Genomic DNA, 62,818 nt, shown 5'->3' on the forward strand with positions numbered 1-62,818 from the left:
TTGGTATGGAACGGGTGACCACCGTGAAATTGGAGGTATTGCTGGGCATTGGTAAGTTTCGTATGAATGGAGGTACTGACGTAGCAATCTTTGAGGTGTAGGTCAACATCAAGGAAGATGCCTTGTTGGGTTCAGGAGGACCAGGTGGAGTAAATGGGCGAGAAGTTGTTGAGGTTCTCAAGGAATGCAGATGGGGTGTCCTCATCCTCATTCCAAATCTTGTGTGACAGTCTTCTTGTCTTGTATATCTATGACTCGGCATTTCCCCTATGTGGTGAGTGGCAGTTACCTTCTTCATAATATTTCCCAACTAGGGTTGCTGCCATTCTGCCCACCTCTCGGATGTGCTGTGTCGACAGAGAGAAACTACTACATAGACCAGGTGGGAGCAAGTCTTGCACACTACACGCACATGCGTCCCTTTGGCCACGACACACAGCACACATACCATGCGTTTGTTGCTCGTTTCTGTCGGCATTACTATTAAAACAGACCTAATCGCTTTTATCATTTTCTATAATAATGCAATATTTCAAACCAATGAAAATTATACCAACAAAAATTACTTCTTTTTCGAAAAAGGTTTATTTAAAAATGAAAAATTTTGACACTGCTGCTTTATCCAAGTTATATTTCGGTTTTTTACTCTATTGTCAGTAAAAAATAAAAAACATCTGTTATAAACGAGGTTAAACAGATACCGAAAAGTACCGGCTATTCAAAACTAAAATATCGGCTTACACTGGTCGGTTTTTCCATCCCTAATATTGAGTCAACACGTCCAGAAAACAAAGACGTGATGCGTACAACAAAGACAGGAGATCAACACAAAGCGCGGCATCGATTCTATCGTGCAAAAACTAGTAACATAATTCCGGTCCAAAAAGACAAAGGTTTGGTCCGACATTTCGACCTCTCAGAAAAATTAAAGAAATGTTGCGACCTGTTAAAGATAATAGTCTGAAAGTACCAGGGATTTATAAAATTCTTTGTAAGTGTAGCAGCAGTTATGTGGGGGCAGTCTGCTATCATGACGTAACGCAACAAATCAGATGCCGTCCTTTGGGCATAAAGTGGGTGCCTCGCCAGTTTTACAATAGTCGGACCTAGTCCCTGATGACGATGCTGGAAGCCATCATCAAAAGTTTATCCGAATTTGACGAATTAAGTTTATCGCGAGTTTTTTACTAGGATTGTCGAGTACGCAGCTTCTCTCTCTCTCTCTGAGCTAATCTTTTATTTGTTAGGAGTTTCTCAACCCTCGGCTAGATTTAGCAGGACACACCACCCCGTTTTAGTTCGAGAAGGCTTAATTAGCTTAGTTTGTTCTTTCTTTATTAATTCTTAATATTGAATGTTCCTTAATAGGTTCCTGAGGTGACGTTAATTATGGTTGTGTATTTAACCCGTTGCTTCCAACAAAACAAAATGTAATAATCTCTGTCTCAGCAGTTCCTGACATACTAACGTTACTATATTTTTTTCCATTTTTTCCATTCTTCGTAGAATAGATATGGATGGCACTTATCTGTGGAAAGATGTTCATTTCTTAGAGAACGTTGTGGAAGGACTATTCTGAAACATTACGTTACCAGGCGCTGGCATCTTGTTACAGCTTTCATTGTGCAGGTGTGTTCCTGTACATGAAATGGTTCAGATTCGTACAAAGACTTCTTTAACGTTAATCGCCATCTTAGCAATAAGTAATAACCTTTCAATGTGATTAGATATCCAGCAGACCTCAGGGAAAAATACTTGTATACCTATGTACGATTGTTATTGGTTTATCATCTCTCGGCCATCTTCACGTCACATATAAAACTGACATGCAAATTTGCAAACTCATAAAATATAAAAAGTTTTTGAAAAAATTATGAGCCTCTACTGCTTCATTTTTTAAATCTAGGTAATTATAAAGTTTAATCGTCATCCCTTGAATGTGTGTGTCACCACGAATTGCCGCCTTGAAATCTGAATCCATTTCGCAACTTGTTCAAGCAATGTCACAATGATTTAGAAACGCAGTTCAGTCGCGTGACAAGCGATTAAATCGCGCGACTGTCGCCAATTTCACTCGGTGAAACTTAATTGCCGCCACTATATCGCTACACTGCTAATATAGTGTGATAGCAGGCTAGACCATGCTAAGTAAACAATGTAACTCAATCGCAGGGGCAAATGGGGTAGCCAAATCGCAAGTATTAAAGGTGCTACAACTGCAGTGTAATGCAAGGCAGAAAGACTTAACACCGCTGTAGCACTACAGAGCATTTTCTTGAGCAGCGACACCGTTAGACAACAGTCGTTAATTTTAGCCCAAATAAATGACGAACATTAGTCTTGCGAGTTCTCTGACGTCAGATGAAATGCTCTGAGGTCGAAGTTTCATTTTTATATGTAATATTTTGACGGCTGACTTAAGTTACTTTCTGAGGTGCCGGTTCTGTTGACGAGTATCTTCAGAGCGCTGCCAGGACTCCAAAAAAAAGAAAAAAAAACTATCGTTTACAGCAGATGAATATAATATTACGTCATCATTATATTGCCATACAGGTGAATTTTCACCTACAATCAGCTATACAACGGAGAACTTTCCGACTGTCAAAGAGGCCCAAAGTATGAATATTAATGGTGCATTGAGATGTTCAATCTTGTCTGCACATGTGAAAGAACTGTGCCTTGTTTTCCATCAAATAAACCTGCACTCAGCGTGTTGTCTGAAACTTGGCTAAAGTATCATAACTTCTGCACCTTTTTTCTTCTGGGATGTAGATTTCTTATGGTTGCTGTGTCAGAGAAGAATGGTTAGAGTTGTAAGCTTGTACACACGATCTGATTTCAAACCCAAAGTCTTACAATCATTGAACTCTAATGAAGAAAGATGGACTGACTTGATGATCATATAAATAAGTCTATAGAGCTGAAAGAGCGTATTTGGTGTCGTATACAACCTTCTAAAAATCAATGTACTGACATCCTTCCAACTGGAATTACATTGACTTTGGTGTCATTATGAGTACTTGATCGTAATGGGAGATATGAACATAGACTTATTGAGGGACACTCCCCCACAACAAACATCATCAATATTCATCCATTACAACTAACACATCATACTGCACACAATCACACATTGTAATCACAACGAAAAAGATAGACAAATTAAGTCGTTATTAGCCAGGCTTCAATTCCAGAGCTCTCAGCGCATGACGTAATATTCGTGGTCAGCCCCCAAAGCCCAAATTGCGTCCCATGACTTGTAGGAACATTAAATGTATAGACCGTGACGGTCTAAAGGCAGACTGCTCAGAAACTCAGAGGCACCTAACAATGAGTAAGCCCACGATGGCAAAATTAATGAATTATTGCTCACGCCCCTCTACAACAATCATCTATACGTCCAATCTGAGTGAGATAAACTCCTGAATTATGTCGAATGATGAAGAGTAGAAATACTGCTGACACACATTTCAAGTCAAATCCCAAGCCTGAACGCTACGAACAATACAGAAAGATTCATAATGGGTTAAAGCAATACCTTCGTAAGACCAGAATTATTACACTCGTTCCCTTGTAAGCAGCAATTGAAGCCATACCAGTTCTGTGGAAGAATCACCGTAGGTTGAGTGTAGCAAAGACAGAAACAGTTTCCTATTCCTATCATCTGGAAACGCCATATCACTAACATTGCACTAATTGACATAAGTGATAACTTCAAATATGCCTCCCACCTCCGGAGGCCACACTATTGACACGATTAGTTTTCAGCAAAACATGATACCGTCCCACCAACTTTGACATACTGCTCAGGGAAATGAAACAGCTTTTATTTTGAGATAGTGTTCTGAAATGGTCTGAAAGCAATTTGAGAAATAGAAAGCCAAATGTCATCCTGACCTCACACTAATTGTAGAACATATGAGGTCAGCCCAGTATCCTTTGATGGTTGTTCGTTAGCTATTAAGCAGTGTTCAAGCAAACTAACTGAAGTTGGTAATGGAGATGAAACTGTGTGTTTCCATTGTGGTAAAGGCTTCAAACACTGGGACAAAATACACAGTCCATGGGTTGAAAATACTCTATGTTCTTCCAAGTTGATGTTCGTGATTCTTGTAAAGGGTAACGATTTTGTAGATAATATATGTCAGAACAGAGATGCAATAACTACTGCAAAGGATGCAACTAATATTAAACTTCCATCAAATCTTCAAAAAGGTGATAAAGTTCTTGTTCAAAAGCAGCATCAGAACAGCATGTGTTTCAGAGGGCTTTTGACAATGTATGCCTGTGTAAAATTTGCTACCAAGAAGAGGTGGGAGAGCTGCTCCTTCCATGCAGACACATTGCTACTTGTGTTAAATGTACAATTCCACTTTCTTCATGTGCTATGTGATGGAAAGCTGTTTCAGCTACAGTAAGGAAATTCGATACCAGCACATGGTTTTGACATATAAAATGTTTAACAGCATTGTTTTAATTTGTAATGAGTAACTTTTGTGTTGGTGAATAAAGTGGGACCACTATGATTTATAATATACCAATTTATCGTGGTAGTTAAATTGCTCATGTACGACAAAGGATGTCAATGCCTATATAAAAAAAGAACGATACTATTTTAATGATAGCGGTTTATTTTCCCCAGTTAATAAAGTAGAAGAAAATGTATATTAACAACGTATAAACACTACTTCACAAGACATAACAGTTAATTTGCTGGAGAGTCAGTCTTCACAACAATAACTGATTCTCTCTTTCTCTCTCTAAACTGTGTTTCACTGCGCTAAACCCCTAGCATATTGAATAAAGCACGTAAAAAAAAAACCTGACTTTTAACATGCATTTTCTTCTACTTTCTCTACTGTGGAAATTTAAAGTAATATCATTCTTTTTTTCCTACAATGTCCTCACTGCAATACTATCCAAGTAACTGTCTTTTTATATGCCCTAAATTCACACTAAACAAATATATGCATTTACAAGTTGATCTAACTCATCCTCATGACACTATGCCCATGCTCACATCGCACATCGTCATCAAATAGTGCCTTGACTTAATGGTCACCAACAACTAAGCCTGTCTATTGCTGTTCACAATGTGTTGGATAAACGTGCAAGTCCACAACACTTGAATGACATACATAAATGCGCCGCAAAGCGTCTCCAGATGTTAATTTCACCGTTAGAACTACGTATATGTCAATGATAGACGCCTTCTTGCTAAAGATATAGACGTCTGGAGGAAGATGAGACGAGTCACACTCTGCATCATCAGACCACGAATGTATTTTATCATGTCACACAGCCAGTGTCACTCCATCCAAGTAAACTACACATTGGCATTATGTTGAACCTTCTTGACTTCTGTTATTACTTCAAAGTCACTATCTGGTGCTATGCCTACATTTACACATTTCAATTTAATGCCAGTCAGTTGATAAGTTGTGGTGAACAGCAAAATTCTGAAATGACTAAGCTGTGGCTCGACAAGTGGTGTAGACACTGGATATAGTGAAAACTCAAAGTATGAAAACAATTCTGCATCCAGACTCGTTTTCTGCTCCAATTTATCAGGTGTAACTATGCAACGCTGTTGGATCCATGATTTTTGCAGACATTGGCATAGCAGACACTCAAAATCTGGAAACAGTTGTGTCCTCCTCCAATACACCAGATGCTGCATCAAGTAGTCTGCTTGCGTGTTGAGCTGATTTTTGCTCCAATGCATCCAGGAGCCACTGCATGGATGGACAAATAATGAATGAAAACGAAGAAAACACATACACAATTAATAATAATAAACATTGAGAGAGAGAGGAAATGGTTAAAACTTATATTTGACCGTGCAGGCCAATCTTTTTTCTGTCCAGAAGTAACAGATGTCTAATGATTCTTCGTGATGATTAGCCTTCCACTGTAGTGTACAGAACATGAGTGTAAGGTCTGTATGATGGCTAGTAAGCTTGGACACTGTGGATGAGTGCTGGGGTTAGGTGACTGCAGTGCCACTAAAATTGGAACACCTGTTTTAGACTGACATTGTTGCAGGCTGCATCCATATACTTAAGTATACCTACCATCATGGGTCGTCTTCTTGTATTCTGATGTTGTCACTAAGGTATGGATCGTCATATCTGATTGGCATTTCAGATGACTGTGTTATGAGCCGACATCGATGACTATATTGGATTTTAAACACATTTGTATCCCTAAGTCAACCATAATGGGTCGCCATCTTGTATTTTGATAACGTCACTGGTGTCTGGATTGCCATCTTGGATCGTCACATCGGATGACTATGCTATGGACGCATCAGACGACTGTTCTATGGACCATCGTCTTGGACGGGTATATTGGATTTTAAGCTTTCTTAGGATCTTCGATTTTTACACGTGTCCATCTTGGTTTCTGTACTTTGCACGGATGACCTACTTTGACTGTGACGTCAGAGAAAAGCCCTGTAGAATACTGGAAATTTGACAGTTGATGGAGAGGGGAAAGAATATGCTTGACGATAGCCATGTGCTGGATGAAACTGTAAGAATCTATACCACATGCCCTGTCTCTTAGAAATTTCTTTTCAGGAGCGTGTACAAATATGTAAATTTTAATAATACCGAGTTTAAAGATTTCACTTTGTAAATATGCACAATACCATTGCAACTGTAGAGGAAAAAATTTCATAAATTTTGTAGTAAAATTCACAGTACGTACACACTATACTGTGTATAATCATTTCGTTCTGGATCGTTGGAGTCATTCCCACTGGCGATGGCTTTCTCCCATTCTGGTGTTCACACTCATTTACCCAACACAGTTTCGAGACAACTATATTGTCATGCTTCCAGGGAATTTAAGTTCCCCAAGCATTTCTGTTGCACTTTTGTATAGGCCTTATTAATCAGGATATTGTTCCCATGGCTATCGTGTCAGTGTTCTTAGTTAAGCTAAAACTGATATCAAAGTCATCCATTCGTTATCGTGACCTCCATACTTGCGTCAAATAATAATAATTTTGCAGCAAAAGCTATTTTGTCATCTTCTTCTGACACTGCTATCACCCAGTGAACACTACTTGACATTTCGCCATATTACAAAACACTGTAATAACTGCCGCACACAGTGACAGGTACTGGATTACAAATAGTATTCTCAATTACACAAAAAAAGTCGCACAAACTTGTAGCGAATAGCTGCATACATCATTACAACAAAAATCCAACACATCATTACAAAAGATGGTCCTTTACTTGTGTAACTTCTGACGGTAATAGCTGGTTGGAATTACCTTTTCTTTTACTTAGGCAGTTATGTATAGTTGCCTGTGCGGGACATAAAGTTCACTTGCAAGTGACATCTCTCATACGAAAAGACTCTGAGGCTATATTTCAATAATGCATACAAAACACAAGCAGGTAGTTTTAATACGCAAGCGATATTGCAATACAGAGAAGCATTACAGTGCGTATACCAAACACCACACGAGTTTCTTCTCACAACGCGTAAGTGTGATTACAAATCTGTCACTGCGAACGACAAAATTCGATCTCATACCCAAAATGAAATTGCCTGTATTATTATTTATCATAATACATAAGATTTCGAATGCAAAATACATGTGACAGTACTACCACATACAGTGTTTACATCAACATTCTTTAGACCAAGCGCGAGCATAGCTTGGGCCACAACTTTGTGTAAAACTACCGCGTTTAGGTCATACCCACACGAGTCAAATGTCGCTCAAAAATTGGACACACTTTGTATGAGAACAATGTACGGACGTCTCGCTACCCGTCCCTCGCTGGCGCTGCCTTCTGTTGTCAATTTCCAGAATTATTTTGAAGTAAACAGTAATGGAGAAATGGATGTAACAGCTACTGCCGCAAATGGCTGAGCCAATATGATCGCATTGACGGAATGTCGAGCATTTACTCGTTAGGTTTCGCAGTTTGCTGTTATTACAAATATGCCATGTTTGATAAATGAAGGACATATTTTGGAAGCTCAAGAGAAAGAAACTGCTCAATCACCCACCTCAGACTTTTTAAAGCATAGTCATACTTCCTGTCATCATTATTTTAAAATTTATAAACTATCAAAGAACTAAAGTAAATATAAAAAATTGATCTTGGGGCTTGGTATTTTTAGTATCTATTACTCTTGAATATAAATCAATTACATATTTGCCAGGAACGTTTCCTAGGCCCGATATTCTTCTAAGAGCCCAGTTTCCAAAGCGTTAAAGTGCCACAGCTACTGTTGTAAAATCCGATTACTTCCTCTGTATATTGTTTTTTCTAAGTGCATCTATTATATGTATACGGCAGTACAGTATAACTAACGTGAGAAGTGTGCAGGATTCTGGCATACGGGTGTAGCAACACGAATTCCCACAGTTGCTATTCTTGTCTCCCTGAGACAGTGAGTAACTGATGTGTTAAGACGCTTTGCATATAGACAGTGTAATAAAGTAATGACACACTTCACTTTGAATCTGGCTCTCTTGAGTCGTTTTCTTACAGATATTAGTTCAGTAGAATGTGATTCGTTGTGTACAAGTTGGCTCTTTCAAATATGCTTCAACTGGATTTTGGATATTGTAGTTTTCTTTATCAGTACCGGAGAACTGTGAGTCACATGTTTTTGGAATATCCCACTTTTTTTATAGCTGATACTGAACAGTAGTAGTACTGGGCTAAAGTCTTAACAGTATTACTCTACAGGGCACAAAAATGCAAATGTGTGGCTTTTTAACATTATGAAAGACAGTCTAAATGTATCAAACACTAACAAGTAGTGGTATTGCGTCAAAGTACCTTTGCTGACACTGGTCATCATCTGTCTGACAATCTTTAATTCTCATACGTTCTGGTAGTAAAATCTTGGTTCAAAAATCTAAGGTTTTTGTGGCAGAATATTATAACCTTTGTAGATTTAAATGTCACACTATGTTGCATGGAAACTACATAGCAATGGCAAATGCACAATTTAAAAAAAAGCAAAAGTCACCCTTTGTCTTTAAAAATTAAATCATTACTGCTTTTATAAGCAAAGGAGTCAGTGGCAGGGTGATAGTGCTCTGTAAATAATAAAGTGCGAATGGTTTTTCGATTCTCGTCATTACTATGGGAAATTCATATAAAATATGAATTGAGTTCTTCTTAACATTGACAGACAGACCATTAGAAGTGAATCAATCTAGAGCTTCTTTGAATATAGTATTGCAGCGTTCTCTAGACTGAATTTGGGTATTTCTCTATCATAATGGTTGTTTCATCTGCAAATAGGGTGAAGTGTCCTTTTTGTGTCATACACCATGGCAGATTATTGATAAAGATTAGGAAAAGTAAGGGACCAAGCATCGAGCTCTGTGATACTCCACATTTTACTGTGCCACAGTCAGAGCAGGTGGGTGCCAGTGCAGACTTATTCAATACTACCTTCTGCCTTCTATCACCTGGATATGATTCGAGCCACATCCCTACTTTTCCATGTAAGCCATAGTGCTCGGCTTTTGTATATAGGGTGTTTGGAGGCATAATAACTGTACGATGAATAAGCTTTGTAGTACTTCATAGCTGCACTTGGTTTTACTAAGTGTTATCTGTCGTTCATGAAGTATTGACGTTAGTTTCCTAATTTTCCCAGCCCAGCCTCGATTTCGATGATTTATGACTGCAGTCTGCTTAGCAGGTTCTTGATTGCCTGTTGTCTCGTGACCTTCCAGTATGGATACACCTAGTTTTTCTCTCATATGGCCTTTGTCGGGGAGAAAGCTCTCGGGAGTAATCCGTTTGCTTCCGTCTTCTGTGCAGCACGGCCTCCTCCGCTGCTTCCAATGAATACTGCATAAACACGGCGAGTGTTGCGTCTGTGCCTTCATCATCTGGGTCTGGCATGGTGGTGACTGTCGCGTCCAGTTGGCATGGTGAGACTTCTTGCGACCCACTGGTGGCGCCACCCCATCTGTGACCAGGTCAAAGATCACTGATAGATGATATGACGATAGATCCACATGTGTGGTCGTGACAGCGTCGTACGCGACCATATTGATGATCGCTACGTCCAAAACATCTGGAAAACCGTGACGTGGATACTTCTTTTTCTGAGATGTCTTCTATCACATATCCTTTTTCCCTGTTGCCCATGAACACTGGTAGCCAATTACTACCGTCAGTTTTCCACCAGGCATAATATAGGCTTTTGACAGAAAAACCAGGTATATCAGGAATGACGGTCATGACACACTATATTCGCAGCACCAGCAGTCTGCTGCTGGTGGTGGTCACTCGTGAGTTCCACACCCAATGTTTGGTGTAGAGGCCGCGGCCAATAAATAGGTTGCCCCAAATGAACAGTATAGCGTTGAAGTCTCTCGGTTGCAGAAGATATTTCGGCTGACAGTACACAGCAGTCACTTGGCTCACAGAAGCGCTGACGGCGACGGCTGTTGCTTTCAGTGTAGACTATTGGGAAACTGTGCTGAGAGTTGACGCAGCGATGTTCTCACGTGCACCGCCATCCCGCCACGCTCCATTTCCCTGTCTGTGCAGTAACACTGGAAGTTTGGTGCACGCACGTTTACTCCACGATTGAGTCACGTTTCAGTGACCAGAAAGACGCCCACAGCCTCATCAAATCAAGTGGCTCTGAGCACTGTGGGACTTAACTTCTGAGATCATCAGTCCCCTAGAACTTAGAGCTACTTAAACCTAACTAACGTAAGGGCATCACACACATCCATTCCCGAGGCAGGATTCGAACCTGTGACCGTAGCGGTCGCGCGGTTCCAGACTGAGGCGCCTAGAACCGCTCGACCACCCCAGCCGGCCACAGCCTCATCCCACAGGAACTGCCGAACCTCGACCACGTGTGTCCTTACACGGTTTTCATTACACACGCAAATGGTGAGGCCCAGGAGTGGAGTATTAGCCATGTCTGGGCGTTGTAGCTGCTGCTGTGGTGTTGGCCTGGGTGGCTGGTTGCACTCCAGCTACACTAAGCTGCGGAATCTGCATGATGAGCTGTTTGAACTCGTTGAACATGGTCCTGAGAGTAGTAGGGCAAAGCAGATGTCACCCTAATCTGCATTGTTCCCAAATTTATTCAAGATGGCTGATCCAAGATGGCGGCTACAGACGTGACAACGTTGCAGTGTAGTCATGGCAGGAAAATAGGTCAATTGGGCTACCTCCACTGAGCTAACTCCTGCCTCCCCTCCCCCTCCCACCCCCTCCTCTTCACCGTCGGTAAATTGGTGGGAAAAAGACTCAGTCTGTGCTGGGCTTCCAGATAAGATGAACATGTCTTCATTTTGTATGCATTGTTTATTTAAACAAGCCCCTCCTCGCTTTCCTCCCCTCTGCCATCTGGAAATTGGAGGGAAAAGGACACAGTCTGTGCTGGGGTGCTGCATAGGACAGATGTAAATCTTTACTCTGTATGGATTGTTTATTTAACAAATTTGAGTTTTCGTATGCAGTAGCTCCATACAGTGTGTTCACCTTGAGGTCCAGAGTCCAACTGATCTAGTGCACAACACCACCACCAGAGGGTGCTGTCGGCATTCCCCTCCCCCTCCCCTTCTGTGACGTAGTCCAAGATGGCGGTCTGGGGAAAATGGTGGGAAAAGAACTCGGTTTATGTCTAGCTAGTGGACTGGGTGGATGGTCGTTATTGTTTACTGTGTTCAATGTACGAGAGATGTCTTTGCTGGAGAAAGAGGAGTTTAACAGGTATATCAGCCGTAATCATGCAGCTGAGGACTGCATCCATAGCCAACTGCAATATTTCTGGAAAGCAATGATATTTGGTGAAGACAAATACACTTCTTCAAATAATGCGGATGCAGCAGGATGGGGCAAAGTTATACTTCGCAACTCATTCTGATATGTGGGTGCGCTGTAGCTGTAGAACATTCGATAAAAGTCCAGTCAGTCTTCCAAAGCGCAAGAGGCAAGACGTTCACCCTAAAGTTTTGGAGTCCACGGCACCACCACGTGGTAGCCGCGGGGACGGCTGAGTACTTCCTGCCGTGCTGGAAATACCTGCAGCCTCCCTCCTTCCCATTCGCCATGCACGGATACCCTTTGTCGTTGAACATGAACTGCTTCAGGACTCATTACCTCTGATGTTCAAGCAATGTTCGGAATACTGTCACATACATAACTGAAGATGTCACAAGAACTACATACACCACTGCACAAAGAGAGACAGAATTATATGCTTTATTCTGAGAAATGCCACCACCGCACTTGCACATGCACTCTAAAAGAAAGATCGCGACACATTTGTGAAACCATCGCTGAGACACTTTGCGCGCTTTTGTGGGAAAATCCCTTGCCTTTGAGCACAAGCTGCTTCAGGAGTTACTAAATCCAGTTGAATATGTCTCTAAATACACTTTCAACAAGATCACTGCACAGTAGTTTGCTTCAGTTTTGCAGTGTATGCCATCTCACTTGAACACAGACTCTAAAAAAAGATGGCGGCACACTTGTGAATCCTCTCAGTCTTCCTCCACTTATCTGGAATATTTGCGTGCATAAACAAATTAGGTAAAGTGTTTAACGCCTCAATACATCTGAAAATGTTGTTTTAAACAGTTTGTTTCAAATAGACTCGCACACAAAACACTGTTCTGTCTTCCCAGGTGCACATGGAATGGAAATACATTACAGCAAAATACACTCGGAAAAATACAATGCGCAGGCATATTGTTTATAAATTGAAACTAAAATAAATGAGCGCAAATACACTGCATAGAAACTCTGACGACGATCCTACATCAAGTAAAAAAATATTGTTAAATATACTATCACAGTAGTTTGTTACTCAAGGCACGATTGTAACTCGGGACCCACAAAGTTGAGACGCTCCGTCAGCGGCCGCAGCTCGCAAGCGGCGTTTCCTGGCCGGACCCATGAGCACGCGAAAACTGTGGCCGGGCAGACCAGCACCAACTTGCCCTGCGCGCTCAGATCAGCATTCATCGGTAGGTGGGATGGAATGATGCACTCTTATTGGCTCCTGAAAATGCTACTCAGGACTTTCGATCATCCGCCCTGCCTGCTTAGTTTCCGCCAAACCATTGTGCCTGTATAAACCCAACCCCTCCACACCGGGTTTCATTCTGCCAGCGTCAGTTCGCGAGTGTGTTCGTTCTTTTAGTAGCGTGTGGGTCCGTTTGTTGTTGAACATGAAGCTTTCGGCGACATCAAACACCGCACCGTTAGCGACAAACGAAGCAGACTTGTAGAAAAAGAATATGAACTGCCACAGAAGTAAATAATTTGTTTTTGTAAATATGTGGTTATGGTGTTGAAATCGGGGAAAAATTAGTGTGTTAAAGAATTCTCGTCGGTAATTCAGTTACTTTTCCTTCCAGGATTTTATCCTGGATTGCGAGGATAGACAGGGATAGGAGAAAGAGGCTGGGCCAAAGCGAACTCTCCCTGTCGAGGTCCAGCCTCCTGTGGAAAGTCTGCAACTAGAGCTGCCACGTGAGTGTTAAAAAACAGAAAATTTCATGTTAGTAGTAGTGTAATTTGTTTTTTATCGTTGGTTTATTACTTATTTCATACTTTTACTTGTTACAGCTAACATGGCGAAAATGCAGCTCGAGCTGGATACTGAAAAAACAGCAGCAGCCACACACGCTTTGGAACAGCCTCCAGCAGCGAATACACAGCGCCAACAGTGGCGTAAGTACAGCAAAAAAGAAATATCTATGTAGTAGTAGCTATGTAATTCTAATCATTTTACTAAGGTTTCAAGCTCCTCTTGATGTTCTTCCGTGTTTGCGATTCAGTGAAACCATACTTCCAAAACAGTGCAAGATTATATAGTGGTACCGAAGGTGGACCACATAATTTGCTTGACTGATTAAACATACACCCAAATGAAACAATTACACGGTGACATAAATACAGTTCACCCAAAAATAAAATTCACCATCGAGACACGAGAGGAAATGAAACTTAACTTCTTACACATTACCATACAGAGAATCATCAACAAACATAATTTTTGGATTTTCAGGAAACCTACAGCCACAAGTACAACCATTCACATCAACTCCAGCCACCCCCAAGAACACAAACTCTCAAGTTTCAACCAAATAGCCAGAGAGATTAGGTACAACACACAAATGATAAACAAACTGAACAAAAAAAAATTAAAAAGCAAATTAAAAGAGGACAAACCATGAACTAATCACCAGTCACAACAGAGAACCAAGAACACAAAGAGTACAGCGTGGCACGTACTTTAATACAGGAACAAAAACGTCCACAGGCCGGGAAACATACTGAAGAAACAAGTACTACAAGTATCAGATATTCAAACTGCTGAGGTCATCGGTCCTTAGACTTACATACTACTTAAACTATCTTAAGCTAACTTATGCTAAGAACAACACACACACCCATGCCCGAGGGAGGACTCGAACCTCGGGCGGGAACAGCCGCTCAATCTGCGACACGGCGCCTTCGACCGCGCGGCCACTCCGCGCGGCCTACAAATATCATTCCGCGGAAATGACACAGTACAGAAAAATCTAAGCACTAACAATGGTTCAAATGGCTCTGAGCACTTTGGGACTTAACATCTGAGGTCATCAGTCCCCTAGAACTTAGAACTACTTAAACTTAACTACACTAAGAACGTCACACACAACCATGCCCGAGGCAGGATTTGAACCTGCGACCGTAGCAGCAGCGCGGTTCCGGACTAAAGCGCCTATAACAGCTCGGCCACAGCGTTCGGCTTCTAACCATTAAGAACACCTCTGCAGACAAATTCTCCAAATCTGGAATAACAAAACAAAGCAAATTGCACATATTGTAACTCTTAGGCCTACAGCAGTTAAATTATTACAAATCTGATATTGTACTTTGCAGAAATAAAAATTTGACATACCGAAGGTGGCACATAGGTGTGGAAACATGTCTGGGTAATATAAAATTAAACTAATTCTGTTTAAGATAAGGCTGATTTTCAAAACAACCCAATATGTAATTCAAATAAAAAAATTGTTTCATCTAATTACAGCAACAATTCCAGAGGGGCTAAGACAGTTGTTTGCTTTTGTCTGTAGTACAGAAGGCTTGTCTTCTCTAACAAGTATATATATATATATATATGTGTGTGTGTGTGTGTGTGTGTGTGTTGTTGTAACAGGATGGATCGGAGGCGCCATATCGATTCTGACGAGGATAAGATACCTGAATGGGTCAGGGAAGTGGCCATAGATGAAGAGCTTCAAAGGCAGCATGACGTGGCCCTTTTAGAGGATGAGTTTCCTGAAGGGGTGGTAGAGATACCTGACAATGTCGATGAAATGTTCACGCCGTGGATCCAGAGCGTGAAAGGTAATTACTTTCCTTGCACCACAACAGCAAGCAATGTCTAGAACGTTGTACTTAATTGTGTTCGTTATTCTACAGCGGATGCGTCAGGGGGACAGTTCTCGCAATACGGCACGGCTCGGGTACCAGGGGTCGGAAGCCTATAACAACGAGGCGGGGTCCTGTGCTGCACGCTTTGCCAGCAAGGGCGCCGCGCGAGAAGCTACAGCCGATGCCGCCACAGCCACCGCAGCACCGCTCAAAGAGCTACCACCCCTGAGGCTACCGGCTCAGGCCTACAGCAGCAGCAGCAGCAGCAGCACCTGGCACCATCGCCACGGCCAGGCTGTTCCCACTGGCCTGACGCGACAGAGCCGCCTCATCCTCCCTCTTCAGAACCATCACCGGCAACGAAAGGTATGTGTGCCTCGGTGCATACCCTTGTGCAGCTCGCCGACTCCATCATCAACAGTATGGACATCTACATTTACATCTACATACATACTCCGCAATCCACCATACGGTGCGTGGCGGAGGGTACCTCGTACCACAACTAGCATCTTCTCTCCCTGTTCCACTCCCAAACAGAGCGAGGGAAAAATGACATCTTCACCCTGTAGTAGTAGTAGTAGTAGTAGTGTAGTAGTAATAGCAGTAGTAGTGGTATTAGTAGTGGTGAGATCCTGTGTCTGGCGACAGTTCCCTCTCTCGTTCTTTTAGTGAAGGACATCAGGTCAGTGACACCATATCGAAATTACAATACTTGGTGATCGCAGACGCCTTGGAGGAACGAATCTCGTTCACAAGGATGGAGAATTCGGCGGGAGGAAACCGCGACCCTGTCGGGTTTCTAAGCGCGTGCCTTCCTGTCATGAAAACAGAGCTGCTCAAAGAAGCCAATGGTTCGCGGTATCCCGCCAATAAATTCATTGCAGTATTCTGCGTCGAACTGTCGCCCCCCCCCCTCCCCCCCCCCCCATTCCCCAAAGTTGTCTCTGGCATTGAAGAGACAAGTCTATAACTCTTCGTTATCTTAGGGAGGAAAATTGCGCGATAACGTGGAATACGTAAATCACCGAGTGGTTTGCAGCTTGCATTGGCCCGGTTTTCCTAGATGGAAGTGAGAGGGCCAGCTAAAACACTCAACTGAATACTACACCTGGACATTCATAAACATGTCTAAGATCCGGTAAATGGAGGGTCTAGCTATATCAAGCTCCCTAAGGATTTAGCTAATAAGAGGGCATGCATTAATGCCGAAAATTGAAAAGATCAGCCTTCTGTTGCATGGTAAATCCTGGCTTGCAAGAGAAATTAGAATTACAGAGATGAACCTTAGTGTCCCACTGATGACCACAGATGTTAAGTCCCATAGTGCTCAGAGCCATTTGAACCATTTGAACTTAGTGTCCCAGTACATATCATGTAGGTGGTAACAGTCGTGGCTGTTATAATTTTTATGGTATCGATTTCACCGTCAAGATCCAGAACATACCTAAATTTGAGGCTCAGAATACTGGAAGATCGTTTCATGTTTGTGGCCTGGAAAAGAAAAGCAAGTTAGATGAGCAGGACAAACATGTTGTTGGCCCCTCTCCATTTCTCAAAATCTGCCGCTGAGCGTGAGATGCAGGTAAACATGCTGCTCTTCTCTGAAGGTGATAATTATCATTATGTTTGATTCAAAGATATGTCCTGCCTTCTCGCCTCCCAGCTGAGTACACATGAGGGTAACCAGCGTATGGCCTCAACGCCATTTCCCCAGAAAAGTTATTAGCAAAGTATCTAGTAGATTGTGCTTCCAAGAACCTGATACATATTATTATGCATACTGAGGAAGACAAATTCATAAAGTTTAAAAATGCTCGCCACCAGGAGCGATGCCCGTTTGTAGTGTACGCCGACTCTGAATACCTCCTCGCTCCTGTGACCCACAGTGAAGGTATCCCCACGACCTCACATACCACCTTTAGAGAAAAACACGTACCATATGCAGCAGCGTACCAACTTGTGTCGTCCTGTGATTCAAATCTTAACCACTGCAAATCTTATGTCGAGGATAACCGTGCCGTTTGACAGCACATTGAGCTCGAAAATTTTTCATGGATGGTTGATAAGCTTTACAGTGACAATGTTCTCATGACCAAATCTAAAGAGAACGAAGATTTGTATAGTAACGCAGTTGACTGTCATACTTGTGGGCTGCCGTTAGATACAAAAGCGGAAACTCCTCGTAGGAACCACTGTCGTCTCATGGGGAAGTTCTGTGGCACAGCTCGCAATACGTGCAATTTGAAGTACCATCTAGCAAGGCACATACCCGTTTTCTTCCATAATTTAAGCGGGTATGATGCTCACTTTCTAGCTGAGCACTTGGCCGATTTCGGTTGGGAGAAAAATCAGGTCAGTATCCTACCTGAGAGCGGCGAGAAATACATTACATTCTCCAAACGAATGACGCCAAGAGTTACGTTCCACTTCCTTGACACGCTACGTTTTATGCAGACACCACTTCAGAAACTCGTTGAAACTCAACCTCGGAAGGATATGCATATCACTAGTGCTGCAGCTCCTGACGAGGAAAAGTTTAGCTTCTGACTAGCAAGGGGGCTTTCCCATAAGAGTATGTGGATAGTATGCAAAACTCAACGACACCAGGCTGCCCGAGATAAATGCATTCTCCAGCAACCTTAAAAGCCATGCCATAAAGGATGCAGAGTATGAGCATGCCGTGGATATCTGGCAGGAATTCACCACTTTAGGAGAGTACGCGCGGCTTTACATGGACACAGACGTAAGCTTGCTTGCGGACGTTTTCGAGAAATTCTGGAGCCTATGTATGGCCACATATTCTTTGGATCCAGCCTTTTACTACGTCACTTGGGCTTTCTTGGGACACAATGCTCAAGAAAACGAAGTGCGGCATCGAATTACTGACTGATGCTGATATTCTTCGTTTCTTTGAGAGGGGGATCCTTGGGGGACTTTACCAATGTGTGGATAGGCATGCGAAGGCAAATAACCCATGGGTGTGTGACAGGTTAAATGCATCACTTGATTCAAGTAACATAATGTACTTGAATGTAAATAACCTATATGGGCACGCCATGCAGCAATCACAGCCGATTGGTGTCTTTCCTTGGGTGCCCAAAGACGAATGCAAGGAATCAGTTGGAAAATCATTGGAGGTGTGGCAGCTGATTCTGATGTGGGATATGTGGTGGTAGCCTATAGTTTGCGTGATGTGCATGCCGATTTGCCGCTGCGTCCAGAGCAACTAGTTCTGCGAGGAGGCTCCACCCCAAAACTGATGATAATGCTGGGGAATAAGCGGAGATACATTATTTATTATTGTAATCTCCAGCAGTGCCTCAGCTTTGGGATGGAGCTGGTTACAATCACTTGAGCTGTCTCCTTCAAGCAGTCTCCCTGGTTGAAGGAGTGTATTGATGTCAATGCGAGACAGAGAGCTTCCGTGACACATGACTTCAAGAAAGATTTTTATAAATTAATGAATAATTAAATTTTCAGTAAAACAATGGAGGATTTTGATTACAACCGAGCGGGATGGGCGGGCAGTATGGGGTAAGGAAATGCATTGTCATACCAAATTTTAAGCGGGTCATCATATTGAATAAGAACTTTGTTGCTGTGGAGATGGCGAAGACTGCGGTAGAGTTTATGAAACCTATTTATGTGAGGATGTGCGTACTACACCTATCCAAACTCCATATGTTCCACTTTCATTATGAGTCTGTGAAAACTCAGATCACACATCATAAAAGGTTATTGGCCTTATGAAAGACGAGGCCAATGGACTGCCGATTGTGGAGTCTGTAGGTCTGCGATTACAAATGTATGCGTATCACACATTGAAAGGTGCCACCCAGAGGTAGGGTAAGGTGTGATCATATCTCATCGAGAGCCCTCTATCGAAGAATATTTGCGGTGCCTGTACATCAGTGCTTGTGGTACAGCAGCACAGCTGCTGTGTATGGTACAGCAAACTAGTATTCAATCGAGCGTACACATTGTGTACACTCTGCTGCAGTCTGAAATCTGCCTGCCGCCTCATGATGATAAAGGGCATTCGTGATGACGGGACTGAAACTCTCCCATACTCACACTACTCACTTGTAGCAAGATAAGTGGTGGGGGACTCTGAGTTAGAGGGAGAGAACGAGAGACAGAGAGAGAGAGAGAGAGAGAGAGAGAGAGAGAGAGAGAGAGAGTCTGCAGAGTAGTAGTATGACCCTTTTACCATAGTGTAAGTAATAATGTGTCTGTGTGTGCCTGGTGTAAATATTTATTCATTTATGTGTACTATGTACGTGTGTATATATGCGAGCGCGCGCGCGCGCTCGCATATATACACACGTACATAGTACACACACACACACACACACACACACACACACACACACACACACACACCATGTATGGAAAAAAAAAGCTAAAAGGAAAAATATATCTATCTGCATGAATCAAAAGTTGACAAAGCTTTTAAAAAAGCTTAAACAAAAAATCTATTTACATTTATTTAAAAAAACATAAACAAATGAATGCTTGTATATTTCTTTATTCATATGCAACAAATAAGCGGCCTGTAACTATATATATCTATACCATGTCCGTCTTGTAAATAGAATGGTTTTTAAGTTTTCACCTGCTCCTAGTCATACAGGTCTGATGAGTTTTTAAGTGTGTATATTTATATAGCTCACAGTCCATCAGAATTATCATTATTATTGCAAAAATCTATTGCTATTGGGCTTGTTGAAATTATATTCCAAGTGTACACAGTCAGTCAGAATTATTGTAAGAGTTATGATACAAGGAATGTGGATTTTAGTTGTAGTAGTAAAAACAATATCTCGGAATTAGTTTTTAACATAGATTTATACACCTGGAAAAATTGTAAATATTCTCATCCAGTGCTACTGAGAAAAAAAATTGTAAAAAATATTCTCAACCAGTGTTGCTGTTGTAGAGTGTCAGTTAAAAGTATTCTATATTGGAATAGCAGAGTCAAATTGTACCTCAAGAACTATATTGTACCTCAAGAACTGAATAGTAATCTCAAGAACTGAATTATAATCTGAAGAACTGAACTGTGTTTGTGTGGACTGAATGAACGAAAAATGTCGTTACCATATGTCTTTGTTGTTGTTATTAACAAAAAAAACATATCGCCCATTGCATTATGTATGTATATCTACATCTACATCTACATCTACATCCATACTGCACAAACCACCTGACGGTGTGTGGCTGAGGGTACCTTGAGTACCTCTATCGGTTCTCCCTTCTATTTCAATCTCGTATTGTTCGTAGAAAGAAGGATTGTCGGTGTCTCTCTGTGTGGGCTCTAATCTCCCTGATTTTATCCTCATTTTATCCTCATGGTCTCTTCGCGAGATATACGTAGGAGGGAGCAATATACTGCTTGACTCCTCGGTGAAGGTATGTTCTCGAAACTTCAACAAAAGCCCGTACCGAGCTACTGAGCGTCTCTCCTGCAGAGTCTTCCACTGGAGTTTATCTATCATCTCCGTAACACTTTCCCGATTACTAAATGATCCTGTAACGAAGCGCGCTGCTCTCCGTCGGATCTTCTCTATCTCTTATATCAACCCTGTCTGGTAAGGATCCCACACTGCTGAGCAGTATTCAAGCAGTGGGCGAACAAGCGTACTGTAACCTCCTACTTTTGTTTTCGGATTGCATTTCCTTAGGATTCTTCCAATGAATCTCAGTCTGGCATCTGCTTTACCGACGATCAACTTTATATGATCATTCCATTTTAAATCACTCCTAATGCGTACTCCCAGATAATTTATGGAATTAACTGCTTCCAGTTGCTGACCTATTTTTATGTATTCGCAGCACATTGCACTTGTCTACATTGAGATTCAATTGCCATTCCCTGCACCATGCGTCAATTCGCTGCAGATCCTCCTGCATTTCAGTACAATTTTCCATTGTTACAAGCTCTCGATATACCACAGCATCATCAGCAAAAAGCCTCAGTGAACTTCCCATGTCATCCACAAGATCATTTACGTATATTGTGAATAGCAACGGTCCTACGACACTCCCCTGCGGCACACCTGAAATCACTCTTACTTCGGAAGACGTCTCTCCATTGAGAATGACATGCTGCGTTCTGTTATCTAGGAAATCTTCAATCCAATCACACAATTGGTCTGATAGTCCATATGCTCTTACTTTGTTCATTAAACGACTGTGAGGAACTGTATCGAACGCCTTGCGGAAGTCAAGAAACACAGCATCTACCTGTGAACCCGTGTCTATGGCCCTCTGAGTCTCGTGGACGAATAGCGCGAGCTGGGTTTCACACGACCGTCTTTTTCGAAACCCATGCTGATTCCTACAGACTAGATTTCTAGTCTCCAGAAAAGTCATTATACTCGAACATAATACGTGTTCCAAAATTCTACAACTGATCGACGTTAGAGATATAGGTCTATAGTTCTGCACATCTGTTCGACGTCCCTTTTTGGAAACGGGGATGACCTGTGTCCTTTTCCAATCCTTTGGAACGCTACGCTCTTCTAGAGACCTACGGGACACCGCTGCAAGAAGGGGGGCAAGTTCCTTCGCGTACTCTGTGTAAAATCGAACTGGTATCCCATCAGGTCCAGCGGCCTTTACTCTTTTGAGCGATTTTAATTGTTTCTCTATCCCTCTGTCGTCTACTTCGATATCTACCATTTTGTCATCTGTGCGACAATCTAGAGAAGGAACTACAGTGCAGTATTCCTCTGTGAGACAGCTTTGGAAAAAGACATTTATTATTTCGGCCTTTAGTCTGTCATCCTCCGTTTCAGTACCATTTTGGTCACAGAGTGTCTGGACATTTTGTTTTGATCCACCTACCGCTTTGACATAAGACCAAAGTTTCTTAGGATTTTCTGCCAAGTCAGTTCACAGAACTTTACTTTCGAATTCATTGAACGCCTCTCGCATAGCCCTCCTCACACTACATTTCGCTTCGCGTAATTTTTGTTTGTCTGCAAGGCTTTGGCTATGTTTATGTTTGCTGTGAAGTTCCCTATGCTTCCGCAGCAGTTTCCTAACTCTGTTGTTGTACCACGGTGGCTCTTTTCCATCTCTTACGATCTTGCTTGGCACATACTCATCTAACGCATATTGTACGATGGTTTTGAACTTTGTCCACTGATCCGCAACACTATCTGTACTTGAGACAAAACTTGAGTTGAGCCGTCAGGTGCTCCGTAATCTGCTTTTTGTCACTTTTGCTAAACAGAAATATCTTCCTACCTTTTTAATATTTCTATTTACGGCTGAAATCATCGATGCAGTAACCGCTTTATGATCACTGATTCCCTGTTCTGCGTTAACTTTTTCAAATAGTTCGGGTCTGTTTGTCACCAGAAGGTCTAATACGTTATCGCCACGAGTCGGTTCTCTGTTTAACTGCTCAAGGTAGTTTTCAGATAAAGCACTTTAAAAAATTTCACTGGATTCTTTGTCCCTGCCACCCGTTATGAACGTTTGAGTCTCCCAGTCTATATCCGGCAAATTAAAATCTCAATCCTGAACTATAACATGGTGGGGAAATCTGTGCATGATACAAATGACATTAGTTTTTCTGAAGACGAGTGGTGAAGTTTAAGACAGAGAATAACTTATACATAGAATGGTTGAATAAAATTACGCCCACTGTGCAGTACGAATTGGGTTATGGGAGCACGACGCACGTGACTGCGTCTGCCTCCAAAGACATTTAGCACATATACCTAAAATTTCAAGAGAAACATGATGCATAAATGTCCACAGAGGTGTGTATTAAAGTCCTGACAACGTCAAAAATTTTAGACCGCGTCTTTTGTGAGTGAACTATCGTCGTAATTCTTTGCCGGTTGCAGATCACCAAATGACTCAGAATTGTAGACAGTACTGGCATTTTTCATAACATATGACACCCAGTGGGCGCCGGAACCACCAGCAATATCTAAATTCACAACACCACGTTCACCAGTTTTTCACATAAGTCTTCGGTAATGTATCCCGCATAAACACACCACGGAATCTTGGAATGTTGAATTTTTTTTCTAGCAAAATTAAGATGATCAATATTTGTGAGTCACCGATCTGGTAAGACTGGTAATGGGCTTTCTTTTAATTTATGAATAGACCAAGCACTTTCCTGTACGGTTTCAAGTATATTCTTTTCCAATGGCTGCATCTTCCATAATGCAGTTATGTCTTCTTGCTTCTTCTAACTGCGCTTGGGAGTTTCGTGCAGACTTGAATATTCGAGGAATAGTTGCAGTATCACCAGCGAGGGACCCTACCGCCGCGAGAGCGGCGGATGAAGAATGCAAGAAAACCATCAGACGCCTTGTGTATTGGTAGAACTCAAGTTGGTTTAACCCATCCTCTTCTTCTTCCCGCACCCTTCTGCTCCAGAGTGTTTTTAGCTGCATACGTCGCTGTCAGGATACAATTCTTCAAACACCTTTGCTTCCCACACTACTTCTTCTTCTTCTTCTTCTTCTTCTTCTTCTCTAGTGTATAATGTGCAGCATTCTTAACTCGTTTGAAATTCATCATTTAATTTTTCCACGCATGGTTTTATCAACTGTAAATGCTGCAATGCGTTTTACCTATACCAATATCCTTTCTCCTGGTTATCGCCTTAGCCTTATCAGCTAATATCCTATTTGCATTGTAATGACTTGGGAGATGTTTATTTGCAGCGTAAGCAATGTCGTGTTCCATATATGCTTCGTCGAGTGGATTAATCCCCTTATCACCACGCCCCATAGTGCTTAGAGCCATTTTTGAACTTCCCGCCAAATGGTTTGAACATTGGTGAACGGAGTATTGCATTGATTGATTGGACTGGAGACGTCCAACAGCATTGCCAGCCGCTGTGGCCGAGCGGTTCTAGGCGCTTCAGTCTGGAACCATGCGACCGCTACGGTCGCAGGTTCGAATCCTGCTTCGGGCATGGATGTGTGTTGTGTAATTAGGTTAGTTAGGTTTAAGTAATTCTAAGTTCTAGGGGACTGATGACCTCAGATGTCAAGTCCCATAGTGCTCAGAGCCATTTGAACCATTTTTTCCAACAGCATCCCAAATATCACAGAGGCTAACAAAAATCGGCATCTGGATATTCGTGGTGAGAAAGACATTGTGGATACAGAACCTGGTGTGTGCGATATCGACTATTTAACGAAGTCTTAAAACAATCTGGAAGAGGTGCTGAGCTACGTGCAAACATCAATACACTTAAATCTGAAAGGACTGTGAATGCAACGACTGACTTTAACCAGAAAGGTTCAACAATGCGCCTACTGGGTTTCGCAAAAGAACAGATTTTGAAGAAGGATCCCAGTAAATTTTACAAGTCAGATCAGGCCATGGACATGCTGCCTGTCAGCGCAATCCTAGTCGAGTGTAACATTGCAACGAACTCCCATCTCAACGACAGTCTGTTTCATACTATTTACGGATTTTTCCCTCAGTTGCAACAGGGTGTAAGATTTTTAAGACTCCCACCAATGCAATATACCTTCCAGTGACAGTTAAGACATTGGACTATTTGGAGTTGCTTATTGTGTACCAAATAATCAACTTTTTGACTTTCGTGGGGAGGAAATCATTGTACAATTACATCTGAGGTAGGATGGGTGCACGGTATGAACCCAGGCGTGCAATCCACAGCATTTTTTTTTTTTTTTTTTTGTGGTTTTAGGGCGCAAAACTTCTATGGTCATTAGCGCCCAGCCCGTGACTTAGGAAACAGGAAAAAAACGAAATTTAAAACCAGCAGCAATGGGAACAAAGTCATAAAATTTGAGAAACTAAAAGCAGAAGGAATGCTTAAAAATCCACTACAGAAAGGGGTTGGTTGTCCCCAAAAAAAGCTTCAAATAACTGAAGTCATTTCACTGTCACTAATAAACCGGAGAACGCGGTCGGCTGAGCGCGTGTCATCTGCTAAAATCGACGATAGATCAGGCGATAGCTGTAGACGGGAGCGTAACTGATTAAAATAGGGGCATTCAATTAAAAGGTGTCTGACCGTCCACAGCTGAGAGCAGTGGGGACAGAGTGGGGGAGGATCGCCACTTAAAAGATGTCGATGGCTAAAAAGACAGTGCCCTATCCGGAGTCTAGCTAAAATTACCTCCTCCCGACGACGCGTTCAGGAGGAAGAGGTCCAAGCGCAAGGAAGGGCTTTCACTTCCCGCAATTTATTATGGGGAAGTGTTGACCAATGCGCATGCCATAAATGAGCAACTTGGCGACATAAACCGCTCCGTAGATCGGTGAAGGGAAGCGACTGAATAGCTGGCCGAAGAAGAGAGACTGCAGCCTTGGCCGCTATATCGGCCGCCTCATTCCCACAGATACCAGCGTGTCCCGGGAGCCAGAGGAACGCCACCGAGACGCCCCCCAGGTGGAGCAAGCGCAGACAGTCCTGAATCCGGTGGACCAGAGGGTGCACAGGGTAAAGAGCTTGGAGACTGAGGAGAGAGCTGAGAGAATCTGAGCAGATTACGTACTGTATCCGCTGATGGCGGCGGACGTAGTGGACAGCCTGGAGAACAGCGTAAAGCTCCGTAGTATAAACCGAACACTGGTCGGGAAGCGAAAGTGATTTGGGGTGTCGCCAACAATATAGGCACTCACTACACCTAACGATGTTTTCGAGCCGTCGGTGTAAATAAATGTGGCGTCAGTCATTTGTGCACATAGAGCAGCAAATGCCCGACGGTAAACAAGTGTAGGGGTACCATCCTTGGGAAATTGACATAGGTCACGGAGCAAGCAGATCCGGGGACGGAGCCAAGGCGGTGCTGTACCCCAAGTTGTCAAGAAGGTTTTAGGAAAGCGGAAGGAAAGAGAATGGAGCAGTTGACGGAAGCGGACTCCCGGGGGTAGTAGGGAGGAGGAGCGGCCTGCATACCCTACATCAAAGGAGGCGTCGAAAAAAAGGTCATGGGCTGGATTAGCAGGCATGGAAGACAGATGGCTAGCATAACGACTCAGAAGGACTGCCCGCCGATTGGACAGCAGAGGTTCAGCAGTCTCAGCATAAAGGCTTTCCACAGGGCTGGTGTAAAAAGCTCCAGACACTAAACGTAATCCACGGTGGTGGATAGAGTCGAGACGCCGAAGAATAGACGGCCGAGCAGAGGAGTAGACTATGCTTCCATAATCCAATTTCGAGCGCACTAAGGCGTGATAGAGGCGGAGAAGGACCACTCGGTCCGCTCCCCAGGAGGTACCATTCAGGACACGGAGGGTGTTAAGGGAACGCAGACAGCGAGCCGAAAGATAGGAAACGTGGGAGGACCAGCACAGTTTTCTGTCAAACATAAGACCCAGGAATTTAGCGACGTCGGAAAACGGAAGGTTGACAGGACCTAGATGTAAGGAGGGCGAAAGAAACTCCTTACGTCGCCAAAAATTAACACAAACGGTCTTACTGGGTGAGAAACGGAAGCCGGTTTCGATGCTCCGCGAGTGGAGGCGATCGAGACATCCTTGAAGACGTCGTTCAATAAGGCTTGTCCGTTGAGAGCTGTAGTAGATCGCAAAATCGTCCACAAAGAGGGAGCCCGAGACATCAGGAAGGAGACAATCCATAATTGGATTTATGGCGATGGCAAAAAGTACAACACTTAGCACGGAGCCCTGGGGTACCCCGTTTTCTTGGGAGAAAGTACGGGAGAGAGTAGTGTTCACCCGCACCCTAAATGTGCGCTCTGCCATAAATTCGCGAAGAAAAAGGGGCAGCCGGCCTCGAAAGCCCCAAGAGAACAGTGTGCGGAGGATGCCTGTCCTCCAACAGGTATCGTATGCTCTCTCCAGATCAAAAAATATTGCTACCGTTTGGCGTTTCTGGAGAAAATTGTTCATGATATAAGTGGAGAGAGCAACAAGATGGTCAACTGCAGAACGATGCTTTCGGAATCCGCATTGGGCAGGTGTTAAAAGACTGCGGGATTCCAGCCACCAAGCTAAACGGTAATTCACCATACGCTCTAAAACCTTACAGACACTACTCGTGAGAGAAATGGGGCGATAGCTAGAGGGGAGATGTTTGTCCTTTCCAGGTTTCGGAACGGGAACGACGATAGCTTCCCGCCATTGTCTGGGAAAAGTACTGTCGGTCCAAATTCGATTATAAAGGCGAAGGAGGAAACGCAGACTATGGGTGGATAAATGCAGCAACATTTGGACATGGATACCATCCGGTCCTGGGGCGGAGGAGCGAGAAGAAGAGAGGGCATGTTGGAGTTCCCGCATGGAGAAAACAGTATTGTAGCTTTCGTGATTTTGAGAGGAGAAAGCAAGATGTCGCACTTCCGCTGCACGTTTCTTCGGGAGAAATGCTGGCGGGTAATTGGAAGAGCTCGAAATCTCAGCAAAGTGCTGACCCAATGAGTTAGAAATTGCGACGGGGTCCACTAAGGTATCATGCGCGACAGTGAGCCCAGAGACCGGGGAGAAACTAGGCGCGCCTGAGAACCGTCGAAGCCAACTCCAAACTTCCGAGGAGGGAGTGAAGGTGTTAAATGAGCTAATAAAGAATTTCCAGCTTGCCTTCTTGCTATCGCGGATGACGCGACGGCATCGCGCACGGAGCTGCTTATAGCGGATACAGTTGGCCAAAGTAGGATGGTGACGGAAAATGCGAAGAGCACGTCGCCGCTCACGTATTGCGTCACGGCATGCCTCGTTCCACCAAGGAACTGGGGGGCGCCGGGGCAATTCGGAGGTGTGTGGTATTGAATGTTCCGCAGCTGTAAGAATAACAGCGGTAATATGTGTGACCTCATCGTCGACGCTGGGAAAGCAACGGTCATCGAATGTCGCTAGAGAAGAAAAAAGTGTCCAATCGGCTTGGGCAAACTTCCAGCGTCGCGGGCGCATATATGGCAGTTGAGGCTGCAGTCTAAGGACACATGGAAAGTGGTCACTCGAGTGTGTATCATCAAGGGCGAACCATTCGAAGCGCCGAGCTAGCGGAACAGTACCGACCGCAAGGTCCAAATGAGATAAATGTGTCGTGGAGGCAGACAAAAATGTGGGGGCCCCAGTGTTGAAGCAAACTAGATCCGCTTGGTGGAAGACGTCTAGCAATAGGGAGCCACGTGGACAAGGATGTGGAGATCCCCAAAGCGGGTGCTGGGCATTGAAGTCCCCAACCAGCAAGTAGGGGGGTGGAAGCTGACCAAGAAGATGAAGGAGATCAGCTCGTGCCATTGGTGTGGATGATGGAATGTATACAGTACAAAGAGAGAACGTGTATCCAGAAAGAGAAAGACAGACGGCGACAGCTTGGAAGGAACTGTTTAAGGGGATTGGGTGATAATGGAGAGTTTCATGGAGAAGAATCATGAGTCCTCCATGTGCTGGGGTGCCTTCAACAGAGGGGAGGTCATATCGGACGGACTGAAAATGAGGGAGAACAAAGCGGTCATGGGGACGCAGCTTTGTTTCCTGAAGACAGAAGATGACCGGCGAGTAGGATCGTAAGAGGATCGACAATTCATCCCGATTGGCTCGAATGCCGCGGATATTCCAGTGGATAATGGACATAGGGTGAACAGAAAATTGAGGATTGTGACCAAGGTCGCTGTCAACTCAACGACTGCTCAGAGCTTGCGACCGACAGCATGGAATGGCATTCAGCCGAAGGCAGAAGATCCTGATCCATAGGTTGGTCAGGAGCAGCTCCTGCCACCAGCGATCGGCCGGTTGACCGGCCACCAGCAGTGAGCCTCGGCGACACAGAAGACGGCCGAGGGCGATTTCCACCAGGTGGTGCTGTAGATGGGACACGCCTTGGCGGAGAAGGAGAGGAACTGGGTTTCTTTGTAGCCTTCTTGGAAGTATGATGTTTAGATGAAGGAGGAACCGATGGTTGTGAAGTTGCGGTACGTAAAAACTCTTCACGAGTATGCTCTGTTTTCGAAGACTTCGTGTCTGACTTGTGGGCTCGAGATTTAGCAGAACCCGACGAAGGGTGAGCCATAGAGTGGGCAGGCGAAAGTGGGGAGGTTGAACGTGCGATCTTTGCGCTGGCCGATCTGACGACCGTGGCACTAAAAGTGAGGTCGCAAGTCTGCGTGGCCGCCTCCTTTGTTGGCCGAGGAGAAGCAAGGACAGTGCTGTATTTTCCTTTCTGAGGCACGGTGGGCTGTCGACTGGCGAATAATTTTCGAGCAGCAAAGGTCGACACCTTTTCCTTTACTCTGATCTCCTGGATGAGCTTTTCGTCCTTGAAAACGGGACAATCTCGAGAGGAAGCAGCGTGGTCACCCATACAGTTGATGCAGCGAGGGGATGGAGGTGGACAAGCACCCTCATGGGCATCCCAGCCACACGTAACACATTTGGCCGGATTGGAACAGGACTGGCTGGTGTGATTGAACCGCTGACACCGATAGCAACGCGTAGGGTTTGGGACGTAAGGGCGAACGGAAATTATCTCATAGCCTGCCTTGATCTTTGACGGGAGTTGAACTCTGTCAAATGTCAAGAAGACAGTGAGGGTTGGAATGATGTTTGTGTCAACCCTCTTCATAACCCTACGAACAGCCGTTACGCCCTGGTCAGACAGGTAGTGCTGAATTTCTTCGTCAGACAAGCCATCGAGGGAGCGTGTATAAACGACTCCACGCGAGGAATTTAAAGTACGGTGCAGTTCCACCTGGACAGGGAAGGTGTGTAGTAGTGAGGTACGCAGCAATTTTTGTGCCTGGAGGGCACTGACTGTTTCTAACAACAGGGTGCCATTCCGTAATCTGGAACAAGACTTTACAGGACCCGCAATTGCGTCGACCTTTCTGACCTTTCTGAATAATGAAAGGGTTGACCGTGGAGAAGTCGTGACCTTCGTCAGACCGAGAAACAACAAGGAACTGTGGCAACGATGGAAGAACTGACTGTGGCTGAGACTCAGTGAACTTACGTTTGTGAGCAGACAAAGTGGAAGGTGAGGAAACCATTGCGGAAGAATCCCCCATGATTACCGGCGTCTCCGATGGCGCGCTCCTCCCTTGTGGGGGCCCTCTCTGAGGGCACTCCCGCCTTAGGTGATTGTTCACACCTCAGGTCACACCTCCCGACAAACGGACAGACCAATCGGCACTTTCGGAAGGTATCAGCTCGGGTAATCACCCCTCCCTGGGCCTGGCCGTTACCAGGGGGTACGTACGTGTCCTACCTGTCTACCCGGGGCGGGGAATTACGCGTTACCCCGTCACCGGCTACGCATGGAAGTGCGTGGGTCGGCCTTCACACACGCACAGGGAGGAAGAAAGAGAAAGGGAAAGGAAAGAAGAGGGGGTCTCAAACGCCGCAGCGGAGAAAAGGGTAAAGAGAAGAGGTAAGGAAAAGAGAAGGACAAAGGAAGGAAGAAGACATACAAGCAAGAAAGGCGAAGAATGCGGTACATTTACAAGCGTCCGTCTCCGGACGTAGGCGCAAACCATACTCCCAGAGGGGAGAAAGTGAAGGAAAGAGCCAGAGGTGAGGGGGGGGGGGGGGGCGAAGACAGGGGATGGGGAAGGATGCGGAAAGGGAAGGTATGCAGCCCGGAAAGGAAGGAAGGCCACATTAGCTCGGGGCCCCGTGCTCGCTATGCACGTATCCACAAAATCCACAGCATGTTACTTCGCTGCTGAATCGCAAAGTGATAACACTTGTGAACTACGAGTTTCTTAAGTCAGTTTGTTTGAAACCTCGCAATGACGTCCTCACTCAAAATATCCAGTCCAGTAAAGTATGATGAGAGAATTATATGTCAGGAATACTTCTCGCATAAACCTTACGTTCCAACCACATTTAACAAGAACGATGAAATTAGGGTTATCATCCAGAACCAAGATGCACTGACACTTCCGTGCAAGAGTTTCACATATCTGGAAGGGTCATTCAAGAAAACTGATGGCAGCGATACATTAGGATCCAAGCTTACACGTAACGCTTCAGAATTCCTGTTCCAAAAGATACGCTATGAATTCAATGGGTCTGAGATCGACTGTACACACAATGTTGGCATAACATCAAACCTTGAAACATACATCTCTGCATCATCCACGAATGTGAGTGGTTTAGAAAATATGGGATGGTTCAAAGACTATCCAGTGGATAGAACGGCTACAGAGTACAAAAGATTTACTGCATGCATGCCTCTAAAAATGCTTATGGGCTACTTTGGGGACATGAAGCAGATTATTGTGAATGATAAACAGGAATACATTCTGGTACGGGGTGCAATGGATAATAACTCACACATTCAAGGAGCTCAAGAGGAGAATATGATCATAATCAGCAAGATAATATGGAAAATGCCTCACATCAGTACATCAGACGAGGATCGTTTGAAGAGTTTAAAAGTTATCAATTCTGGTACATATCTATCACTAACATTCCGCTCTTGGGAGGTTTTCAAGTATCCAGTGCTACCGACTACAAACAGACAGACATGAGTTATTAAAATCTCTTTGCAGCTAGAGACACATAGATTCATCACACTTGTGTTTCAGACTGATAGAAGAGGGAACATAACAAATGATTCCACTGTATTCGACAACAGCAAGTTAATTAAAGCCAGAGTTTACTTGAATTCAGAGTTCTACCCATATAACAACTTATACCTAGAGTGGGATGAAAATGTATACAGTCTGTCATATGATATGTATGTGATGTTTCGTGCTTCGTACTATGACAGTGCTGATAAAGAAGCAGGGTGTCTACTTGGTCCACAGAAATTCAAAGAGCCATACTTGATCGTCGTAATAGGCTGACAGATAATTAAATTGGGACCTATGGATGTATGAATTGAATTTGAATCTTCAGCAAATTTTCCGGAACATGCTGTCGCATGTTGGTGTTTCAACAAATATACATGCATGCTTTCACATTCTGAAGTCAGTCACAAACTTCCCTTGTCAATGGCTGGGTTCTCAACAGAAATCTCACATGATAAAGTAATGGTACAATGGACACACAGCCAAAATAAAAATGATGACAATATATATTTTGTATCACAAAATCTTCAATAAGCAATATTCAAGGTGTGACTATAAAATAAAAGGACTGATCCTATCATAGTGTATGGACACATGTTCTAAAGATGAGCGACCAAGAGCTGTGAAGCATAAAGCCTTACCAGTTGGATGTGGCATCTCTAGTTTCTGTAGACAAATCAGTGTGGTCATTTCCTTTGTTTGTGTAACAGCTGTTATTTTGTTTTGTTTGAAAAATGATAAGTACAATAATACAGCAAAAGATTGTCATGAGATTTCATGTAAAACTTGCGAATACTGCTACTGAAACACACCTTTTACTAAAAAAGTGTATGGCACAGACTGTTTATCATGTACATGAGTTTTTCAGTGGTGCAAGCATTTCCAAGATGGCTGAGAAGATGCTTAAGATGACTCACACCCAGGAGACACCTCAACATTAAAAATGGATGAAAATATCAAAAATGTATGTAATCTGATTCGACCCGACTGTCAGCCAAGTATTCAATTAATTGCTGAAACTGTGGAATTGACGAACAATGCATAAGACAAATTTTACATAACCAATTTTTTAACACAAGAAAAGTGTGTGCGAAACTCCCACTGAAAATTCTCAAAATCTAACAAAAAGAAGCTTCTGAAAATGGTTTTGTTGACACTTTGAATACCATTTAAAATGATTGTAATTTCTTGGAAACAGTGATACTGTGTGACAAATCTTGGTTTTTCACTTAAAATCCAGAAACTAAGTGCCAATCCGTATACTGGAAGGCCAACTACACCATAGCAAACATAGCTCGAATAAGAAAATCAAGTTCAAAGTGTTGATTTTTTTTTTCAATATTCATGGAATTTTATATCTTCACTGGGTTACTGAAGGTCAAACTGTTAATCAACATTAGTATCTTTAGGTTCTTGCTCAACTCCACAAGAAATTAAGAAAAACATGACCCAACTTGTGAAATAATAAATTGGGTTCTGCATCAACGCAACGCAGTGGCTCACACTGCATTGTCTGTTAAAAGGTTTCTAGTGTAGCACAGCATCCCAGTGTTATACTACCCACATTATTTGCTAGACCTATCACTATGTGACTTATCTGCTCCCAAGGTCAAATCTGCATTAAAAGGAAAAATATTTCAGTCCAGTGAAACAGTGACAGACTAAGCAGCATGCAAATCAAGGAGCTCACAAAAGAAGGCTTCCAGCACTGTATCCATCAATGGAAAATTCCATGTAGCATTGTAGGGATAGAGGAGGGGAGCATTTTGAAGGCATATATTCAGGCTGTCTCTCCTAAGAGTTGTCAGGAGCATTCTTTCTGGTGTTTTGGCAGATATTTGCAATTTTGTTTTTACAATGTGTAGCTGAAGACAGTCCAAACAAACGCTGCTCATTGTGTCCTCCAAACAGCACCCAGTGTCAATGAAAATCGTCAATTTGTTTCCTGTTACACGGAAAATGATTTTGAAGGGTTAATTTGGGTACCTGTTTGACAGAGCGGTCCTAAATTATTGTAGTGCAATGTTTGTTTTACCGATATTTATTAACAGTGACAGCAAAACACATGGTATAATGAGCACTCCTGCAGCAATAAAACTGCACTGGCCAGCACTGACTGCTAATTCCATGTAGAAGTTTGCTTCTCAGTCACTGCTGGAGTACCAGCTATTCCTCATTTTTATCATTGCTGTTAATACATGTCGGTAAAATGAATATCACATTAGACTACTCTGTAGCATTCTATTGAACTGACATGTAAAATTCTAATTTAAAAATCGTTTTGTTCTACATGGGAAACAAACCAATGTTTCCCACTGACACTGGACGTCACATGAAAAACATGATAAGCAGTATTTGTTTGGGCTGACAAGCTGCAAATAGAAGGAACTAAATTGTAAACATCTGCCAAAACAACAGAAGATGTGCCCCGACTCTTAAGTGACACACCTGGTTATCTACAGAAGAGATACAGAGATAGATAGATAGATAGAGAGAGAGAGAGAGAGAGAGAGAGAGAGAGAGAGAGATGATGATGATGATGATGCACAGTGTGGCTCTGAGGCAAGTGAATGACATATTAACCTTGGTTTCATTGGTGTGGGCAACAACAAGGTAATTGAATCCTGGAGGATTCTATAAAAAAGTACATAAATGTTCCCTTAAATTTCACAGTTACATTTTGTGGTATTTATAAAATTGCTTGCTAAATTATTGGCTGATCTATTATGACAATAAATCTTATTACAAAGCTATGTTGTGTGTTAATTTAAATTTTACCTTCTTAAACTGAACACCAAGGCTGGTTTACACTCTGTAGCAGGGAGGGGGCAAACATATTACATGTCTTCTGCACACAGGAATGACTGGAGAAACTACAGGGGAGTCACACTCATAGCACACTGTGTCAAGGTATATGGAAAGAAACTGAACAAGGGCCAAGAACCAGTTGAGCAAGGAACAGCATGGCTTCACACCTGGGAGGTCAACTGTTGGCCTCACATTTGCAGTGAGGCATCTCCAGGAGCATCACTGAACTTGGGGAAGACCTTTTGATAGTCTTTCTCAACATAGATAGGGCATATAATAAGATCTGCAGCAGAAGAAAGGTCTGGGAAGCACTAAAAAAGAAGGGAATGGGAAGAGAGAAATGAAGTTCCTCAGGAGTAGGATACAAATAAAGGTGACAAGAGGATGAGGAATGAAAGAGCAAGGGAAACAGTAAAAGAGGAACCACTCTCAGCATGATAGGAATGTCAAGGTTAAGATGATATGAGCACTTAAAGAGAATGCAAACAAGAGGATACCCAAGAAGCTACACAAAGTGAAGATGTGAAGGAAATGGCCAAGAAGAATGCCAAGGGCTATATGGCTGAAAGGTGTGGAGGAGCATGTTGAAAAAACAGGCAATGACTGGACCAGAATGAACACTGGAAGATGGTGGGAAAACAGGGCTAGATGAAAAGGCTTTTGTTCCAAACAGACCCAGCTTGGTGGCTGGAAACTGGTCAGTATGATGATGAAACTGACAACAGCAGCAACAGTTGGGTAAAAAACAAAGTTTTCACCACAAAAACAGTGTATTGCTTGTGCTAATCTCATTTGACTATCTTTTCACTCAAGATCCATACTGCATACTTTGGCAGCTCAAGGAAATTAAATTGCAGCTGTGACATACTGTAACAAAGGTATAAGACGTTTTCACAATACGTTCAGTTCTTCTGGGCTTAGAAAATATCATTTACACAATCAACTTTTTATGAAGAAGTGTGCCACTTGCTGGTAATGAAGAGATGCATGTAATGGAACTGTGGTGAGAGTTGGAGGCAGCTCCCTCAACAGGTTACGTCAGTTTGAAACCCGTTAAGTAAATGACGAAGAGTGTTTCAAGATGTAACACTCTGAAAAATGTGACTTGACTGCCAAAAACTGAAGATCTCTTAGTTTGTCAGAAACAGAACATAATCGGCACTAGTTGGGATCTTCTAATATGCAATGATTAATCTGCCTTTGACACTACATACTAGCAAAACCACAATTTAAATAATACATATCTTTATGTATTTTCACTTGTGGATGTATTTGAGCAAGGAAAATAAACACAGTAATTGAAAAGTGTTATCATTAATAATACAGACTGAAGAACAAACAACTGTGACGTACAGAGACTAGTTGATCTAATCAAAAAGACTTACTCGCAGAATTCATTTGATGTCGTTGATTAATGCATGCACTGACTGATAATTCCCAAAATTCATCAATTCTGAAACTTTCAGGAACATATCTTACTAATATAATCACAACAAAGTCCATTTTACACTATCTGTACAGAGGCACATTGTTTTGTTAATATGCAAGTCTTGAAAGTACAGTCATTCTCTTGAAATAATAACCCAAGAGAACTTCTTCAGAGTTGTACAACAGCTCTAACTTTACATAAGGTTTCCTTTACAAAGAAAAATTAACCACCTGAAATGAAATCCAGAACTTTCAACAGTGCATTTTTTTTTTTTGCCAAATTTTACTTTTAGCTCATAGAAATTAAATAATGTGGATATTTGCTGTAAACTTTTATCACAAACATCCTTTCATTCTATGTCAAGTGCACTATCCCACTGCTCTACCATTACTACCTTCACTCTCACTGTGGCATCTGACATCGTAACCTTTTTAGTTGCAACAAGATATTCACACAATCAAACCTTTACCACTCAGTGTCTTTGAGTAATTCAATTTCACAAAGACAACCTGTAAGTTAAGGACTAGATTCTCCCTCAATTACAAGAAATATATTCTCAATGTTATTAATGCGAAAGATTTTAGTGTAATTGCTCAAGCTTGACATTTAAAATATTTTCTAATCTTCTCCGGCATAGAATAGGCGGTTACAAACAAAATTTTAAGTACAGACCACCGGAATACTTCCATGACCAGCTTTTCTGAACTGCACAGATGGGAGTTATCCTTACAACAAATTCTCGACTCCCAAAATTATAACAGCCTCAACCTTTGTAACCTACTGAACCCACACCCTTCATCCAACAGTTTCGGCCTCCTGTTCTATTACTTGATCCCAATTCACATCCCCTCACCCTCACTGTGCACCACTCTTAGCCAATGTACCCAGCAATAGTCTTTTCCCCTCTCTGCTCCTTTCCTACTCCACTCCTACCCTCCCCCTTCCCAAGGGTCCTAATGGCAACCTTGTCCTGCCACCTTCTAGACCCTGCACCCCGTGCCAGATAGCACTCTTCTCCTCCTCCTCCCCCCCACCCCCCTTTTCCCATCCATATGCTGGTATCACTCCTCCCCTGCCCCACTCCAAACTGCTGCTTTTGTTCAGTGCAATAGTTGCAGTCTGACCGAGTGGCCAGAGATAGCAGTCATGTGTGTGAATGTGCCTACTTGTGTGATTGTGTGTGTTTTCCTTTTTTTCTGAAGAAGGCTTTGGGCAGAAGCTCAATGTGTAACAGTTTTTTCACTGTGTCTGTCTGCGAGTCAATACATTATCTTTACTGTGAGTACAAACCTATCCTTTTCATAGATGTTAAAATTTTAAATACTTTATTTATCAAACACGAAATACAAGGCAGGATTAACTAATGTTTATGTCTTATAAAATGATGTATATTTTGTACAACAGATGAAATATGACATATCACTTTTAGCCCTGTGTGTGAATTTCCCAGGCTCCAAAATCTTTTATCTTGTCAACATCACACAAGGACAGCTTTCTTCCATAGGAATGTAAATATTATCACATTTTTGGTCACTGGAACTGTTATGTATCATCTTGATTTCTTGGTGGGCGTATGTCACTGTTCCGTTTTATACAATCTACAAGCCACCGTATTCCCTCATTTATTCCATCTCTGAAACAAAAAGCAACAAGAGAGAGATAAAGTGCCTTTCAGAATCCAAATTACTGTTTTGTGGAAAGAAAGAAAATATATATTAATTATGTGGAATACACTAAGCTACTGAGGACAGCAACAAATACCTGGTGACAATTGTAAGTGGCTGGAAATACATTTTTCATATCAAAGACTGACATGAAAGTTAACCACGAAGTGCACAACATTTCTATGCAACAGTGACTGACATTTCTTGTTTACTATGTGTAAGTAAGAAGATTCTGATGTTTACATCAAATCCCGTTCCCTTATGATTGTCAGGGTAAAACAAATCTGTCAACACAAGCAATTACATTTTCCCCTTATTTTTCCAAATGAATACATACAAATGTATAAATGTAAGTACTAAAGTACATCAAATAGTAGAATTACTTCTGGATATTAAGTTTATTAGGAAGCCCCCCCTCCCCCCACAGTCAAATGTTCAATGTGACAGACCTCCATGCGGGGTATCCGGATCCAATTACCGCTACTGCCTGGGATTTTTTTCTTGGTAGGAGAACTTGACAGAGGTACACTCAACCTCATGAAGCCAACAGGGTAGCAGATCCTAGATCAGAACATTGACAATGGCCAGAAGTGTTGTGTTCTGTCCACATGCTCCTATGCACTGTATCTGATGACGATTGCTGAGGATGACATGGCTGTTGGTCAACTATTGAGAGTCTTTAGGGTCTGATCAAGTCCCCCCCCCCCTCCAAAAAAACATTAATATGGCAGCGTACTTTGCTGACTGACAACACATCAGGATCTAGACGCTATGCAGCACGAGAACTTCTCATAACTGGAGGATGAATTTTCTCTGCAAGAATGTCATTTATAAACGTTATGTAACCAACTCACAGGTACATGCCTTAATACAACCAATTTAAATTACCAGTTGGGTATGTCAACTCCTATGACTAGACGGTACCTTCTCCTTTCATTTAACTTTAAATATTTTTGTGAATTATTTCATGTTTGGTGGTGTTTTCAGTCCAAAGACTTTGATGCCAATCTCCATGCTGGTCTACCATTTGCAAGCCTCTTCAGCTCTATATAACTACAGCAATTTTCATTCATTTTAACCTGCTTACTTAAGCCTGGGTCTTCCTGTAATACACCCCGCCTCCCTCAATTTCCCTTCATTACTAAATTGAGGACTCCTTGATGCCACAGGATGTGCCCTTTCAACTTTTAACTTTCTTTTGTCAAGTTGTACAATAAAATTCTTTTCTCCCGACTTCATTTCAGTACCTCATTAGTTATCCATTCTACTTATCTAATGTTCAGAATTATTCTGCAGCACCCCTTTTCAAAAGTATCTACTCTATTCTTGTCTGCACTGTTTATCATATAAATTTCACTGCTATACTAGGCTACACTCCTTCAGAAGTACATTTATCATATATTTATAGTACCTTAAAATTTGGGAGTCAGAAATGCTTTCCTCACTATTGCCAATCTGTGTTTTACACTCTTGAGACAAAGCATTCTGACCATCTGTTTAATGGCATGTTGGTCCACATTTGGAATTAAGTATAACAGTGATTCCTCTGGGTATGTATTCAACCAGCCCTCGGTAGGTTTCTAGAGGTGTTGGGCACCAAATGATGAAGCACAGGTCAAGTTATTCCATAAATTATAAGCCAGTGGTTCATGGGAGCAGACCTAGTGTCTAACGGCATTCCAAATGTGTTCCACTACATTCAACTGAGACAAATTTGCTGGACAAACACACACTAGTTCAATGACATGCTCCTCACACCACAGTAGAGTAATTCTGCCTTTGTGCCACCAACAGTCATCCTGCTGGATGATGCCATTACCATTAGGAAAGACATTGAGCCTAAAGGGAAGCAGGTGGTCTGCAATAAAGTTCACAATTACTACCACAGGTCCCACAGAGGCAGACACTAATGTCCCCCCACAGTATAATGTCCCCTCTGCAAGCCTGCGTCTATGGTGTGGTACATGATCTCAGCAGCCGTTCGCCTAGATAACAGCTTATTCAGACGCGGCCATCGACCTGGTGCAATCAGAAATGTTATACATCCAATCACAGTACAATCTCAATGATCCCGTGCCCACTGCAATTATAACTGATGATGTCATTGGGTCAACATGGGAACACATAAGGGGGTTATCTGCTGTGGAACACCATGTTTAACAAAGTGCTCTGAATGGGACTTCCGGAAATGCTTGTGCCTGCACCAGAGTTGTACTGTCATCCCGTCTGCAACAGTTAGCCACCGTTACAGAGCAGGCAAGCCTCTGACCCATGTTCTGTGATTAAGCATAGATGTCCAACACTTCATCACCTACTTGTGGTTTCACCATTCTTTGCCACTTCCCATAGCTACTCATAGCAGTAGCACACAAGCAGCCAATCAGCTTTACCATTTCAGAGCTGGCCGCTCCCGAGTGCAAAGCCAAAACAATCTGCCCTTTGCCTATGTTGCTTATGTCAGCGAGTTGTCGTTTGCAGCCCATATTGTTGCTAGAATGATTCCTCATTCGCTTCTGCTCTTCTTATATAGTATTATTACTGCACCACATGTTTGCACCAGGCAGCACAAATCTTGCAGTGGACGGTGGTCAATGTTTTTGCTCATAGGTGTATACCCTCTCTACTTCAGCCATCAGCAGTTATTTTGTTGTCCAAATACCAAAACTCATCTCCTACTTTTAGTTCCTCATTTCCTAAGCCAATTTTCTCAACGTTGGCTGATTTAATTCAACTAGACTCCATTACCTTTGTTTTACTTTTGTAATTGTTCACCTTATAAACTCTCTTCAAGACACTATTCATTCCATTTAAAAGGCCATTTGCGTCCTCGGCCATCTCTGACAGAATTACAATGTAACTGGCAACCCTTAAAATATTTATTTCTTTTCCTCTCCCGAATTTCTCCTTGGTTTCCTTTACTGCTCGCTCAGCATGCACACTGAACAACATGGGGGACAGCTACAACCCAGTCAAAGTACCTTCCCAATTAATGCTTTTCTTTCATGCCCTTCCACTATTGCAATTGTCCTGTACAAGTTAGAGATAATCCTTCGCACACTTTATTTTATCCCTGCTACCTTCAAACTTTCAAAGACAGTATTCATCAATATTGTCAAAAGATTTCTCTAAATCTACAAATGCTATGAACATAGGTTTAATGTTTCAACTTATCTTTTAAGATAAACTATGCCAGTCAGTACTGTCTTATGTGTTGCTACATTTATCTGACATTCAAATTGAACTTCCTTGATGTCTGTCGACTTCTACCAGTCTTTTCGCTTTTCCATAAATATTTCCTATCAGCATTTTGCAACTATGACTTATTGAACCGAGGATCCTGTAGTATTCACACCTGACTTTGTACATCTGGCATGACCTGGAAGGATATGACTGGTCAGAACTACATCTGGATTAAGTATCTTTCCTCCTGTAATATTAAATATATTACTAGAGCTAACATAGAGCTAACCTCTCCTACAAACCCTTTGCATTAACGTTAGATAACTGTGACAAAAAATGCTTATTTTAGAAAGCAATATTTTCTGACAAAGTAAACCAACTGATCATACCTACATTCCCATGAGCAAAATTGAATATCTTACAGATAGCAGCTATTGTTACATTCATAATTAAATTTAGCGATCACAGATTCAAGCTGTTGCTGTTAAATACTTTGTGGTAGGAAGGTTAGGGAACTAAACAGGTTATGGGTCCCACAGTCAAGACATGAGTCATCTGAAGTTAGTGAGATCATCCATAAATTTTACCAAATTATGAATGTTTGTAGGAGTGGCAAATATAAGCCACTGAAAGCAATATTGTGCCAGAGCTAATAAATAATGTATATGAAGGTAAAAGCATACAGGTCAAACTGATATTTTTTTTTTACCAACCATAATTTAAACTTGCAAACTGAGACTGTGAATGATTAAATGTTTTGTAATCTGTATTCTTGTGGGTCCCCCCACCCAGGCCCAGCATGCGGCTTGAAATGCCCAACAAACCCCTCCCCCACCCAAGAAAAAAGTAGTTTCAAATGTTGTGCTTGAGAATAAAAACCACTTTCTCTGAGAAATCAAAGAAACAATCAACTATCCATCATACATCATCTGCCATTATTAGAAGCAAAGAACCTCAAAGCCCATGCTTACCATGGAGAATCCATAAGGCTCTGCTGTCACATCATGTCGGTGACTCATTACATAAAATAAAACTATGAGTTAATCTAGTGCGAACGATATGGAAGCGACAGTAGATGGTAGATTCCTTCTACGAGGAATGGCAGGAGAGCACCGTAAAGCAGTAGTCTCCTTGACAGAGCAGAGTTTATTAGAAGAGGTAGTAGCCTACCACACGATGTTCCATCTTCAAGTGAGGAGAGATCTCTATGTGATGTTTGAAATTTTCCCGGCGTACTGATTGTTCCATAAAAACACGGGAGAACTGCCGTAAGTCAGTAACATCTTGCCACAATATTTCGGCACAAAGTCTTTTGGCCATCTTCAGGTGATTACAGCTGGAGAAGTACTGGCGAATACGCGCTGAGCTCTGCTATTTAAAGCCAAAGGGGGCTGCATTGTGCATGCGCTGCACATGTACTGTTTAGCGTGCGCGTTCACAACTCCGTGCGCTGCGCCTGGCGCCCTCCGCGGTGAAAACTTGGCATTTCGATATGAGATCGATCTTCATCTTTATACCGATAACTACGTTGACTAAGAAGTTTCTCTACAATGGGATTCCAAGCGGAATTTAACTGGTAACCGCTATCTCGATTGATAAGAGTCTTGCTGTCTGACAACTTTATTTCTATGGATTCATTTATAATTGAACTCCAGAAATTTGATGTTTGAGCCACAATTTTTGTATCATTGTAATTTATAGAATGGCCAGTAGAAATGCAATGTTCAGCGATTGCGGACTTGGTGGGTTGGAGAAGGCGAGTATGCCGCTGGTGTTCCACAATACGTTCCTGCACCGTTCTTGTTGTCTGCCCTATATATGACTTGCCGCAATCACACGGAATCTTGTAGACACCTGATTTATGTAGGCCCAGGTCATCCTTAACGGATCCTACCAGTGATGATATTTTAGGAGGAGGGCGAAAGATGACTAACTTGATGCTTCCTCAATATTCCACCCCTGTGACGAGATGTTCCCAATAAAAGGTAGATAAGCCGTTGACCTGAAGACCTCTTCTTCTTCCTTGTTGCGGCGTTTGTAGGACTGCATAGCTCTGTTCACTTGCTTAGTTGAAAAACCATTCATCAGGAATACTTTTTGCAGGTGTTTCAGTTCTGCTTCAAGACTGTCGACGTCAGAAATAGTATGGGAACAGTGGATTAATGTTTTAAGGACACCCATTGTTTGTGCCGGATGGTGGCAACTGGTAGCTTGCAGATACAAATCTGTATGGGTCGGTTTCCTATACACCGAATGACCAAGTGTGCCATCATTCTTGCGCCGTACCAGAACATCTAAAAATGGCAAACAACCATCTTTTTCAGTTTCCATAGTGAACTTAATATTTTCATGTATGGAATTCATATGATGTAAAAATTCCTGGAGACGGTCCGCGCCATGAGGCCATACTATAAAGGTGTCATCCACGTAACACCAAAACACTGTCGGTTTTAAAGTGGCAGAGTTGAGAGCTCTCTCTTCAAAATCTTCCATAAAAAGATTTGCCACCAGGGGAGACAAAGGACTCCCCATGGCGACACCATCAGATTGTTCATAAAATTCATTGTTGAATGTAAAATATGTAGAAGAGAGAGTATGCTCGAACAACGTTGTAATATCTGCATCAAACATATTACCGATCAGGTGTAATGAATCTACAAGAGGCACCTTGGTAAAGAGAGAAACCACGTCCAGGCTGACCAGCATGTCGTTACTTTGCAGCTGTAAAGACTGAATACGGCTGATAAAATCACTAGAGTTTTTTATGTGATGAGGGCATTTGCCTATAACTGGTTTAAGCAGTGATGCCAGAAATTTTGCTAGGTCGTAGGTGGCTGCCCCAATGTTGCTCACGATCGGACGTAATGGTACATTTTCCTTATGGATCTTAGGCAGACCGTATAGCCTGGGAGGAACCGCACTATTTGATTTCAATCTCTTTATGACCTCCTTCGATAGAGAACTATTTGACAAGAGTTCTGCTGTTTTTCGCATAACTCGGCTCGTGGGGTCCTTATCAATTTTGTGATAGGTGGAATCACATAATACAACATTGATCTTATTGACGTTATCATCCTTTGTCATAAGAACCGTAAAATTTCCTTTGTCCGATTTTAAGACAACTGTATCCACATCTGCTCTTAAATTACGGAGAGCTCTTCTTTCCATAGGTGAGAGATTACTCTTCATAGGTGCACCTCTAGTCAGCACACGACAAGACTCACATCGAACTTCCTCCGCTTTATCTGTATCAAGGCGGCGTGCAGCTTCTTCAATGGCACTGACGAAGTCTACAAATGGTGGTGAAACAGGTGTGGGGGCAAAATTCAGACCTTTTTCTAACACAGACATAGTCGCATCATCAAAATCTTTCTCTGTCAAATTAACAACAGATCGTCAAGGAGCTTCCTGTTGCATCTGTGTAGAAAGTATATTAATCTTGGCTGTTTGCCTCCTCACAGCCTTGTCATGGCTCCAATTTGCTTTAGCCCATGTCACACCGTCGAACCAATCCCATGACAGAGAAGATAATCTTGCTGCCAATTCCAGATGTATACAGAACATATCCTTTGACAAGGCATCTAATTCACGCCGCCTGAAACGAATCCCGCACAGAAACAGATGAAGATGAATGTCAGTAAAATACACAAAACAGGAAGATAAAACAACACATAAAATACAGGTAACAAAGTGCATACCAGCACAGAACCATAGAACAAAGTATTGCGTCAGTAGTAAAACATTAATGACACAGGAAGAAAGGAGCATAAGGAGCTGAAACAATATAGCAGGTGGACATGGCTGGCTGACCACAAGAATAAAAAAATAAATAAAGAGGAGAAGCCAGCCACTTTGCAACACTCTAAAACCTCCAGCCTAAAAGTTTAGGCCACAGTCCAGGCACATCACAAAATGTAAAAACCTTAGTCACACTCGTCTCATCATCTAAAGTAGAGGGCAGATCCCCACCAATATATGCTTCTGCCCTTGCATCACGATATAAAATGCACTCCATTAAAATATGGCAAATAGAGATGTGCATGCCACAAGCATCACAAAACGGGAGTCCCTTTGCCGTAGTAAAAATCTATAAGCGAGAGGGCAGTGCCCAATCCTAAGATGCGCGAGGGTCACTTCATCCCGCCTGAGCAACTGGCAGGAGGAACGGCACGGCCAGGTTGTTGACTTCACAAACTGCAGCATATTTGCCATCACTGCCAGCCATTTCTCACCCACAACTGCATGCACTTTCTGTGTAGTGTCAAAATGACAGCCTGCAAGGTAACAGGACACTGTGCCACACCATCTCCTCTGCAGGCCTCCTTGGGAGCCCGATCGGCCTGTTCATTTCCCCATACTCCTACATGGCCTGGCATCCAACAGAATGACACCTGGTTACCTTGCCGTTGGAGCAAGTACAGTTGGTAGTATATCAGCCGGACTAACTGCTCAGCTGGGTACAACTTCTGTGATGATTTTAAGGCACTAAGCAAATCAGAAACAGTTTGTCCCAAGTATGATTCATTTGCTCCAGTGCCTTCAGGATCGCGTGGAGCTCATCTGAGAAAACCGTATACTCATCTTCAAGGCAAATCCTCGTGACATGGTCATGGTCAGGGAACATGAGAGAGCAGCTAATTGAATTCCCTTGCTTGGAGCTACCAGTGTACACTATTGTGAAATTGTGATGCATATCTAAAATGTTAAAAAACAGAGATTGAAATGTAAAATCTGACGTATGATCCATCTTAAAATTTGTCAAATCTAAAATAAGCCTGGACCTCTGGAGAAGCCAAGGCAGAAATCTGCTCCCACCACGATGTGAAACATGAAGACTGGCCACACCCATCTCTTAGAAGGCAATCCTGTGCACAAATACCATAGGGTCCCATTGCCTGTTGGTAGTTATGAAAAAGCCTTTCCAGTGGAGGCTGAGCAACGGTATGGTAGGTGGGTGTGTATGATGTGGACAGTGTTTTGTATGCCTGGCACATCATAAGTGGCAGTTGCCTGACGTGAACTGGCGGTTCACCAGCCCCTGCACAGACGTTTGGTATGGGGCTTGTTCTGAATGCCCCAGTGGCTAACCGAATCCCTTCATGAAGCACCATGTCCAACATCTTTAAATAAGAGGGTATCACAGACCCATACACCGTGCGCCCATAATCGAGCCAAGATCGCACAAATGCCCTCTAAAACCACAGCAGCAACTCCTGTCTGCTCCCCATTTACTGCGGCTAAGATATTTTAAAATGCTTAAAGCCTTAAGTGACTTTCAGTTCCTTAAGATGTAATAACCATGTAAGCTTAGAGTCACATATGAGGTCCAGAAACCTCACTGTGTCTTCACAAATAAGCATCCCTTATCCTCAACTCAGGAAAGTTTTAAATGAAACAAGAATGGTTAAAAAGAACACACACAGACTTCTTGGTGAAAAACTTGAAACCACTGTTCTGCACCCATTAATCCAAATGTCGAAGAGTTAGTTGCAACTAACATATTGTCGTCATGAGGCTTGCTTGGTTGGTTGGTTGGTTTGTTTGTTTAAAAGAGGGACCAAACTGCTAGATCCCTCATTCCGATTAAAATAATTCCACACGGGTGGGAATAAAATAATCGAGACATACAAAACACAGCTGGAAGAAAGGAGAAAACCACAAGAATGACAGACGGGCAACAAACTCTAAAATGGACAAAATCTGACAAGAAAACCACAGAGACACGCAAGAAACACGTAGAAGAGACCAAAACAAGAGAGCAGATTACCATGGCTGGCTGACCATGAGAATAAAAAGCAGATGCCAGCCACTCTGCAACACATTAAAACTGTCACCCTAAAGGCACTAGAATGAAGGACACAGAGGGACAAAAGACATACACTTAAACTTAGCTCAAATGATAAAACCCACCCTCATGAATAAAATGTAAAACTAAAGCTGCTGTTGAGGCATTGTCACTCAACACCGAAGGTAGGCTGCTGGGAAAGTTGAAAGTCCACCACAGAGTGGCAGAAAGTGGGCAGTCCAGCAAGAGGTGGACAATCTTCATTCGTGAGCCACAGCGACACGGAGGTGGGTCCTCACCGCAGAGGAGGTAACCATGCGTTAGCCACATATGGCCAATGCGGAGCTGGCAGAGGACAACTGATACCCTGCGAGAGAACCGCATGGAAGAATTCCGTACATTCATAGTCTCCTTAATGACATGCAGTTTGTTGTGCGTATTGTTATGCCATTCCGTCTTCCAAAGCCGGCACAAGACAGAATGCAGGTCAGTTTCGGAGATGCCTGTCTCCAGAAGCAGTTTGCCATGTAGCCTGTTGGCAAGTTTGTAGCCTGGGATTCACACAAACACCACTGAACAACGGGACCATTCAAAGGCATAGATGGACTAATGAATGGATGCAACCAAAGGATGGCGAGGGTAGCACTGGTCAATAGCTTGTAGACTGCTCAAGGAGTCAGTACACAGGAAAAATGACTCGCCAGGACATGAGCGGACGTGCTCAAAAGCACGAGATATGGCCGCCAGCTCTGCAGTGAAAAGACTGCAGCCTTCTGGCTAGGAGTGCAACTCAATATGTCTTCCATGAACATACGCAAAGCCTACGTGACCATCAGCCACCAAGCCGTCGGTGTAAACCACTTCATGGCCCCAGTACATGTCGAGAATTGAGAGGAAAGTCATAGCAGAGAGTCACAGGGTTAACAGAGTCCTTAGGGCCATGCAAAAGGTCCAGAAGAAGCTGTGGCCTAGGTGTACACCATGGAGGTGTATGTGAATGGACCTCGAGGAGAGGTGGTAACGGGAAGGAATCCAGTTCAGACAGAAGGCACCAGACGCGAACTGCAAATGTAAGCCCTGACCTGGGCCACCGATGCAGGAGATGTACCGCCGTGGTTGGGAAATGGAGATGGTAATTCGGATGCACATGAAAACTACAAACGTGTGCAATGTAACTGGCAAGCAATTGTGCACGCCTAACCTTCAATGGAGGGACTCCAGGTGCAGTGGTTCAAGTAAACACAATGCTGAGGGCACTGCCGAACCATAAACCAGACACCCATAATCAAGGTGGGATTGAACAAGGGCTCTGTAGAGCTGCAGCAGCATAGAGAGAACTGCACCTCAGCTGGTGTTGCTCAGGCAGAGGAGGGCATTGAAGTGCTGCCAGCACTTCTGCTGAAGCTGACGAAGGTGAAGTAGCCAAGTCAATCAGGCACCAAAAACCAGTCCTAAGAATCAATATGTGCGCCTTGTGAATGGCTCCCTGTAGGTGTTGCTCAGCAGCACCAGTACTGGAGGAGCAGTATGAAATGCAGAAGTCATCTGCATACATACACGGTGTGACCGACAGCCCTACAGCTGCTGCTAGACCGTCACACTAAAAATAGAGAGACACTCAATACAGAGCCCTGCAGAATGCCATTCTACTGAATACAGAGGGAACTGTGGGAGGCATCAACTTGGACACAGAAAGTACGGACCAACAGGAAGTTTTGGATAAAAATCTGGAGCGGGCCGCAGAGAGCCCACTCATACAATGTGGCAAGGATATGATGTTGCCAGACCATGTCGTATGCTTTACGTAAGTCAAAAAAAGACAGCAACTACATGTTGGCATCTGGAAAAGGCTGTTCAGATGGCAGACTCGAGGGACACAAGGTTATCAGTGATAGAGCGACCCTGGCGGAAGCCGCCCTGACATGGAGCCAGTAGGCCACGTGACTCCAGGACTCAACCCAACCGCTGACACACCATATGTTCCAGCAGCTTACAGAGAATGTTGGTGAGGCTAATGGGCCAGTACCTATCCACATCAAGCTGGTTTTGACCGAGTTTGAGCACCGGAATGATGGTGCTCTACCGCCATTGCAATGGAAAGACACCTTCGTGCCAGATCCAGTTGAAGATGACGAGGAGATGTCTCTTGTAGTCAGATGAGAGATGTTTAATCATCTGACTGTGGATCCGATCCGGCCCAGGAGCTGTGTAGGGGCAATGTGCAAGGGCACTGAGGAGCTCCCACTCTGTAAATGGGGTATTATAGGGTTCACTGTGGCATGTAGTGAGCAACAGGACTTTCCTTTCCATTTGCCGACTGAGTGTGCAAAAGGCTGGGGGGTAGTTCTCCGAGGCAGAGGCTCGAGCATAGTGCTCGGAAATCTTGTTTGCATTGGTAGATCACACACCATTGATGTTAATGCCAGGGATACCTGTTGGGGTCTGGTATCCAAAAAGACGTCTGATCGTCCAGACTTGGGAAGGTGACAAATGGCACCCAATGGTCGACACATACCTCTCCCAACACTCCTGTTTCCGACGTTTTATAAGCTGGCGAATGTGGAAACAGAGCCGCTTAAAGGCTATTAGGTGCTCTGCAGAAGGGTGCCACTTATGTTGCTGTAGAGCTCGCCAAAGCTCTTTAATCACCTCAGTGACTTCCGGCAACCACCAAGGGACTGTCTTTTGCCAGGGACACTCTAACAAGGGATCGCATTTTCCACCCACAGAAATGAACGTTTTAGTGACCTGCTCAATGACAATATCGATGGCACTATGTGGTGGAGATTCAGTGGTGACAGCAGAGATGAACGCTTCTCAGTCTGCCTTGTTTAAAGCCCATTTGGGTAGGCATCCATGGGCACGAAACCGGGGGAGTGACAGGAAGATGGGAAAGTGGTCACTACCACACAGGTCGTCATGTACGCTCCAGTGCATAGATGGGAGAAGGCTAGGGCTGCAAACCGAGAGATTAATGGCCGAATCTGTGCCATGTGCCACACTGAAATGTGTGGGAGCACCTGCATTTAAGAGGCAGAGGTTGAGTTGTGACAGTAAATTTTCAACCTCCCTACCTCAGCCAGTAAGCATGGTGCCACTCCAAAGGGGTTATGCACATTAAAATCTCCCAAAAGTAGGAAAGTTTTAGGGAGTTGACCAGTCAGAGCAGCCAATACTTCAGGGGTACTGCACCATCTGGAGGAAGATATACATTGCAGACAGCTATTTCCTGTGTTGTCCTTATCCTGACAGCCACAGCTTCAACAGGGTTTTGAAGGGGCACTGGTTCACTATATACCGAGTTCAGGACAGACGCAAATTTCACCTGACACACTATTATAGTCACTATGGTTCCATTCCTGTAATATCCCCTATAGCCACAGAGGGCAGGGGCTCCACACTGCTGGGAACCAGGTTTCCTGGAGGGCAACAAAGAAAGCAGGTGTAAAACTTAACAGTTGCTGTAGCTCAGCCAGCTGGTGGAAAAAACTGCCGCAATTCCACTGGAGGGTTATGTGATTGTGAGACTGGGAAGGCATGAAACACTCAATGAGGCATCTACGCCTCAGGGTGACCTGCTGCAACCAGATGAGCACCTGTGTGATCAACACCATTGCGTCTGACGGCCCAGCAAGATCTGGGTCCTCAGCGGATGCCAGAATCTCCACCTCATCCTCAGAGCTTGTAGGTAGTGGTGGTGTGGGTGCCACTGCAGCACCTTGGTTCTTGGGGGTCTTTTTCTTTTTAGGTTTCTCTCACTGCTCCTAAGGTTTGTCCGGCTGGGGCAGCTTCACTGATTCAGTCTCAGGGACTTAGCATGACTGTGAAGCCCTACGATCAAGCTACCTGTGGTTGCTTCAGCCACTGGCAGGTGTCAGCTTTGCCACTGGTAGGAACCTGGGAAGGGAGTGACCCAAGGGATCCCTTCCTGGTGAGAGGAGCCGAAGAAGACTTCTCTGGCTGGGAAGGTGTGTGTGTGGGGGGGGGGGCGGGGGGGGGGGGGGGAAGGGGGCAGGGGGAGGGGGGAGTGTGTTGCTCCTGAAGTAGGTTGTGCAGAAGCAACAGGGATGGAAGTGCCCCTCCACCATCAAAGGGGCAGGTGGAGTCTGACGGCTCTGAGCCGACTGGACGCAGTGAATGGAAGATGGTAGAATTGTTATCATAGCGGCAGCATAAGTTGACGTCATATGCACAGAATGTAGCCTCTCATATTTTCTCTTAGCCTCGGTGTAGGCCAGTCGGTCCAGGATCTTGTATTCCATTATATTTCTTTCTTTCTGGAGAATCCTGCAGTCTGGCGAGCAAGGCGAATGGTGCTCTCCGCAATTGACACAGATAGGAGGCAGGGCACTGGGAGTATTGGGATGTTAATGATGTCCACAATCCCAACAGGCGATGCTGGAAGTACAGCGGGAAGACATATGGCCGAACTTCCAGCACTTAAAGCACCACTTCAGGGGAGGGATATATGGCTTTAAGTCACACTGGTAGACCATCACCTTGACCTTCGGGTAAAGTGTCACCCTCTAAGGCCAAGATGAAGGCACCAGTAGCAACCTGATTATCCCTCGGACCCTGGTGGACGCGGCAGACGAAATGGACACCTCACCACTAAATTGCCACGCAGCTCTTCGTCGGACTGCAAAAGAAGGTCCCTGTGAAATACAATACCCTGGACCCTATATAAGCTCTTATGGGGCTTGATGAAAACGGAAACATCCCCCATCTTATGACAGGCAAGTAGTGCCCGTGACTGGGTAGAGGATGCTGCTTTGATTAAGACTGACCCTGACCACATTTTGGACAAGCCCTCCACCTCCCCAAACTTGTCCTCCAAATGCTGCACAAAAAACTGAGGTTTCATTGACAAGAAAGATTCCCCATCAACTCTAGTACATATGAGGTACCGGGGTGAATAAGCTTTGCTGCCATCCTTAGCCTGACAGTGTTTGGGACAGCTTTTGACCTGAGCAATGTGAACCTGTCGGAACTGTTGCTGATCTTTCCTGTGGTGGCTGCCTGGATTGCTTTATCCTAACTTGTTTCGCCTTGCATGTTCACATGAGTGCAGGTGCTGATGGTGGACGGTTGTAAGTTGAACAACATCTGTGTTGATGTTAGGAACAGGTTTCTGCGATATGGAAGCATAAGAAGTGGTAAAGACGGGAGGTTTCATCGCCTTATATTCCTTTTTGGCATCAGCATAGGGGATCCGTTTAGTGAATTAGTTCCTAAATATTTTGCTCCGCTGCAAAAGTAGGGGAGTCTCGGCTCCAGACTGGGTGGCTCTCAGAGGAGTTAACACAGACTGCTGGAGGTGGACAACCAATCTCAGCTTCATGGGCTGCCTTTTCACATTTCCCACAGGTCACTTCACCCCTGAAACTATGTGTGACCAAACCTCGAATCTGTAGCACCGCATAGGGTTAGATACGTAAGGCCTAACCCTAAGTCAGAGGAAACCTGCCATGATGTGGTCAGTCAAAGTTGGAGAATTAAAGGTCACAATGAAGGTGGAGGTCTTCTCAATTTCTCCATTATTCCTATGCACCCTTTGCTCTACGTCCACTATTCCCTGTAATGCCCATTTCTGTTTAAGTTTGGCTATGTCGATATCGATAACAGTGTGGCATGTGACCACACCCTTGCTAGAGTTAAAGGAGTTATGCAGTTTAACAGTTACACCATATTCACCCAATTTTTTGTTCTTCGTAAGTAGTTCCACCTGCTTTGTCTTGTTCGTCTATGCCAGTAGGGAACCATTCTGCAGCTGCTTAACAGACTTCAGGATTCCAGCAAGTCCTTCCACGCTTTTACGAATACAGAAGGGGGACACTTTTTCAAACATCCCCTCCTTTCTCTTAATGACTAAAAACATTTTGATTTATGACTCCTTGAGCTCTGTTACTATAATTCAACTGATGCAGGTTACCAGGAGAGCTAGCCTCTCTCTTTCATTTGGAGTACTGGGTGTGAATACTCCCAGGCGGTACACCCCACTGGGAGGAGATGATTATGATAATTATTTCGAGGGTTCCATCTCAATCCCACGAGCAGCTGGGGAACAAGGGTCCACTCAGACAGAGCCCTGCAACCCTGAGTAAGCCTTATACAACCGAGTTGTGGCAGCTTCCCCAGACGTTGCATGGTAACGACTGCTCCTTATCAACAGCCACACATCTCATCAGCACGCAGAACACATTGCGATTGAGTGGCTTTTTTATAGAGGTTTTTGCTGTCCTTGTGATCCAGGCAGTCAAGCCAAGACAACCATTCCATGCGACACACAATGTTCCACTGCTGTGCCATACAGTGGTCACTGAAGCATGACCAGAGCTTACGGTAACAAGAGACTGGCTGTGCTTACCAGTGCCCAGCTCAGAAAGCCCGGGGTCGCCAAGCCCGTACTCATCAAATGAATGCTGAGCCCCTGAGGGCCCATTATTTCTATGTATGACCCAAGTTTCATCCAACAAGGCTACTTGTCAGTGGCATCACACAGCAGTTACTCTTTGCCTTAATTTTTGCACACCAGTACATCTTGCCAGGAAAACTCTTTCTAGTAAAATACACTTTAAAATCTTGAGTAGATGGCGAGCAACATACAGGTGTTGGATCATACGATTAGGAATCTAATCGGGGACTGGGTCAGCATTTTGTGACAAGTCACGACTGTGGAGTAGTTCCCAGTCAGTCACAGGCTCACGGTGTTATTCAGTGTAACAGAGTGTAAAGCATAAAGCAATGTCTTCAACTTGTCTTTTAAGTGTTCAAACGGTAACCAGGTAAGAAGAGGATGCCAAAACTGTTGTGAAGTGGATGGTAAGATGTTCAGCAAGAACCGATCCTTTGGCAGAAATACCACCACAAGGAGGGACTCTGAACAGTTGTTGATCTTTGGCAGCATATTACACTACAAAGCTTGGCCCACATATGTAATGAAGAGGAATGTGTTTCCATGGAGGAAATATAGCACTCCAAGCATTCATTCTTACAGCATTTCATTATATAGGGAGCCCTAACAAGGAGCCACTTAAAAGTGAGGAGGGTACTGCATGAAGGAAGTTACTCAAGACGTTGCAGGGCTCCTCTACAATACTGAATAGCTATTTTAACATGTTTGGTCCACCATGGCACCAGTTGGTGACTAAGGGGTGCTGATGTATTAACCCCATTTCTTTTGCGTTGCATTTCCACAGAGAACAGTAACCATAACGTGGAATTGCAGAACAGTTGGATAACAGAGAAAATGAAGGTTTTAGACCAGGAAAAGGAACAACAACATAAAATATGTAGACTGAAAACTTTATAACCTCAATGACACATATACTATAAAAGCTATTCCAAACTCCTAAGAAAAGTAATAACAGCAGCAATAATAACGAATAATGATGAATATATTTATAATTCAGCTAACAAAGCAAAAGCAAAGGCTACGTGAAGTTATCAAGACTGGTGAAAAATATAGCATTGTGTAAAAATGTAGTACCATCACAAGAAAGTAAAAAAGAGCCAACACATTTCACAACTTTTTCACAGATGTTGCTGATAATACGATGAACTCAGACTTGAATACGAACACAGAGCCCAATGAACATAAAATATGTGCGTGTTGATGGTCCATGTACAGCAGCTCTGTCTTACAAGATGAAGTAAGAAAAGCAATAAAAGCACTAAATTCCAGCTCTGCAGGCATTGATAGACTCGCTGTAACCAAGAGTGCGCCAAACCTAATTGAATTATTTTCACATTTGTGTGTCAGCTCACTTCAAGCATTGAAAACATCTGAGGTTATTACAATATATTAAAAATTAAAGAGATAATGTAATAACTACAGACTCATGACTATCTCCTCCTGTATTTCAAAAATATAAAAAAGGTCACTGATGACAAACTTATGGCATTTGTACGTAAAAACAATATCCTATGTAATGATTCAGAAGTTGGTTGGTTTGGTGTTTGATGGGGGCTAAACATCGAGGTAATCAGGCCCCTGTTCCAGACAGACATAGTTGTAAAAGGCCTATACAGTAAAAGCGTAACCTCTGCACCCAGAGGGAGGGAACACCAAGGGGTACAGAGCTAAAATGAACACCGCAATAACACAAAATAAAGGACACTTAAAAGGAGCAGAGCAAATAATTGGCTAGAGTAAAACAGACTACAGTGGTTGATGGATCAGGTAAAAGGTCAACCACTCAACTACAAATGAAGAACCTCCAGCTGGAAAGCATTGATAGAGATACCAACACAACTTGTTACCATAAAAGACACTATTTTTGTATCCATGTCACAATTAAAAGTCGCTGGAGTGGGTGTAGCCTGAGAAATCATGCGAGAGAATGATTCAGAAGAGAAACTGTTGTTTATGAGTACATCAATTGCATACCAAGCCTGATAGGAATCAACAGGAGTATTTATTGACCTATCAAAAGCTTTTGATGTAGTGGAGTATTCTGCTGTCAAAGCTTGGGGGGAAAAAAAAGAAGAAGAATAGTATATGAGGTCTGCCCAGCAATGGATCACTTCCTTTCTTCCTGGGCAACTGTACTACCTGACCACATTATTGCTGCACTTGGCGTCTTGTGCCCGTTATCAGGAATGCATGGTGATGTAACGTTAACAAGTACAGTGGTGATTACAAAAACTGCATCACACTGAATGATTTCAAGACAGCAGTGCATATACTATCACATGATTTAGCATTTCATCATCAAATATCACAATAAAAACTCATGATAATCCAACTGAAACAGCCTTACTCTGAAGTGCAACAATACTGTGGTTGATTAATAAGCAAGCAGTGTGCATCAAGCATAAAAATCTCAATGTAAAAACTATTTCTGAACACTTTTTAGACTATATAATAAATATATGCTGTGTACCCACAGATCAATAATGGGAACCCTTTTATTCGTTCTGTAGATAAATGATCTTTAGGCTTAGAAGCTTAACAGAAAACTATTCATATTTGCAAATGACACCACAATTGTATTAAAAGGGGAAGTAAGTAAGAATTACAGTACTCAGTAAATACTGCCACAAAACAAATTAGCAACTGCGCACAGAATATTCAGCTTGCAATAAATAGTGAAAAAACCTACTGCACTTAAACTCTGCAATGTTCCAATCAAGACTGTGTATAGACTATTTGTCTATCAACAATGAACGATTTGGTACCAATACTGACACCAAATCATTAGAATTGTGGTTGAAAAGCAAAGTAAACTAGAATAAACATACTGAACATTTTATTTCAAAACTGGGCAAGACCTACTACCTTCTTTGCTCACTAAAATCCTGCTGTAGCGAGGAAACAGTAGGGCCTAATGAACATATATCAAGCCTACTTTCATTCTTGCCTTAAATATTGGGTCACTTTCTGGGGAAACTAACGCCACAATGAAGACTATTAAACTGCAAACAAGAGCCATTAGAAGCATGTTTTGGTGCAAACCCAGAGAGTCGTGTAAACCTCTGTCGAAGACCTCTCATATTATTCTTTACCATGTATCTACAGTCTGGTAAACTTTATTTTCTTTAAAATAAAAGTTATAGGTAAGAACAGTAGATTACAAAAAACAGCGACATCCATGGTCAATCTACCAGACAAAACAAAAACTTACACATGACCCAAATCATCTCTGGGTCAAAACTATACTTTCCACATGGCAGATAAACTTTATTGCAAACTTCCCAGAAACATAAAAGCAGCTGCCAGATTGAAACATTTGGAGAGTCTTTAAAGTCATACTTCAGTATTAATCCATTGAAAAATATTTAAATTTATTAAGTGCACTATATGAGTGCTTAATGTATGAAGTGTATTATTATAACCTGAAATAAGTATGCATAGAAATAACTTTCACCTATAAATTTATAATCTGACTTGTCCAATGTCTTATTCATAAGCTGCTTTGTAGACTACAGGACCAATACAATACAATCTACCGTCTACCCATTACTCTGCCCCTTCTGATAACAGCATTGGCAGAATGTGGAGAAGTCCTTACACTAGAAGTATTTATGCCTCAAAGCTAAAACACAGGAGTACTAAGGATCAAAGACCATTAAAAAAATCCCACAAGATGGATTTGTAAACATGGACATCAACAATATAACCTAAGATGTATTACACTAACCCTGTTAATGCAGACACTGGCATCACCATACAATCCCTACGACCAATAAGATGTGCACTTTTGTTGAAGATTGGCTTAACTTCACGAACACCCATACAGTCAGGGATATCTTGTTTATTTGCCAGAACAAGAAGAGGTACCCCAATCAGGCTTTCACTTGAAATCATCTTATCTGTAAAAAGAAAGAGAAGACAAATGACAATAACAAACTAACAGTCTACATTGCTAAGATTACTATTTACATCTCTGCCCAATCTCAAGGCTTCCTTTCTATGTTTTAATTCCCATATGACCACACTTGAAAAATTTAGTAGAGTTTTGGTTAGATGATTATATGCACTCTAGAATATTTTGTTTTGAACACAAGCTGATTTTTTTCCCATTTAAATTATGTTACATCTTTATCCTTTACAAGCAATTACACTTACAGGTGTGATGGTATACAGAAACTTAATACACAACTACAGATATTCTCGACTATAATATGTCTCCAACACAGTCGGTCGAAGGATGGCAACGGCAAACCACTTCCGCTAGGATCTTGCCTAGTAAGATGGTGCGGGTCTCCCGCATTGTCCCCTATGCTCTATCGAAGAGTATGGGACATCATCATCATCATCATCATCATCATCATCATCATCATCATCATCATCATCATCATCATCATCAGTCAGTCACTGATTTATTTATTTCTCTCTTTTTCTTTATCTAACTTTTTGCTGTGATATCTTCTCTTGTCAGTGAGACTCTTCAGATGTCAGACTTCAAATACAGGCATTCAGTATTTGACCACAGGCAGGTTCTTAGGCCCAAGGTCATAGTGCACCAAGTAATATACTACATAGCCTGCCTGGTTAGCCGTGTGGTCTAATGCACTGCTTTCCAGGTCCCAGTGGGAAGGTGTGCGGGTCCCCGGCATGAATCTGCCCAGCAGCTTAGTTTCGAGGTCCGGTGTGCCAGCCAGTCTGTGGATGGTTTTTAAGGCAGTTTTCCATCTGCCTCAGCAAATGAGGGCTGATTCCCCTTTTTCTGCCTCAGCTACATTATGTCAGCGATTGCTACACAAACACTTTCTTCACGAACGCATACACCATAATTACTCTAGCATGCAAACATTCATTGGGGTTACAGTTGTCTGGTGTGAGACATTCCCACGAGTAGGGGGGCGAGGGTTTGTCCACTGGGGGGCCAAACTGCACAATAACCCTGGGTTTGGTGTGGGACGAAGGTGGGGTGAGTGGACTGCTGTAGCCTGTTGTGGGGTTGTGAACCACTGAGAGCTACGGTGGCGATGCAGCCCCTACGTTGTTTCTAGGTCCCCAGTTCCATACTTTAGTACAATATAGCATGTAGAATAATATCATATATTGGTGTGTTAATCGACTTTCAGGGTTATGATCACTCATTAAATGAGTTTCTTGAAACAAGAAACTTAATGTGAATCTTATTTGTTATCCCCTAAACTTTATGTATAATTCAGTTTGACTGTAAATATTTGCATTATATTTCTTATTCAACTTTTTTAGATTTATTATTATAAAATATCCTACATCACTGTGCATTCTAAATACAAAAAATTATGAAAAGGACCAATAAAATAAATGTAAATTAGTTCTTATCAGTGATGTTTTCAGGATCCCAATCTCCAAGCTCTTATGATGCTTTTCTTCTGGGTTCACTTTCTTCAAGACACCTTGATTTTTTTTCCTCATCCTGTACAGTAACTGAATATTAGGCTTACATACTGATGAGTATATGCCTATGAGTCATCAAACAAATGCTCCTCTGCAAACAATACCTGTTTGTCACATATCTAAAATGCAGATAACTACTGAAATCTAGAGATGCACAGGGAACAGCTATGAAGACAATCATCATACACGCAGATACAGAATGGGCACGGATGTAAAAATTAACTTCCCAGGTTTAATAACGACCTGAAAAGGCTGAGATGGTCACAATAGTGAATACTCTGATAAAATTGTTATATGTACAGTCCATGCGTAACAGAACTCTATGACATTTGTTACAACATTGACATCTCTTACGTAATATGTTTCCACGAAAAAACTTCCTGTTAGTTCAAATATGTGCGTGACAAGGGAAAGATACAAAAATGTTCATATCCGAGATTCAACATAGCTAGCTACCTAAATTCTAAATTTCACTCAATTAGTTAACATACTTCTTTCCACAGGCACATACACTATTTTACAATCACCATCATAATATTTCTAGCACATAAATATTGTAATCATTGATTGCTCACCAAAAGCTTCCTTTGATGCAGGAATCCGATCTCTGTCTGACGAATCTACTATGTATATCACAGCATGGGATTCTGCATAATACTGTAAAGAAAATGTCGTTCAATCATCTTTCAATAAAATGTATACAATGTTCGAAATGAGAGCATATACGTCCATGCGCTGAAAATGTCAACATAGCTGAACATTACCTTGTCCCACAGAGACTGGAGTTCCTCCTGACCGCCCAAATCCCAAAAATTAAGTCTGATTCCAGCAATGTCTATTTTTCCAATGTTTAAACCTACTGTGGTGGTTATTTTGTTGGGACTTATTCCCTTATATTTTTTCGTGAACTTTGTCTTGGCAGCTTCGAGGTATGTCTATGCGAGAGGGGCGAAAGAATGTTTCCATAACTTTGTTTCCCAACAACGTGACATAGAAACAGAACTCATAGAATTAATGACATGGCAAACTCAAGCAGCTGTTATATTTATTTGCATCTACGTCATTACAGGAAGACAAATACACTGTTGTTGTGTATTTATTTAAATGTGCATACTTACGGATTTACCCGCATTATCAAGTCCGAGAATAAGAATACAGTATTCATCTTTTTGTACTAGATATTTGTAAAGTCCGTAAAAAAGGGTATACATAATAATTGAAATGAACTGTTTACAGAAGAGACTTCACTGACATCTCCCCCATTGTGGCACAATTTTAGTACAGCACTGAAGACTGAACTCAGTCGCAACTTAACATTGTGCGTACTATTGTTATCTTTGGAATCCACAGCCACAGGCGTCTAAAGCTAGCGAAATGAGGGATGCTCAACTACCAGACCTACCGATAGATGGCTGTAGCGCGTGCCGGCAAGAGACCGTATCATTGAGTGTCCGCCATATCTGAATTTGGCAAAAAACGAAGTGTCAAAACACGGATGAAAATGTTTTTCGTTCTGCGCCCTCATAAGTATTTTATATTGGATGTTCTAGATGTCTACACATCAACATAATGAAGTGTTTCTAATCTAGCGAGAAAAAACGGTGACAGTTCTGCTATGAAATTCCTAAATTCGAGTGTGTTTTGAAAGTTTGACAAGCTGATCTATAAATTGTTTACTATTTTATGAGTGCTTTACTTATTTGCCCGTTTTAAAACACTATTTAAGATTCAATGGAGGTCAACAAATTACCTTACTTGCCGAAGCTGGTATAATTCGGAAAATCAAGTGTGGACAACAGTGAAGACGTCTCTTGAAAAAAAGTTGACATCGTTTGCTTAGGGGTATCTTTACTGACAACAGAAATTACAACTGAACTATTAAAGTATTACTTACGTATAAACGGAAAAAATCGTTATTTTTTCTTTATCTGAAGTGATGCATTACCGATCTACATATATGCTGACATTGTAATTGCAACATGCACTTACGAATTTGGCTCTCTGTTTGATCAGTAATTTAAATGCCATGATTTTATTAACGCCTGTACATGATACGGTGTATTTAAACTGAGTGATATGGTAGAAGCACCAGTTTTTAACAGTGCTTCACTCTTTGATACGAGACAAGAAATACATTTAAATGAGACAAACACAAAGCCCAACGTTAAGGCTTCTCGTAAATGCATGACTTGTATCATTTGGAAGTTAAGTCTAGTAATAATATTATATTGGACTGATCCATGATGATCTAGGCAGTGAAGGGACCTGTTGAAAATAACCTCGATCACAGCTGTTAATTTTAAGGTTGGGGTGTCTTAAAACTCTAATTTTCCAGTCTGACACCCAAACAATTTTAAAATTGAATTCAAAACATGTCAGTGAGCAAAATTAATTACACTTTGAATTACAACCATAGAATTCTATTTCTGTGAATCTTGGTTCCAGTCTTTGACATGGTGTCAATCACTGGAACGACTAGTTGTCAGTATACGGCCCAAGCAAAAAACAAACCTGAAAGTGAAAGCTACAGAAGCTGGCCAGACAGGCACCCCAATGGCTGCTACAATCTGTGTGAGACAAGGGTGACATTATATTGCAAATTTAGTGTAAAAAGTTCCATATTGTCTGAATTTGTCCTATACTAACAGGACATTCTAGTCCAGTCGATTTTCGTATCTGCAAGAGTACACTAGCCAATAGCAGTGGCACAAAGGTAGTGCCACATTACAAACTATCTGGTAACAACAGAAGTATTGGTGGACAAAGTACAGTAAATAATATGTAATAACCTGAGAAATTCAAAATTGGTTGGAAGAAATAGAACAGTATTTGGATAGAGAGTAACATTTTGAAAATAACAAATGATGCAAGTAGAGTTTTCAGTTTTTATGAAGCTCGCTTACATTTTTTTTCCCTCTCTCTTTTCGATTATGAAGGGAAAAATGTGATAACATAAAAGTGCAAGAAAGTTGTGTACAATGTTGGAAATGATGAAAAAGAAAACCTCACTATGCTTCCTCCTCCATGTGAAGAGCATTCCTGTAATAATAGCTAATATCATACCAAGAACATGAGGGTGTCACAGTGGAGATTTGTTTTCTGGTACAGACATCTGATACAACTATTCCACAGCAAAACGTACTTTCAATAGGTGTGGTACCAGTGCACTCCCATAGGATAACAGAATATTATGTCCTCCAGGAATCACATTGGGTACACCACATACAGCATAAACTGTACAGCAACTACAATGCTTTGTGAGCAAGTAATAACAGTCAGTATCTTTAATTTTAACATAACTCTTTACTCTCATAATTATCTGCTTATACGTGTGCTTGTACTACAGGTTATTGGTAAAGCAAATACTAATTGAATAGGTCTTCACACTTTTAATACTTAGCAGAAATTCTGAAAAAAGTAAATTGTTTTATTACTGTATCCCCTCTATGGTGAATTAAGAGGTACTGACTGGTTTCTTTGAACATTTAATAGAAGCCTTCTTTTTTACCTGCTATTGATAAAGAGCCATTCCAAGTTCTGTACAGAACAATCTCTCGCATTTTTCATGAGGGTTGTTATTCTGTACACTAGTATTTCTTCTTCTAAATGGTAAATAATGCATTCAGACAGTACTGGTATTAAAGGTAATTCATGAAATAAACTATATTTAAACCAGAAAATTAAAGGTTCCACATGGCACATGAAAAGTACCTTGCTACACACATGTATGTACAGATTCCAAAATGTCTGTGAATTTGAGTTACAAACTTTTTTAAATAGAAATATGAAGATCACAATACTTTGGGTCTGCATAACTCAAACATAAAATACTTTAGTTCCCTATGGGAAACTTTGTTCTTTACGTGACTCGTGCAACTGCTATCACTCTTAATGGAAACCAAATGGCTTGTGTTAAAGTTAACTAGCAAAAAGTGTAACCATTGTTACATAATTTCTGTGAAGTAAGATTCCTTAATGTTATTTCCTTCCTTTGTCATCATAACTTGATAATTTCAATTCCGTATGGGACATATGAACTAACAAAATGAAATGCTTTTATTACTATGACCAAACAAAATCTTTTTAACATGTAGTACACAGTTCAAATCAGCAAAAAATGTAACCGTATAATTAAGGTAAATGTTGATGAAAATTAGGCATGTAAAATGAATACTGAAATTTCCTAGATTTCCAGGTGTACCTGTAATCACTGTATTACGTA

General features: G+C 42.5%; 1 protein-coding gene across 1 annotated transcript; it reads right to left on the reverse strand.

The window, feature by feature from the left end:
* Positions 1-37,427: 37,427 nt before the first annotated feature.
* On the reverse strand, positions 37,428-59,934 carry LOC126473579 (ADP-ribosylation factor-related protein 1). The gene is made up of 5 exons (XM_050100728.1): positions 59,715-59,934; positions 59,361-59,531; positions 59,172-59,253; positions 56,903-57,074; positions 37,428-37,764 (listed from the first exon to the last, which is right to left on the reverse strand). The coding sequence occupies exons 1-5, from the start codon at positions 59,805-59,807 to the stop codon at positions 37,674-37,676; spliced, it is 609 nt and encodes a 202-aa protein (XP_049956685.1). The 5' UTR covers positions 59,808-59,934; the 3' UTR covers positions 37,428-37,673.
* Between the last annotated feature and the right edge of the window lie 2,884 nt (positions 59,935-62,818).

Source organism: Schistocerca serialis, chromosome 1, assembly GCF_023864345.2.
Source record: "Schistocerca serialis cubense isolate TAMUIC-IGC-003099 chromosome 1, iqSchSeri2.2, whole genome shotgun sequence".
In the NCBI taxonomy this organism is placed as follows: domain Eukaryota; kingdom Metazoa; phylum Arthropoda; class Insecta; order Orthoptera; family Acrididae; genus Schistocerca; species Schistocerca serialis.

Bases quoted from the DNA above. Each gene is read 5' to 3' on its own strand.
- LOC126473579 (XM_050100728.1), bottom strand. From the start codon at position 59,807: ATGTATACCCTTTTTTACGGACTTTACAAATATCTAGTACAAAAAGAT. The intron at 59,254-59,360 runs GTAATGTTCAGC...TTTTCTTTACAG, and splicing joins TCCAGTCTCTGTGGGACAAG to TATTATGCAGAATCCCATGC. The intron at 37,765-56,902 runs GTTAGTGTAATA...TTTTTGTTTCAG, and splicing joins CCAGTGTCTGCATTAACAGG to AGATGGAATAAATGAGGGAA.